This window comes from Heloderma suspectum, chromosome 9, assembly GCF_057233095.1.
Source record: "Heloderma suspectum isolate Gila_16-S chromosome 9, 16-S_ref, whole genome shotgun sequence".
Lineage (NCBI taxonomy): Eukaryota > Metazoa > Chordata > Lepidosauria > Squamata > Helodermatidae > Heloderma > Heloderma suspectum.
Window position 1 is genome coordinate 44,239,272 of NC_139466.1, and position 70,640 is coordinate 44,309,911.

Consider the following 70,640-nt stretch of genomic DNA (forward strand, 5'->3'; position numbering starts at 1 on the left):
TAAATACTGTAATTTAGTAATAAAGCATTTCAAAAGCCTGTGCTTTCTAGGGGTGCTTCCAGACAAGGCTTTTATCGCTGAATAACCCTGCTTCATTCATAGAATTTTATAGGGGTCCAGATGTTTTTGTCTTCCATTTGTAATCATTGTACATTTCTAATTCTTGTGTGCTTAATAACATTTCCCATTTTTCAAGAAACCTGCGTGTACATGCACCATTGGGTCACTTCTTCCATGATATGGTATTGCCAAAGTTAGAAGGTCCCTTAATGGGTGTTATCCCTGAATCTGTGTAGCCTTGCATACTTGTCCAGAGAGGACATTTGACACAGTCTCATCTGTGGATTCAGGCTTGGACAAATTCAGTTCAACTCAATTCAAGTGTTTGTCCTTTCTTCTCATGATTTTAAGTATTTTAAATATTTTTCAGCTTTAAAAATATTTTAAGTATCCTATCTCTTATGTGTGTAGCTGTGCAATTCTATACAATGGGACTCATTTCTCAGTAGGCATGTATAGGATGTGCTATCAGTTATTTAGGGCACAATCCTGTGCATGTTTAGACAGAAAAAAGTTTTACAGCTCCCAGCATGCCCCAGTCAATGTAATCAAAGAGGCTCTTCCAAATTATGCTCATATAACCATCTAATGGAAGTCTTCCATATGACATTAAAAGCAAGTTAAGGCAAGTGGCAAAAAAGGGAAAAAAAGGTCCACCATTATAAACCTCAAAATTCTATTGCTTATTGATTATACCTCTTGAGGTAATAACATGAAACGTGGCATCAATGAGTTCTATGATTTGCCAAATTTCAAACTGATCTGATGAAAATTGCAACAGGTACAGCAAAACTAAAAGCGCTGAAAATTAAGACATTTATCCTTTCACCCCCAATTTTTAAACAGGCATATAATCTATTTCTGTCAATTTTATTGAAAGCTACTAATACACTTTATCTGGGCTTTTAAAAAATCAACTTTTATTGTAAGTTTCAACAAAACAAAACAAACAAAAAACAAGGAGAATAAAAAAAATTAAAAAGAAAAATCACTAGTTAACGACATGCTTTAAATGTCTCAGTTTCAGTTTACAACATTCAGACAGAGCAATCCTATGGCCCCTAGACAGTGTTGGGGAAGGGGGGCATAGGTTTGCTTGATTTACTGGCTCTGAGGTTGGAGACAGGGTTCCAACCTCAGAGCCAGTAAACTGTGCTTCCCACCCGCTCCCGTCCCCATAGTAGCTGGCGCGGAGAGAACTGTGCAGGCTACTTCTCCACACTTCGAAACCTGAGCATGGAGACAGGGAAAAGGGGCCATACTCAGGGGAGGGGAGGAGACTGGGGAAATTGTGTTATGCAGTTTCCTATGCTCTCCCCAGCCTCCTTCCCTCCTGCTCTGAAGTGCCACAGTTGGATGGGCAAAATCTAGCAAAAATGCAGGGCGGCCGGATAATGGAGGCAAGGACCACCTCCATGCGCCAGTTGCCCTGCATTAGGATATTCGGCAGCCTCCGACTTTGGAGCTGCTAATTATCAACACAGTATTGCACCCTTAAAAAGAAAAAAACACACACCTGGATTATGCATTAACTTCAATGAAATCAGACCAAATATCCGTATATCCATATAAAGGTCCATTTGCAAGTGTTGCCTATAGACCACCCTTTCGAATGTTGCTAGTTTGTTAGGTATGCAATCCACTGTATTATGGGAGGTGAGCATTTATCCTTCCAGTATGTAGTATCAGTCTTTTGGCAGTCAAAAGGGTGTGAAAAATCCATTTATGCTGACCAGGTGTTAACTTCCAAGAAGCAAGTAAATAATTTAAAAGAACATGTTCATCAGTAAATATTAAAGAGTGTTCCAATATGACGTTTAGCCATACAATAAACATATGCTTGAAAGCAACATTAACTGTATTACACCTCCAACGATTAGCCCAATTAAACAAATGTTTATTAAAGAGATGTGGTGGTATCCAATATACCTGAAATAAGAGTTTTTGCTGAATCAGGTGTAACCTAAGATCCACAGATATGTCAGGTACAAACACCAAAGTGGCAATCCATTGATTAGGCAAAATACGACAATCCAATTCTATTTCTGCTTAAGACCCTGTGTATCATATTCGTTCACTGATAATAACCATGAATCGTGGGTCAATATACCCGATCAGCTTCAATAAGTGTTTCCAATAGCAAAGGGGACTCCAAGGCTGTAAAAGCAGTGGGACCGAATCTAGATTCTAACAAATGTTGCAATTGCAAGTATTGCCATCCAGCTATAACAGGCACATCAAATTAATCTCGCAAAGCCAAAAATGACAAAAGCTCATCAAGACCTAGTAACTGATCCAAGGTAAAAAAAATCATCTTATCCATCCCGGTCCGCCACAAAAACATTTTCTTTCCAGTTTTTAAATCTGGATTTTCCCATGCAGTCAATTTGGCATGGTAAAATGGATCAAACTGTAATTGGCATGACGTTATATGCCACAGATCTCTGACCACTGAAATTATGGAAGGAGCCCTGTCCAGCCTAATATGCTGAGAACCATCCATCTGGAGAGAGGCTCCAGACAGGAAGATTCCAAAACCGGCCAAAGTGGAAAATCAAACCTAAGTGGGAAAGACCAAAATTTAGTTCAGGTCAGCAGATGAGCCCAATGATATGCAGCAAGACCTGGAAAGCCAAACCCACCTTTGTTAATTGGGAGCTGCATCCATTTCAAAGATATTCTTGGTGGAAAGGAACCCATTTTTTTTTAAAAAAAAAATTGTGAAACAAAGCATTAAGCTTTTGGAAATATTTGCCAGGTAAAAATAAAGGAATCCCATGTATAACATAAACAATTCAAGATATAGTATTCATCATTAACCTTACCCCACAAACTCAACTTTAAAGATGCCCATCTATCTATAGCTCATCAAATATCATTCATCAACTTATTTAAAATTAGCTTGATTATTTGAGATATATCTCTGGAGATAAGTATTCCCAAATAGGTAATAAAATCTGGGCACTGTCGAAATTGCCACTTAGCTAATACACTAGAATGTACCCTAGCTCTAATCTGCATCATTTCTGACTTTGACCAATTAACTGAATAGCCAGACAAATCACCCAAAGTATTAATCCATTTCATCAAAGCTGCAACAGTCAACTGGAGTTTTGAAATAAACAGCAAAAGATCATCAGCATAAAGGATACTTTCAAATTCTAAACCAGCACGTACAAACCATGAATACTAGTGTTGGCACCAGGGGTTCCAAACATAAATTGAATATCAAAGGAGAAAGTGGACATCCTTGCTTAGCACTCTGCCCAAGTTAAAAAAAAAAAAGCCAAAGGAAAACCCATTGGTCATAACTCTAGCTCTCAAGGCTATTGAATTTTAACCCATTTCAAAAATTGTATTGGAAGGCCAAAATTAGTTAATGTAGTAAAAATGAATTTCCAATTAATTTTGTCAAAGGCTTTTTCTGCATCCAAAGAAATGATGGCTGCCTGGTCAATTCTTTCAGAATTTAGGGCAACCAGATCAACAATTAATCTAAGATTATCAGCCCCCTGTCTGTTTTTAATAAATACCACCTGGTCTGGTTGAACAAATGTTGCAATAACTTCTTGCAGTCTATTGGCCAAAATTGCTGTCAATTTTTTAATATCCACGTCAATTAATTATCTAGGGCAATAGTAGGTACGAGCCTTGCCAGGTTTAGGCATCACAGTAATATAGGCATCATTTAACCATGAAAGAAGGGAGCCCAATTCAAAAATAGAATTATAAAGGCGGTACAGCTTTGGAGCTAAAAGGTGGAGAATATTTTATACGACTCAACTGGAAATCCATCTGGACCAAGTGATTTCCCAGTATTCATATTTGTAATTGTTTTCAGGATTTTCTCCAAATGCAAAGGAGTCAAAGGAAGCTGTTGTTGTGAGGAATCTAAGCATGGAAGATTAATGTGAGGGGGGAAAGCTTCCATATCCTGTCCCAATATTTCACTACCAGTGCTATAGAGATCGGTATAAAGCTTTAAATTATATTCAGGCTTGTTCGTCAAGGCAATCTTTCATAGGCTTGATGAGCAGTGGTTCAAAAGTTATTAAGGTTTTCCTGCCCCTTTAAAGTCTATGTCAGCTGCTGGCAAAGTTGTGCAGTGCATGCTCAGTTTCATTCTGAAGCTAGAATACTGCCAGTACTCCAGTGTTTGCAAAGGAATTCTGTGCTGCAGAGGGAGCCTAGTGGCTTCCTTGAATGAGGCCGGGCAATGCTGCGGTAGCCTTGTCTGGAAGCACCCGCAGTGCAATGCCTCTTCCTTTAGTTGTGGAATGTGCCTTCTCAGGATCAAACTACATGTTACTACTTAGATTGGGAGCCTAGCCAGGACAGGGGAGAACTATTGTTCCAGTCTGGATTGGGACCTCTGCACCTGCAATTCACATTACCCAAAAGCGATCCAGCGGTCATATAAATTGATAAGGTCCATAGTGGAGGGCAAAGGGTTAAAGCCCCCCCCCACCCCATGCTAGGGTCCCAATTCATATTAGGTGCCCTACACTTACTTCTGAGTGCAAGGTAATTGACAAGACAGGACTGCATATAGGCAACTTTGACAGCCGTCGACATTGGGGGAAAGGGGGTCAAGATCACCCTCTGAGCAAATTGATCCCCAGGGTGTTAAGTGTTGAGCTGACATTTGGGGCTGGGGGCTGCTTCCATTCCACACTTGCCCGAGTCTCCTGCAAGTCCTCTTAAGAGAGATATAGGGTCCCCCCTTTTTGCGGCTTCCTTTTGCAGTAACTGTGGTAGGAACTGCTCCAAAGTTTCTCGCATCCTGCCGTCTCCTCCCCTCCCTGCCCACCAGAATGCCCCCTTCTCCGAGGTCGAGTTCCCAACCTCAGAGAGCAGCTGGGGCCAATCTACACCACCCATTGTAATGTGTGGGGGGAGCAGTTTGGGATCATTTGCAACTCATGATATTGTTGCCACTCTGCAGCAACCCCGCAGATTCCCTTTGGAAAAGGCACATTTTCGCAGAGTACTGTTAGTCCATTCCCTCCCCCACCCCCAATGCAGCTCCCATGCAGTTCAGCTGTTGTGTGCCTCATTTCTCTGGATTAAATCCAGCATGAAGAGCATGCCCAAGGGTATGTCTTTCATCTGGCTGTGATCTCGGTCAAGGGGTGGGGCCATCCCTGTTTTCCCCCATTGTTGTGCTTTCCCACCATTTTATGGTAGCCTGCACAGATATAGGTCAGGTTTCTGTGCTTTGCCTCTCACTGTGATTCATTCTTTCATTCTCCACTGTAAATGACCTGGGTTTACCTGCCTAATTTCCAAAAATTGCTAAATCTTGGAGTCTCTAGATCGCTAAACCTCCAAAATCATTGAATCACAAAATTGCCAATTTGCTAAATCGTTTTACCGCTAAGTTGCCATACAGCTAAATCACTATAGCACTAAATCACTGTACCGCTTTAGCAATATGGCGATATACTGTGGCTCTGTATGCGCAATATTGCTATATGGTTCCATCTCACAGTAGGGACACGGGAGTCTCATTTCTGTGGAGACTGGCAGATTGTGGAGATTGGCAAGCGCTCTTGTTGGTGGGATGTAGGGGAACTTCCAGAGAAAAGGCTCTGCTCTGCTATCTCTTACATTTCATTTCCCCGAGTAGGGGAAAGAGGGTGGCAGGGACCAAGCTTCTCATATGTGATGATGTGCATTTTGACTGGCAGGACCCCACCCCACCCCACAGTAAGGCAGATCAGAGCTTAAAAGCTGAAAGCAAGTCTCAATGTGTTTCTGTGAAGATGGCCCCTTAGTGTTGTACTTTCCACACCAGAGGGGAGGGGCCAGAGCTCCAATCTGCCCCTTCAAGGTCAGAGCACGGCCTCCAGCCTCAGACTGGGGAATGTGAAGTATCCTATGGCTCCCAAGATGCTGTCTAGGGGCCACAGGAATGCTCCCTCTGTTGATCATTTTCATCCTTGTCACCTGAAGGTTTTTCATCCTCATTGCCAGTACATAATTCTCATTGGAGAACTAATTAGGAGCACATTTTCACATGCTTCTTGTTTTATATTCCATCTTACTGCTGTCAATGGAATCATATAAGCTCATCTAAATAAGTTCATGTAACCACTCAATGCAAAGATGTCATATTAGCGGTGGATCTGCACCACTTCTGGTCAAAACGTTCAGCTCATGTAACCACTACGCAAACTCTCAAATTCCGGATTCTTTCTTAAAGAAAACGTTTCAGGTGTTCCAGCTAAATTCAGAGTCTGCAGTGCTGGTTTTGTCCCTGTTTGGGCATGGCTTGGTCCTACCAGGTAGCTCTGGACTCGGACAAACTCAGAGTCTGCAATCGATAAATGGGCTACTCAGCCCCCCCCCAAGGTGTCCCGGATGTGGAGTGCTCAGGCCTGCCGCACGGCTCGCTGGGGCAAGGCTGAGCGGGCCCCCTCATCCCCCAGACAAACGTCTCCGACGGCTCGAGCGATGTGCTTGCGCCTGTCGCATATTTGGAGTTGATCTGCTGTCTTGTGCCGGCGATTAAAAAAAGGCTTCAGGAAACGAGGGCGAAGACGACGCGGGGGCCGCGGGGGCCACGCCGCCTTCCCGGCGCAGTCGTGACGGGCCCCGGGCCGGCGGCGAGTCCTGCGGGCGGGGCGCCGCGGCGCGGCCCAGCCACCACGGCGCCCCCGGCCCCGGGGCAGGCGGGACGCCACCCGCGGCACGCCCGTCGGAGCAGCGCCCGCCCAGGGCCCGGGCCCGGGCCCCGCCCGCCTCGCTCCCCGCGCGCGCCCCCGGGCCCGCGCCCCCTCGGCGGCCCACGAGCCCGCCCGCCGGGGCGACCCGCAGAGCGGCTCGGCTCGCGCCAGTGGGCGAGCCGGCCTCGGCGCCGCGGCGGGGCGGCTCCCCGCCCGGGGTCTCCGCCGCGCCGGGGTCGCTCCGCCCGCGAGGCGGCGCGCGAGCTGCAGGGCCGCCGCCGCCCGGGCACCGGGCTTCCGCCCCTGCGCCCCCGAGGGGCTGCGCGCGGCGGCGGCGGGCTGGCTCGGGCGCGCCCTCGAGCGGGGCGGCGGGCGCGCCGCGGCAGCGGGGCGCCCCCGAGGAGCGCGCTGGGCCCGCAGCCCTCCCCGGGCGCGGCCGCTTCTCCTGGCGCGGGCTCGGCTGGGGCCGGCGACCCCCGGCCGGCCGGGACATGCCTGGGCCCCGCAGGCCCCCGCGCGCCTCGGCGCGGGCGCCGCCTTCCCCAGGCAGGCAAGGCGCCGAAGGGGGCGGCCGGCCGGAGCTGCCCCGCGGGCGCGCCGGAGGGGAAGGCGGTCGCCTGGGCGGCGGCGGGGGGCCGCCGGCGCGCTCCCGCCGCCTGCCGGGACGAGGCTCCGCGGACGGAGCGAGGCGCTCCCGGGCGGGCGGGCAAGTCCGGGCTTGCCGCGGGCAGGCGGGGCAGCGGCGCTTCGGACGCGCGGCGAGAGGCCGTCGCGAGCCCCGCGGCGCAGGCGAGAGGGCGCCGGGCGCGCTCCCCGCGCGGACTCGACTTACCTCGGGACCCCCGGCTTGCGCTGTTAGCCGAAACGGTGGTGTGCGTGGACTGGTCCGTGTGGGGTCGGAATTGAAACCAGCCTTTATGCAGATGCTCTTTCGCTGTCCGTCTCGAGACTCCAGTCGTGGCTTCCAGGCTTGATGAAACTGAGTGATACCTTTGGTGAATTGTCCGGCTATTCAGTTAATTGGTCAAAGTTGGAAATAATGCCAGTTGGACGTAGGGTATATTCTAGCGTAATGCCAATTGGCACTTTCCATGGTGCCCAGGGTTTATGGCTTATTTGGGAATAATGATTCCTAGGGAGATATCTCAGATGATTAGTTTAAACTTAAACAAGTTGATTAACTCTGTTTCAGGAGTTATAGATAGATGGGCATCTTTAAAGTTGAGTTTAGGGGGTAAGGTGAATACACTTAAGATGAATACCATACCCCGAATTATTTATGTTATGCGAGGGATCGCTATACTTATACCTGGCAAATATTTCCAAAAATTCAGTGTTTTGTTTTGTGTGTTCTTTTATGGTTGTTCTCCACCAAGAATATCTTTTAAAAGGATGCAACTTGCAATCAATTAAGGCGGTTTCGGTTTTCCAGATCTAGCTATGTACCATCAGGCCTATTTGCTGACTTCTATTAAATTTTGGTCTTTTCCACTCAAATTAGATTTTCCTCTGTGGTCAGTATTGGACTCTTCTTGTCTGGAGCATCTCTTTCAATGGATGGCATTAGGTTCTCCGCATATCAAGGTAGGCAGAGCTCCTCCCTCAATTTTGGCAGTTAGGGAAGTCTGGCGTATAATGTCACATCAATTACAGTTTGAGCCATTTTCCCATGCTAACTTAATGGGGAAATCCAGATTTAAAAACTGGCAAGAAAATATTTTTATGGCAGACCTGGACAGATAAGATGATCTTTACTTTAGATCAATTAGTGGGAGCTGATGATGAGTTTTTGGTATTTTGAATTTTGCGAAATCAATTTGATCTGCCAGCTTCAGCGGAATGGCAGTATTTGCAATTGAAACATTTGTTGGTATCTAGATTTGGTCCTGCTGCTTTTACTGCCTTGGAGTCTCCTTCGCTATTGGAAATACTATTGAAGCTGATCAGATGTATCAACCTACAAGTCATGTTTATAAATATTTATTATCAATGAATAAATATGACACAAGTGGTTTACAGCAGGAATGGAACAGGGAATCGGAACATCCTATTTTGCTTAATTGATGGATTGCCGTTTTGGCATCTGTATTGGACTTTTCAGTGGATCTTCAGTTACACCTTATTCAGCAAAAGCTCTTGTTTCGGGTCTATTGGATGCCACAACGTCTTTTTAGTAAAGGCTTGTCAAATTCAGCTAATTTTTGGAGGTGTAATGCAGTCAATGCTTCTTTTATTCATATGTTTTGGAAATGCCCAATGGCCGCCTCCTTTTGGGGGAAGTTACTGTATGGATAAATTTTGTATCAGAAAGCCCTTTAATATTTACTGATGTAAATGTTCTTTTAAATTACTTACCTGCTTCTTGGAACGTAACACATGGTCAGTGTAAATGGATTTTTCATGCCCTTTTGGTTGCTAAAAGACTGATACTACGATATTGGAAGGATAAAAGCCCACTGCCTATAATGCAGTGGACTGAAGACTTAACAACACTAGCAACATTTGAAGGAGTGGTGTATAGGCATAAGTTGCAAACAGACTTATATGCGGATATTTGGTCTGCTTTTACTAAAGTTTATGTGTAACCTTCCCCCCCCCTTTTTTTCCCCTCAAATATTTTAATGTTAGAAACTGAGGATTTTGAACATGTTGCTGTATTTGTATTTTGGGTTTTTTTTTTTAGGTTTTGTAATGTTTTCAGTTTGTTTTGTTTTGTAAAAATTCACTATAAAAGATTAATAATTAAAAAAAACACAGTTAAGAAATTATGTTATATTAGCCCTATGCTGGAAACTATACTGTATGTTTGTGTAGCTGAATGCCAGTTTTGGTAGAAATGTGGGATATAAATTAAGTAAATAAAATAATATTGCTGTGGTTTTACTTTTGTTGATCTTAAGACACTAGAAGTGAAACTGGCTTCCTTAAAATAAATCTTGGCAATTAATTATATCAGTTTTAGCTGATCAATCAATTAAATTTGCATAAGTAAAAATAATAGGCCTCAAAAAAAGGCGAATTTTGTTTTAAGGTGATGCATTCGCATGTTGTAATAGCTATCATCTTAGGGGTATTCCATCTTTCATCAGAGAAAAGGGGGAATGATCCCTTTCTCCATAGTTCCTATCACAAAAGTCTCCCCTCCTGTGTTTCTAAATGGGCACAAAGAGCCACAGGGTGGGGCCAACGAGTCACATGTCATCTGAGCTATGGACTCCTTGTCTGGGACTGATATACTCCGAGTGGTCTCCTGTGACTGGGTGAAGAGTTGGTCTGAATCCTCAGGTGGGAGGAAGTGGTTTTATGCTGTCCATTTTGTTAGGTTTTAATTTACACCACTACTGAAGTTGGTGAAGTATTATCCTGGTGTGAGTGGTGGGATTTCATATATGTCAGCTCTTCCGTTGTCAAGTCTCCATCCTGTTTTTGTCCCTTTGCTGGTAATGCAAATACACTGGTGTGGAATTCTTCTAGCCTCACCTATATCTCCCCCCTCCTTTTCATTCACACTTAATTTACAAAGCCATCAGAGGTCCAATTTAGAGTTTACCCCTATTGAGATGAATAGCAAAGTGAAACGACCAAGTCCCTAAGCTAACTGGTGTTTAACCTCAAACAACTTCTCAAAATAGGGTAGGAAAAACCTTTGCATTTTGCTGGTGTCCTAAATTCAATTTTTATGTGGTGATACCACTTCAACAGCACTGGAGTGATTTTTCTCTGTTTTTGTTAAAAAAAAAAAAAAAGAAAGAAAGAAAAAGAGGAGGGGATTAGGGAGCTAATTCTGCTCGAGGCTTATTTTATCTTGATACAGGAGCTAATACTCTCAGAGTACAAACTTGCAATAATAATTTCTTATGTTCTTTGGGAGAAAACAGCAATCCTATTAGGCTATTGGTATAGATTGGAGTTCTCCCATTATTTACATTAAGCTGTAGGCATTTTTTTTCCTATTCTGCCTTATCTTCTGTTAATGTTGTCAAGTCCAATATGCCCCGATACGTTTTGTGATAGATTCACATTTTTTGGAATATGATACTAACACACACATTTTTTCCCTGTTTGAAAAAAATGGGTGAAATCCAATATAAGTCGTAGTTCGAGTAGACCCATTGAAATGAATGGCATGTAAGTTAAGTCCCATTCATTTCAGTGTGTCTACTCCAAGCTGGATTTGAATTTTATTCCATATCTTTATTTCCAACTGGACTTTAAAGAGATCTGTTGGATCCCATTAGCAGATTTATACTTTCAAAAAAGGCAGAGGAGGGTTAACATATAATCTCTAAACTTGGCAAAAGAAAACAGTATTTTGCTGTCCTTCGCTTTACTAACTAAACATTCAGCAGGGATAATTAAAGAAAACCTGCCCTTGGTTGTGAGTTTTATTCTTTATCACTTGCTGACTGTTAGTTAGTCGATCCCATTCTCTTTATGGCTCCTGATGGCCAAATCTTGGTTTGTTTAAAGCAGGAGGCTTGTCATTCAGTATGACAAAGTCACTTTATATGTCTTCGTGTGATTTTTCCTGCAAAAAACCAAAATTGGGCTCTTGGAAATGTTACTCTAATGTTGTTGTTTTGTAATAATGTTGTTGTTTTTGTATAGTTTAGATTTCAAGGAACAAAATTCACAAGGCAGCTGGTAGCCACAGTTTTCCCGGGCCTTTTCTGAGTAAGAAACTGCCGAGGTAGGAATGAATTAACATGAAGACGAAAGCAGCGCTTATGATTACACTGTTGCTCATTACTGAGGTAGGATTGGAATTCACTCTACCGACATCTCCTTCCTTGCATAAAATATGGAATCTCAGTAGCTGAGGGGTGGAGGGTTGTGGAGGGAACATAGAAGCGGAAGAAGAGCCCTTTTGGATCAGACCAAAGGACCTTTTAGTCCCGCGTTCTGTTCCCACAGTGGCCAACCAGCTGCCTCAATGGGAGGCCCGCAAACATGAATGCAAAAACACCCCTCTGCGTGTGTTCCCCAGCAACTGGTATTCAAAGGCACACTACCTCTGCTGTTCTAAAACCTTTTAAAAACCATAAACGGGATGCTAACATGGCATGAACTCAAAGGTCAGAGGGATTTCAGTGTTTTAATCATTCTTAAAATTAGCACTATAATGTTGCAAGCACTGTTGTGGGTATATATGATTTTTTAGATTGTCATTCTGACAGCTGGAAAAGCATTTTGGTGCTAATTAAAATATTAATTAAAAATACATACACAGTGAAAAAGTTGCCCCAGCCAGAAATGTGTTTGTGGAGGTGTGCTGAAGCCGTGAGCAGCTCCTGTCAAAACCACAACCTTTAAACAAGAACGAGAAGTGGCACTAGGGCTGTACACCTGCGGAGATTGCACTGCTATTCAGTTCTTTTTTTGTTAAAAAACAAAACAAAACCAAGCCCTAGATCTTCTGAGGTTTGAAAAGAGAGGGAAGAAGCACTAGGAAAACAACACATTGACAACAATGTCATGATGTCCCATGTAAAAGTAAGTGCACGAGACGTGGCAGTCCCCGAGTAAACTAGTCCCCCGCCCGCCCCCAGCGGGGAAGCTCCTCGTGCTGCAGGCGGCGTTCTTTGTGCCTGAGCACAAGAGCTGCCCTGCTGGACCCATCTAGTCCAGACGAGCCCTCTGTTTCCTGGCCAGATGCTCTCGGGCCGCGCAGGCAGGGCGTGATGGTGACGGTCCTCCCCTCTTGTTTATCTCTGGTCACCAATAGTCAGAGGTATACTGAACATGGGGATTCCATTTTGCACCAGAGGTGTCTGTTAAAGTAATTTGGAATTTTCTGTGTGTACTGGACACAAGCAAGTAGAAACCTAAGCCCTGAGAGCGAGAACTGCCGTTCTGGGTCTGATGGTGGTGGTTTCGCCAGCTCAGCTGTCTTATACACCAGGGTGCTCAGGATGGGTCGCAACTGAGAGATGGTGGCAGCGTCCATCTCCTGCTGTTATAATGAGGACTGGGGCTGTTTCATGGAAGCTGTCAGCTGGCTGCTCTTTTCTCTTTTGCTTCACCAGGCACCGCAGTCATCTGCAAACACAATGGAATGCCGGGAGAGTGAGTACGTGGATGATCATGGGAAATGCAACTCTTGCAAGGAATGTGGCCCTGGATTGGAGCTTTCCAAGGTAATCTGAAGCTATGCAGGGCTGCTTACGAGATCTTCTGGGCCCGGCACATAAAAGGCATTCAGCCCCCATCCACGCTGCGGGGTGCAGTGGCAGCCACCACTCTGACTCCTCCACAGTAGATTCTCCTGTGCCTCCATGTTTGCACCCTTGAACAGGCCTAGAGATATGCCTAGAAAAACTTATTTGATGAGATGTTTAATACTTTAATAAACAAACAAACGAAGCCATTTTATTCCAAGTTAGACCCTTGGTCTATCTTCCTCAGTAGTGTCTCCTCTACCTGGCAGGGGTCTTTTAGGATCTGAGGCAGAGAGTGGCCTGTCTTGTCTTTAAGCTGGGATGTGGGGATTGGATGTGGGCCCATCTTTGCTCAAAGCATGAGGTCTCCGGCTGAACGACACTCTCTCCCTCAAGTCAAAGTGTAGGTGTATCAGTAAAGTGGTATTTCTGTAGAAGAGCTGACAAGGTGGTCCAAAGAAGGGTGTGTATCAGTGGGGTGGAGCACGCAAGAGATGCGGACATTCTGGGAAAACCTACAGCTCCCTCGCCAATAATAGTCAAGAGCATCTGCAGGGGCCCCATGAATATCTGAAGCTGCCTTGTCCTGAGCATTGATCCATCTGGTTCAGCACTGTTCTGGCTAGCAGCATCTTTAGGGCCTCAGGCAGAAGTCGTTCCCAGCCCTGTCGCTGCATGGGCCTTACCGCAGTACTGCAGTCCCTGCACAAGTCAAGCCAATGCAGAGCACAGTTCACAGTGCTGCTGGTTTAACTTGGAGCATCCCCATCAGCTAAGGCCATCCACAGCTCTGAGGCGATCTTCATCCCTCTGCACCAGTGGTGTTCTCTGGCCTCTATTTCTCTCTGAAGCAACAGAAGAGGTATGCATTTAGCTAACTGGGCCTGAGCCTGCTTCTGGGTTTGTCTGTCTTCCTCAGCCCCAGTCTGCTTGGGAGAAGGGAAGCAAAGAGGGAAAACAGGTGCGATATGGTTTCTGTTGGGGCTCTCTTGGTCTAAAGGCCAATTCACAGATACATGTGCACTACGAAGTTCTCATGCGTCTCCAGCTGAATATGTGGTGAACTCCCTTCATTGAAAAGGCTTCTGTTAAGGCGATGTGAACCTTCTCTCTGGGGTGATTCATATGCAATGCTTCTTCCAGACAAGCCAGTTATCATTTCATGCTGCAGTTATCCAGTGGTGGATCTGCATTGTGAACAGGGCTATAGTCTGGCTTGGGGCCAGGGTACCTGAAGGACTGCCTCCTCCATTATGAGCCTGCCCAAACTTTGCGCTTGTCTCCTGAGGCCCTGTTATGTGTCCCACCCACCTGTCAGAGAGGTGAGGTTGGTAGGCACTCATAACAGGGCCTTTTTTGTAGCAGCACCCCAGTTGTGGAATGCCCTTCTCAGGGAAGTTAGGCTAGCCTCCACCTTAATGTCCTTTTGATGGCTGATGAAGATGACGTTGTTCCACTGAGCTTTTAATAGCTAATGCCACTCTCTGCCATTAATCCCCAGGTTTAAAATATGTTTTAGTTTTTTGTATATTTATGTATTTTAATATTTGTGTTTTTATTGCACATTGCCTTCAGCGCTCACTGAGCAGAGGGGCAATTCCAAAAATATTCTCAATGAATAAGTAATACTCATGGGTATTTGGTGTCTCTCACAGGAGTGTGGTTATGGGGAAGGGGCCAATGCACAGTGCAGGCCTTGCCATCCCAGGAGGTTCAAGGACGCTTGGGGCCATCACGGCTGCAAGCCTTGCCTCTCTTGCAGGCTTATCAACCGTTTCCAGAAATCCAACTGCAGTGCCACCTCTGATGCAGCCTGTGGAGCGTGTCTACCTGGGTAAGCATGACGTGCGCAGCACGAGCCACGGGGAATCCCTTAGGGCCACCTGTGCAGAGGCAGAGCTTGTACGATGACGAGCTTGGACGTCGTGGTGAAGGGGGAGGGGGTCCCACTGCAAAACAGCCGCTCAAGCGCAGGCCCCAAATTAACAGTTTGGATGTTGAGGATCCCAAAAACCTTTTGGGGTGGGGCTGGGGGAGGCCCTACTCTGATCAGGGGCTGCTGTCCAGCACAAACCTTTTGCCGGAAATGATACTGTTTGGGGGGAAGGTGAAGGACAAAAGTCACGGATGGGATTCTAAGGCATTGGGTAGCCTAATTCAGTACATTTCAAGCTGCCTTCCAGGACCCAAACTTCCTGACTGTAAGAGCAATACGACAATGGAACCAATGACCTGGGGAGGTGGTGGGCTCTCCCACACTGGAGGCCTTCAAGACGAGGCTGGGCAGCCATCTGTCAGGGATGCTCTGACTTGGGTTCCTGCACTGAGCAGGGGGTTGGACTTGATGGCCTTGTGGGCCCCTTCCAACCCTACGATTCTATGATTCTATGACCCCTAGAATGCCTCAGGCTCCACCCATCCAGCTGGCCAGGGGCTCCCCGACTGGCTTCTGGCTGGTGACTCCTGGCTCCCAGCTCTCACTGTGCTGCTGCCTGTGTTCTCGCACTGACAGATGCGCAACCACAGGAGAGGGGCGAGCGTGTTCTAGGGAGCACTCTCAGTTCACTGTGAGCCCAGGTGGCAACCAACAGGGTTGGCTGTGGTTTTGCATGAACTTTGTGTGCCCTGGAATATGTCCCAGAATCCTCTGCAACATGTCGAGCTAAAGGACAAGTCAGTGTGGACAGGCCTTCCTGAAGCGAGAAGGCTTGAGCGTCACTCGGCTGGTCAATCCAAAGAAAGCATTTGCTGTGGCTGCGAGACACGTGCGTTGGCATACAACCTCCACGCTGTGAGGTGTGGACATGGGTCCTTTGACTTCTCATCAGTGTCTCGCCCCAGAGTCGGAGCTCCATTTTCTGAGCTCACTGGTATCCCTGAAGGCCAATTCACGTGACCCAATTGGTATGCTGAAAATGATGGACGAGAGAATCTGGATGATGTCCAGAATGATGTTGCTTCATTGAGTACCCAGCTGATAACTGAAACCACAGATAGAATCCAGCTCCTTCTCCTACTCAGGCTCCTTGCACCAAGAACAGGAGTAGTTCTGGGCCTGGGCCTGGGTCAGCAGAGGAGCAAAGAGAAGGAGCGTTTGGCCAGGCACAATTGCTGAGCAGCGAGAGAGAAGAGAGCAAATGTGAGGGAGGGGAAATGAGGCAGCCTCCCCCCTCCTCCCCCTTGCTCATCAGCTGACTGTCCTCTGTTCAAAGGACCGCCACACTTCGACCTGTGCTGGGTGCAGCACGTGGAGGAGCTGGGCTGTGGCATGTGTTTAATGCCCTGTTGGTTCAACCGACTTTGGGCTGCCATTTGGTGCAGTCAACATGGCTTGGGTTTGAACTGGGCACATGATCAAATGTGTGCTCACCCAGTCACTTGACCATGTGCTGGACACTGCCATTGTAACTTGTCAACCATGTGGGTGTATGAATTTGTCCTTAGTGTTGCTGCATTAAGGGGAGCAGGGAGTCCGAGTGGGAAAATATTTCAGCCACAGCAGTGGCGTCTTTAAGCTAGTGCGCCCTTGGTGGAGCATCGCATGCTGCCCAGGCTCACCTGGTAGGTGGCTGTCCTTAGTTCCTCTTCATTAAGCATCTGCTCCATTTTTCTTCCTCTTGACAGTTTCTACAGTAAAACCCAGATTAGAGGATTCCAGGATCTGGAATGTGTTCCATGCACAAAGCAGACCCCATCTTCTGAGCTACAGTGTACGTACTGACTGGCTCTTCTGCCAGCTGTTTGTCTTGATTCTGGTAGCTATTTTTCAGGCTGTGTAATTCCAGAATAGTCCTGCCATTGCAGCAAGAATGAGAAACAGTACTGTGCATATACAAGTTCCGCACCTGGAAAACCTGATTTCTGCCATCTGTGTCAAATTATGTATGTTACTCAAATTGCACATTCGATTCAAATCAGTCGTCACTCTTCTTTTCTTTGTGGTCTCTGTGCACACAGACATGGGTTCTTCACCTGTAACGAGACTGGTACCTACATGGAGACTGATGCCTTAGCCTCTTTCTTAGGCTCGGAAGGGACTGGATGCTTAGCCCTGTTCTTTTTAGATTTCCCTGTCCCAAAAGTCGTACCCAGAGTGGGCAGGTTAGGTTCTGGAGCATGTGCACTATGGACTGGACCTGTAGTTGGTGTCACTGTTGGTATCTAAGGAGCAATGGAAACTGGTGGCTCCAGTTTCAGTGGAGCTGTGAATCCATTTAGGTTTCAGCCAAAACTCTTAAAGGAGCTATCCAAGGTGCTGAGCCCTATCCCCCAAATAGGTTCAGCACCTAGGATAGCTCCTTTAGAATTCTGGCTGATTCTGACTGAAACTGGAGTCACCGGCCTCCATTGCTAAGCAGGTGTTGATACCAAAGGCACTGGAGATATCTGCAAAGCTGCTGTCAGAGGTGCAGGAACAGCAGATTCCATCTGAAGGTGCATTTGAGGCAATCCACTGGATTTGGGAGCCAACAGCAACCCATTGGGCAGTCTAGTGGTGCAGATCTTTGTGCCCAAGCCTGCAATCTTGCCATGGAGTCTGCAGCTTTCAGAGTTTACTCCCAGCAGAGTCTGGAGGAACAGTTCCACCATACCTGAACGCATGATAAAAGGGGCAGGAGTCCATCTGATGGCCTTCTCCCAAACAGAGTAGACAAAGGACACTCCAGCCTGAAGGGGACAAGGTGCTCCCTCAGTGAGAGCACGTTCTTGACGGGGCATCTAGGGCCAAAAGCCCTAACATGAAGAAGGAACATACCCAAGTAACATGAGCCATATAAATATGCAGCATAAAAGGTGGAAAGACAAAGGAATAAGAAAGAAGGAATAGAACTCAAATTTAGATTGTGACTCAGCTGAGTTTTAAAAAAGGAAGAGTGGAGAATGTTCCCTATGATGGTGGTACTGTAGTGGTTGGAGAAGAATTGCGTGGGAAGAGTGAGACCACCACTTTGAGCGTCTGCACTAGGGTGAGATGGGTGGGTTCCTTCTCACCCAAAGCCTCTCAGCTTTAGAATGTTCCTGAACAGAACTCTGTGCAGGCGCAGAACCCATATGTGTCAGTGCAGACCACTCTAATAACTACAGTTACAGGTAAGCAACCTGTCCTTCCGCATAACGGATCCTGCTCTTTCTAGACATGTGAAGTGGTAAGGAGGTCTGGGAGCCAATAAATCCTAATTGCTAATGGAAACCCAACTCAGACTACCCCACACTTCCCACCAAGCTTCTGAGACTTCCTCACCAGACACTTCAAGCTATTTTTGAAGTCATGAGGACTTAAAGCATGTTTGTATAGATGCTCATTTCTGCATCCAAGACAACATTTTCTGATAGCATGGCATCCTAATGGCCCTTCTTAGAATCTATATCTTTCTTTTAGTGACCAATACATTTCAAATTAAGAGTAGTGGGCACCAAATCTCATTTCCCTCCTTCCTTCTGTATGGGGAGTTCCATAGACAGCACTGAAGGCTTTCAACAGCTATTAACCAACAGGAGCAAAAGCTGTCGTCACTGCAATAGCTTTAGCTATTCTTCCTATCAGGCCTGTAGGTTGATAGTGTGTGCAGGAAAGGGGATCATCTCTGGTAATCAGGCACTGCCAATTACTTCAAAGCACGACTGCTCAGTTTATTTTATTATTATTTATTTATTTATTATTTAATTTATTAATCGCCCATCTGGCTGGTCATCCAGCCACTCTGGGCGATGTACAGCATACAATAAAACAGTTTAAAACAATCAAATTCTACAATAAAAACATTTTCTAAAATACCCTAACCCACCCCAAATGCCTGCCTGAACAACCATGTTTTTAATGCACGGCGGAAGCTCATTAAAGAGGGGGCATGGCGGAGTTCCCTAGGGAGGGAGTTCCACAGAGTGGGGGCCACCACAGAAAAGGCCCTCTCCCTCGTCCCCACAAGTCTAGCTGTCCTGGCTGATGGGACAGAGAGAAGGCCATCTGAGGCTGATCTTGTCAAGCGGCCTTTCTGGTGCTGCTGGAGGCGCTCCTTAAGATAGGCTGGGCCGGAACCGTATAGGGTTTTAAAGGTCAAAACCAACACCTTGAATTTGGCCCAGAAAACAACTGGTAACCAGTGCAACTCCTTCAGCACTGGAGTGATGTGATCTCGCTGGCGGCTGCCTTTAATCAGGCGAGCCGCCGCGTTCTGTACCAGCTGCAGCTTCCGAACGGTCTTCAAGGGTAACCCCACGTAGAGCACATTACAGTAGTCTAAACAAGAGGAGACCAGGGCATGTACTACCGATGGGAGCAGATGGTCGGGAAGGAAGGGGCGCAGCCACTGTATCAGATGGAGTTGATACAGCGCTGTCCGGCTCACAGCTGACACCTGAGCCTCCATGGACAGCTGGGAGTCCAAAATGACCCCCAGGCTGCGGACCTGGCCTTTCAAGGGTAGCCGTACCCCATTCAACACCAGGTCAACATCCCCCAGCCTCCTCTTGTCTCCCACCAAAAGTACCTCGGTCTTGTCAGGGTTCAGCTTATTCCTCCCCATCCAGCCACTCACTGTCTCCAGACATTTGGACAGGGATTCTACGGCCAACCTTGGTGAAGATTTGAACGAGAGGTAGAGCTGCGTGTCACCCGCATATTGATGACACCACACCCCAAACCTCCTGATGATAGCCCCCAGCGGTTTCACATAGATGTTAAACAGCACATAGATATTAATTTTTCCCCAAACCTTCAGGGGCTGAGGCCATCAACAGATTCCATTTTGGAATCTGGAAGATGGAAATGTCCCACTCTGTGTCCTGTTGCACCCTTCCCGCCCAATGTAAAGATTGGTTGGTTGATTTGTTCCTAGCTGGGCTCCATTGCCTATCCTCTCGAAAGTGAACGATTCACTTGTGTTCACTCCTTATTTTCGTTCTACTGATCCTTTGGTTACACTTACAGGCCGTTCTAGAGTTAGCCTGGTAACGGTGGAAAGTCCCGCAGCACCTGGTCAGGACCCTGCTCTTGTGGCGCTAAGCAGCAGCGCCCTGGTCGTCGTTGTGTTGGTGCTGCTGACTGTCTCCTTCCTGTACTGCCAACGGTTCTGGAAGAGCCAGTGCCAGCGGGGTGAGTTCATCTGATGCAGCAACTCATCCCCCTCCTTTCCCTGGGTTTGCCAAGAGGGAAGGGTCTCTCCCTCCTCGGGTGTCTTTGCCTTTACAGCAGGGGTGTACAACCCTTTTAGCCCCATGGGCCATATGGGATGCTGGCTTGGGGGTTGGGGGCCACATGGACGCATGCAAACACACGTGCGCGTGCACACACACAGAGATGCACACCCACATATACATGCACAAATGCATACACCAGTGTTCCTGATACAGATTGCTCTTTCATCACTGTTAGCAGCAGCAGGGAATGAGGGATTTGTGTGACGATCTCTAGGGGAGGGAGTAGAAAGTACAGGCAGGGGAGGGGAAACTCCAGTGATGGGAGTGAGGAGGTCCAGGGCATTCTTGACAGGTTGCAGTCAAGGCCTTGTGGGGGAGGCACAGTGTGCGCACCCTGGCTTTACAGAAGATGCTCCCTGCTCCTCTTCACTGCCTTTGACTCTCTACTTGCTCTTGACTGCTCTCCTTCTCCGCCACTCTCCCCCTCCCTGTTGCCTCCCTTGTCCCAGGATTCTCTGATGTCCCAGGTGTGATCAGAGCAGGCAGAACTGAATGTAAGCAGTGAACTGGGCTGGGACCGTGGAGATCTCAGACATGGAATGCGTTGATTGCTTTGGGCAGGTTACTCCTACTTGGCCTATATTTCTGCACTTGCAAAATAGGAACGATAGGGACATCCCTCAAAAGGCTATTGTAAAAAGAAAATATAAAGCACTTTCTACAGCTCTGGAGACATAATTCTTCAGAGATGTGTGAGAAATCCATTATGTTGGATTTTTATTTATTATTATTTTGCAGATTTCTCCAATTTGCATCACCCAGAAATGGATTCATTCATTCACTCCATTTATACCCCATCTTTTTTCCATCATGGAACTCAAGGGGGCTCCATGGGGTTCCCAGGGGGTCTCCCCTCCAAGCACTGACCAGACCCAGCCCTGCTTAGCTTCAGCAAGGTGGCTGCCTCCTGTGCCTTAAGACTATGCCCTGGGATGTGGACCAGATGCATTTTGCGTTTGGAAATCCATACAACTCTGAACTTCTCATGCATTCTGTGGAACAGGAAAAACATGTCTGATAAAATGCACATATTTGAAAAGTACACAAAGACAAATGGGTATGAACACACTTTAGGCAATGGGTGGATGCCTAAAAATGTGTACAATTTGAAAAATGTGCATTTAAAAAAAATCTGCACAGAACTGGCATGGAACAGAATTGCAGGTGGAAATGGAGAACGTCTGCAGTAAAAGACCTGGAAGATTTGTCCATCATGAGTTGTTACTACTGCTACTACTAAGCTGGAATAGGGTTGCTTCCTTTCCTTTCTTACAACTTGTTAGAGTGCTCAGATGATAATCCATTCCTGTGGTCGGGTGGATGAGTAAAACATTACATAGACTTATTCGCAAGGCTGATAAAATAGTATTTCCTTGCATATTGGATGCCTAGGTACATTTGCTGACAGTAGTTTTTCTCTGTATTTTCTCAAGTGTTCCTGAGGGGTCAGAATTTCTCTGGCCAGAGGGTGATATTTCAGGCTTCTGCTGTCCCAGCTGGTTCCCCTTGCCACGAACCTCTGTCGAACCCCTGTTGCTTAGGCATCAAGAGCTTAAGCCCTGGCCACAGGCCGCCGGAAGGTAACCCCCTGATGGTGTTCTTGGGTCGGTAGGGTGGGAGGGGTTGACTGGTGAAGGAAGTTAAGCAATATTGGTTCGTGTGTGTGTGTGTGTGTGTGTGTGTGTGTGTATGTGTATGTAGATAGATAGGTAGATAGTCTGGTTCATGCTTATGAACACAGGCCTGTAGCCAGTCTACTGTAGCCAGTAGTTCAGGGGGTCAGGCGCCAAAAAAGTAGGGGGACAGTTCATCTGGTTTGTAGGCCTTTTAAAGAAAAATTTAAAACATTTTAAATTGTTTGTAAAAAAAAAAAGAAAAAGGGGGGGTCAGAGAAAATTTAGGGGGGTCAGTCCCCCCTGCCCCCTAGCTGCAGACCCACATGAACATGACATGCTCGCTCTACACATACCAGAATGCTGCAGCATGCTCCGGACTCTCTCAGTCACTCACCATCTGTGTAGAATATTTTCTATTAACTGGGGTCTGTGCATGTACCTCTATACATAAGAGTGCTGCTCTCTCTCCACCTCTTTTTTTTTGGGGGGGGGTGCTGGGGGGCAGTTACGCTTGTGTACAGTACCTTGTGGAGCTGAGCTGAACTAATGCAAAGGGGATATGTGAATGAGCTAGGCTCTTACTTCGCATTCTTTATTCTGAAGATAGACTGGGGGTTTCCATGGCAGAGAATCTGGACAGAAAGTGTGGGGGAGAGAGCTGGATAGACACACCTGGGCTCACTTTTCCTTGATGCAGTTTTGATTGAAAGAGCGGCAGGACCCTGGAGAGGAGGGATGGAGTACAGTCCTGATTTTCTATGACAAAAGGGGCTGCTTAGCATAGGAAAAATGTGACTAATGTGGGGGGGGGGGACATGAGCAAGGTTTATAAAATTATGTGTGGTGTAGAAAAAGTAGATAGAAGTTTTTCTCCTTCTTGCTTAAAACTAGGCCAACCATACTCGCTTAAAGGCCAACCATCAAGGGAACCGGACATGCCTCCTTCTCATCTCACAAGAACTGTCACGCTGTATCAGACCAAAAGCCTGGCTAGTTCAGGACAGACAAATGACTTGTTTCACTGAATATCTTCATTTACATAAAGTACTTCATGCAACAAATAACGTATCGACTGTGTGGTGAAAGGGGGTTGGATAAGTTCATAGAGGAGAAGTTTTTTAGTGCAACAAGTGAGGCCTGCAACAAAATGTTGCAGTGGAGTGCTCCTGTTTAGGGTGCCAGCCAGTAGGCCCTTTCCAAAATAGTCCATTCCTCCCCCACCCCCTCACAACAATCAGTCACCTTTCTGTGGACACTGAGCATGTTTAGTCCTCCTTGGACTGTACTGGAATTCTCCCCCCTCCCGGGGTTTTCCTAACTTGGGGGAGGGGGGGTACTTCTGCAAACCTGCTGATACCTCTCACTTGTGCATGGGTGGTGCCATTTTGACTACATAAGGATCCACCCTTGGAGAATTATATAGAGGGTAGCTATATACAGCCTTTAGCTTCAGGAGCAGTATGCCATTGAGTGCCAGCAGCTGGGGACCGCAACAGCAAAGGACCATCCATCCCCTTCAGGTCTTGCTTGTGCACTTCTCAGAGGCACCTGGTTGGCCCCTGTGGCAAACAAGCTGCTGAACTGGGCTTTTGGTCTGATGCAGCATGGCAGTTCTTGTGAGATGAGAAGGGGGGTTGTCCAGTTCCTATGGCAGTTGGCCTTTCCTCTGAGACAAGGGACAGGTGGCTGCAGGAAAATGTGTGTTGTCACATCAAGAGGTCTGGAGATTCTTCAGTGGTCTTGTTTCTGGTTTAGGTCCTGTTGAAGCCATCCAGTTTGCCTCAGAAACCGAAGTTCCTGAGTTTCGCCTCCCCTGCCCGCAGCCCAGTCTGGACTTGTCCAAGTTGATTGCGATCAGCCCCAAAGCTCCCCTGGCCAGGAGCCGGTTGGAGACCCAGCCCTTGATCAGGAGCTCTGGGTGCAGCGACTGCTCAGCTGGAGTCTCTTTCTCCACGGAGCTCAGGCAGGACTCTGGTGGAGACCCCGACTGCCCAGCTCAGCTTTCCTCGTGCGCCACAGAGATGCAACATCGCTGGCCTCATGCCCCTGTGGAATGCACTGAGCTGGACCTGCAGAAATTCTCCGCCCAGGCTCAGTTCATGGCCACCAACAGCAGAGAGGGTGCTGGGAACGGGGCTGAGCAGATGGGGTTCAAAGGCAGGCCACAGCCGGCATCCGAGGCTCTGCCTTGTTCTGTCCACCCAGCAGCACAAGCCATGCTCATGGTGGAATCTGGCCAAGCTTCGTTTTCATCCTTCCGAAAGCCTACTGTTGAAAGTGGGGAGCAGTTGGTAAGTTTCTCCTCAGCTCCCTTTCTCTGAACCAGAGCAGCAACCACAAAGGGAGACAGAAGAGACTGCACTTTGATCCGATTTAATTGCAGTTTGTAGGCTGCTGATCCAACAACTCAGTTGAGCGCAAAGTGGCTCATAACAATCACAAGGCATCAAAACCCTAAGGCTGTGTAAATGACTAAAATGCTGATATTCAATTAACAAAAAACCTTGTCGTTTAACATGTTCATGCAAAACTCCAGAATTCCAGGAAATTACAGCTGATAATGTGCCCTTAACAGATGCATCATTTAGGCACCATGCATACGGTACAGTATCATCAGCTGTGGTGAGTTCTAGCTTTACCACTACCATGGAGCTGGATGGCAGTCAGTGGCAGAGTGGTGGATTTCCCTGTTCGCTGGAATAGGCACATGGAATCTATGCAACTGATGCTGCCATCCCATGTTAGAAGTACCCAACTGGCAACCAGGACCATCCACATAGAATTATAGAACTAGACAGGATCTTGGAGGTCATTTAGCACCCCACCCCACCCTGCTCAGTGCAGGATAAGCCACAGGTAAAGCATTCCTGCCTACTTCTCCTCTACATCTGTCACAGGCTTTTGGTTAGTTTTGTAATCCTGAAATAAAAATCCAGTACAGTAGGTACAGAATAAGCAAAAGAACTGAGAGAGAGACTTATTTTTAAGTATTTTTTGAGTTTATGGCACAGGAAGGATTCAGATTTTGAATTTCATAGTTTACTGAACTGCATCATATAACTATATGCAACTTTAGTTAAATGTTAGCCATATGTAAGGACTGAGATTAGGACAGAGTAGCTCCCCATAATACAGCGGTGTTAGTTTGTGTCCTTGGCCACTTAGTGAAGAGTTTTACCTTTTTTTTTTTTAACTTAGGTAAGGCAGTGTCCATAAAGGACTCTGAACAACTGCACATACTTTTATGTAAGCAAGTATTTCTCTTCTTTGACTGTCATTCTAATCTTCTTCTCCATCATAATGTCCCCTTAGGGGTGGGGGCGCTGAGGATGGGGCCACAGAACGTGGAGAGGAACAAATTCCAGGACAAGTGTGGACCAGCTGTGCATCAAACTTGTTTTTCTATTCTTGGATATGTGTCTGCTCTTCAAAAGAAACATGTTTGGGGGCTCAGAAGCTTGTAAGGAAGGTGCAGTCTCTGGTCTGAAAACCAAGTAGAAAGCTTCTCATCTGGGCACCCACTTGCTCTCAGCTGCCCTGGCAGGCAAAATGATAAAACTTTGCAGCACACCCTTTCAAAAGGTTCCCTCTTAATGGATGCTTAAAAAGAGAAGACCTAGCCCAAGAGAGAGAGAGCAGGACAGGACCATCCAAAGTGATGTGCAAACGGGGGCATAAAGACCAGCTAGATCGAGCCTGGCTGGAAAGTGGGGGAGAGGGAACTGAAGCATTATATGCAGAGGTGGAAGGATGCCCCAGACACTGAGGCAGATGGGCGGTTCCTCTTGACTGACGCTCTTCATTCTCCCAGGGAGCTCAGCACCACTTGTGCCCATGTTGGGTGGGCTCTTCGGCATCTTCCTGCCACTACTGCATGCCCCAGGCATCCTGGCTGGCCTCTGGCCACGTCGTCACGGCTGGAGGTTCCAAGGCACTGGTGGCAGATGCGGACAGGGTTGCCCTGCAGCTGTTGCCCACTTGCTGACAGCTACGTTTTTCTTGTCAGGGCGATGATGTTCAGAGCCTCATGACTGAGATTGGTGACATCACGCAAGGTGAGTGCAAGAGTGGCCGCTGTCTGCTAGCTGGGGCAGGTGCCAGAGCCTAGTTGGGGTTCAGTCTGACTCTCCACTAAGGGGAACAAGTGGGACCTGCAACTAAAAGTTGCAGTATGGAATGCTCCTGTTCAGGGTCCTGGCTGCTAAGCACGCTCAGCCCTAATTGGGCTGTTTTGTGGGGAGGGGTCCCCTCTAAGGGTTTTTTCCAAAGATGCATTGTTCTTCTGCAAACCCCGGCCCCCAAACCCTGCTGATACCTCCTCTTGTGTGGGGATGGTGCCATTTTGGCTGCCTAGGGAGCAGCACCCAGAGGACTGTGTTTACCATTAGCAGCCTAAGGGCTGTGGACAGCTAGGGTCTCTCCTCACTTGCCCCTTCTCATCGCTAGATCTCCCAATAGCTGGCCTCCCGGGTTCCTTGGTGCTGTCTCTCGCCTTCCAGTTGGACCCACCCTTGCCTGGGCTCAAGAATTTCAGCCACCTGGGGATGGAACTGGGAGTCTTGTCCCACCAGCTGAGCCAGATGTCCGGGTTCAGGGAGCTTGTTGCATACCTTGCCGATTCTGGAAGCCGTCTCCCTGTTCTCATCTTGGCCCGAGCTCTGCAGAAGCTCCAGCGCTTTGATGCTTTGCTTTTGCTTTATGAGCACTTTGCTGGGAGCCAGACCCAGAACGTCCAGCCCTAGACAGTGCCTGCCTCATCCATACAAAGCTCTGTGTCAGCTGAGAGAGAGTCCCAGGCCATCCTGCTGTCAGAGGTTTCAAGATGGTTAAGCTGCACACCGAAAAGAGGTTTGGTTTATGGAGCGATAACCTTTGAATCCTGGCATAAAACCTTAGGCTGAGCAAGAACCGTTTGTAGTGGGGCGAGAGGAAACCCAGGAATATTTCAAACACCATCCCTCTGCTTGAGATCTGCTTCGTGCAGTTCACTTCCTGGATCATCTTGATTTTACCTTGGAAAAGGTGTGAAGATCGTGTGTGCGCTGCCTCTCCGTTGTCTCAAAACGCGGCGACTCGTGGCCTGGCAACCATGATGGAGTCGGGGCTCCGCTTCCAAGCTGGTGGCACCAGTGGACTCAAGATGAGCTCTGTTGGTTCCTAATTGTTTCTTTCTTGAGCAACCAGCCAGCCGGCTGCTTCAAATGAATTGGTCTTCATGGGATGTCCTTGTGTAACTGAACAGATTTCTGTTCAGTCATGCAAAGTCCTGGAGGACAAATGGATTTTTTCATGGATTTTTTAGGTTGCTGTGATTCGTTTCCAGTGTGTAAGAGGATATGAAGCTATCCCTGTGATCCCTTAAAAGGACTTTAATTGCTGCCATGTATTGAGGGTTGTTCTTTTTTACCCCTGTCATTTATAACTGTTTTGTACAGGTCTGACATAACTTTTTTATGCCTTTATTGTTCTGAGCTTCAACATCTTCAGCAGGAAGGAGGCACTGCATTATGCAACACCTTCTGACCTGCAGTTAGGGTGGGCTGTGACTCTGGTTTGATTCTCCTTTGGGCTGCATTCTAGGAGAGAAGCTATATGGGCCACACTCCTGCAGATGATCGAATAGTTGGGGAGGGGTAAATGGCAAAACAATAGCAGAGGAAAGGTTCAGGTGGAGCATTCCTTTGTGGGTGGGGTGCTTTCTTTAAGTGGATATACCTTTTCCTTTGCTTCACAACCCAGATTTTCTCAGTCTTCATTTTGCTCACTTCACAAGTGATGACTTGCAGGTTTCTCAGTTCTCCTGGAAGCTAGGTGGTACAATTTATTAACTTTCTGACTTCCTTACAAGCTTCTAAGAATGTATGACCTCAGCAGAGCCCTTGGGTCAATTACACAGAAGGGCCTCATGTCAGTGAAGTTTCATTCCCCAAAATATCTCTGAGAACAAGGTCACCACAGCTGCTAAGGAGAAGAAGGCATACGTACCACCTTTCATAGATGTCTGGAAGAGGGAATTTGGGCCAGGTATATCTTGGGGTATAGAAGGGGGGATTTCACCAGTTGCATCTTTCCTCACCTCTGCATGAAAAAATATTCCTCCCCTTACACCTGTTACACATATGGGATATCTTTGTTCTGGTCACCTTAGGCATATATGCCTGTTGGTCTGTATTCTGTTTACAAATTTGGTGTCCTATAATGATTTCAGCTCTAGTAGTGTACAGGAAAGTGATAGAGGAGGTAGGAAGCCAGGGGATTGTCAGTTGAGTTTAATGAGGCTCTGGTTTGGTGTGGAAATGTTATTTCTGTATTCTGTTTTCATGTATTTAATGATGGCAGCCTATAGGCACACCACTTTTCCAATGTGCTGGCTTGCTGAATGAGCAGTGCCACTAGGTACAGGATGCAGCTTGTCTGACGCTCTCCCATCACTCAAGTCCAAGCAATGACTTCATTTTCTGGTTTCCAAGGATGGAAACCCTTGGAAAGGAATCCTTTTTTCTGGGATGATCTGTTCAAGCCTGCTGCCGGAAGCACCAGGATTTAGCCGTGGTCGTTTCCAAGTCTCCTTGGCCTGATGCCAGGTTCTGTGCGTCATGGCAGGAAGGATTAGGCCTGGCTTTGCATTGCTTATTTGGACAATTGAATTCTGGGAGTGAATATGTTGAAATAAGAATGGGATCCCATAGTGAATGACAAGAACAAAGTTAATGCAAGCCAATAAGCTTGGCTTCTTTAGCAGGAGCAGAAAATACCATGCAACAGCTTATGCCTGCTTTAATGATGTGGAGGAGAGGCTGAGATAGGATTCACACACAAGCATCCCAGCTGTGTTAGTTTGGCTCATGCTTGCAGTGTGCTCACCCGTCAGTCCGAGAGTTGGACGTAGGCATTGGGAAGAATAACAGGGCCTGCTGGACTTTCATCTACACATGGCAAATACAGAGCGTCTGCTGAAAACAACAGCCTTTTACTGAATTCCCCCAGCCCCTGGTCTCCTCTGTAATGTCTAGTACAGGCATGGGGAATACACAGGCTGCAGGCCACGTGCGGCCCCCGATGCACCCTCCATTTTTTAAATTAACAAATGGTATCCATAGTGACTACAGAGTGCCCAAAGGGCCAGACAGATTTAGCTTCTTTGCTGCTTGGGAGTGCCGAACAGGTTGAACTTAGCTTCAGAACAAGCTAATTGTAACCCTTGTAGTGCTCTGTAGCCCTGCAGAGGGATTTTCTTTCTTTAAAAAAAAACCTTGGGGGTGCTCCGCAGACTGTGCTTTGCCCCATGGAGTGCAGCCTGCTTGGGGGAGGGGGGGTCTAGGGGGCAAAACTAACCCCCAGAACCCCCACAGTTGCCCACCCCTGGTCTAGAATAATTTACTTCATGTCCTTGACAGCACGTTGAGTGTTTCATCAGTACTGCTTCGTGTCACCGGCTGCTACTAGTGGGAGTAGGGAAACACACTGTGTGAAGCCACCAGGACATTAGGTAAGTTGTACTACTGCAAGTTATGGAGGATACTGCATGTTGTGGAGTCCACACGGGACTGCCATTTCTGGGAGCAGCACTGCAATTCTTACAAGGTGTCGTTTCACTCTCAGTCTGAAAAATCAACGGTGCCACAAGAACTGAAGCATCCCTCAAAGCAGACCAAAACCGAGATGACCTGTTAGCATCTTGCCCTGCCATTTCTGACTCTCCTTGTAGATGTCAGGTGAGATGTGGTGGGATGCCTAAGCTCCTCTACCTTCACTTGGAAGGCTTTTCCCTGCCCCCCTCCTGCCCACCTAGTTCATAGGCCAAAGGCTTTTACCTAGAACCAGGTACTCTTTCTTTTGGGCATTTCTGGTTCATGCTGTCTCCTGGGAGGGGGGGTTAGGATGAGGTGGGAAAGAACTCCTCATCCTTCATAGACCTTTTAAAAGCATCAGAGCTGTGCTCTCATTTGTTTCTTGGCACACTAACTGCAGTGTGTGGTTTACAGAGCACAGCATTTCTCTTATTCTGTAGCTGTGATCCAGCAAATGCGCAAGTGGGTAGAGCAGTGGGGCTGTGCGCTGACTGCCTGCGGAACAGCTGAATTCCTCCCAATCTGCTGTTTGATGGGTGGGGGGAGCAGGGGCTCAGCTTCTCCCTCCCAGCTTCCTGATCAGCAGATTAAGGGCTCTGTGTATGCAGCCCTGGATGGTGGGTCAGGCTGAAGAAATGCACAGCACCCATTTTCTGCACTTGATTCCCCATACAGCTGGGTCAGGGGCATCTGTCTTCCAAATCATCCTTCCCCTTTTGTTTCTATCTTCCTGTTTTTCTTGTTGGATTTGAGTTGATTCCTTGGTTTGTTCATTTATTATATTTCCTTACCACCCCATAGCCGAAGCTCTCTGGGCAGTTTAACATTTCAAACAAAGTGCATGGCTAGGAGAAGCACAGGGCCATCAACCCATCCTGCATTTTTCCGATGTCACCTTTTTACAGCACCAAGTGCTAAGCCAAAAATTGGCTCTCTTTTTAGCCCACTATTGGCAGCTGTGGCATACCATGGAATGCATCTCTCGCTTGCGTTTGTTTTATTGGAAAGAATGTAATGATTTAATGAATGTTTCAAAGACTTTTTAAGGATGACTGCAGAGAATCTGGTATGGACTGTATCAATACTGGTGCAGTTACTTGACTTCAGTATTAACAGACTGAAATGTGTTTTGATTTTCATTCAGTATTATAGCTGGTAATCTGACTACATTCATTCCCATTTGCTAGAAAACTACTGGTTTGAAGAGTTTGGTTGAAGATGCTCCTTGTTACAACACCTCCAGAGATGTAAAGCCTGAAAATGCAGGCAGGGTAGACATTTAAATTTGGCTAATAAGTTAGGGTTCAGGTAGTTACTGAAAAAGATGGTGTTTCTCCTCAACCTTTGAGAGACTGTATCACCTTGTAGAAACTAAACTACACATTTTAGCTAAACTAGATTTTGATTGGGAATGCATTTTGGTGTTTGCTACTTACCTTCTGAATAAAGTTAATTCATTTTAGAAAAAAGGTTACCTGGCCACAGTTTCTGAGATTATGTGGCAAGGTCTTTCCAGTTGCTCTTTTCTTTCGCCAACCCCATTGCATATGTTCATTTATGTGGCTCTGGGGTTTTGTTTTGCTTTTTTTAAACAGGGATTTGCAAAATACCTTAGGGTAATGTTTAGAGTCTGCTTATCATTTAGTTCACTCTTCCTACAAGATATACACACTAATTGTCTTGTGGAACTACTTTTATGATGACTCTGGGTACAATGTCACCCTTCCCCCCTCCCCCCCAAAAAACATAAAGGGAAAAGAGAAATCTTCTGCCTGTTAATTAGGTTCCCTAATTATTGTATTCATTGATATAGGTGAAAACTGTATCACATGTTGGAATTAGAAATGGCAGCCATATCATCAATTTAGTAAACTGAGGTTAATATATCATTCATTTTTAGGGGTCATTAGAGCTTTTATCAGGTAAATAGCATTATATAGCCACAGTTTGTAAGTTGGTTTGCACAAGATCTTCAACCAGCGGTCCTCAGAGTGTGAAGTGGTCTCTCTTCAAAAGGGCTTGGATTGTGGCCATTGCCCCAGTGTGTCTCTTTATCTGTGTAGCTGCTTACCCCTTGTTCGTTAGCGCCTGCAAATCATCCAGACCCAGGGATGGCACAAGACAGACCCAGTTGCTGTTCCTCCTGCCATCACCAATTCCCATGCAGGACCTTATGGTAGTCTGCTTGCTCTGACCCTTGCCTCCCCTTCATTGTGAAATCTGGACCACCAGCATATTGTCTTTTAAGCCATGCCTGCAAACAGTCATATCTGGATGCTGAGATTTCATCCTGTGAAAAATATGGGCTATTTCAAATGTCCTGCTTTTCTTTCAGTTTGTTCATGTTTCAGTGCCTGTGTAAATAGAATATAGCTTGATTGTGAATACAGGCCCAAAAAGAAATGCCCTTTTTATTTAAGCGTGACAAGTTGAAACCAGGTCTTTTTGTGAGTGTCTTGTGAAACAAGGATCTCTGTGCACTGGAACTGCCTTCATCTCATGGGCTGTCATGTGAGCAGCCCAATTCTATGCATTTTTACTTGGAAATACTGTACATCCCGCCGATTTCAACAGGGCTTACCACAAGGTAAGCGTACATACAGTTGAAGCCAGTGGCTCTGATCCGCAAAGCAGCAATATCAGTTTTCAATCAGATGATGACTGAGGCCTGGCAGAATCTTGCTGATCTTCCATTTCAGCATTTTTTGGAATGTTCCTATAACTTAGTCCTATGATCTCTCCACCAAAGAGATTTTACAAACACTCCAGATAAGAAATAAGTGGTTATGTGAATGTTTCTCCAACATTACACTGTGTTCCTGAAGACTTTATTTGAGATTAAATCTCATTCATCTTTTATAGGGCTTGGTTGTAAACCTACAGTTATAATTTTTAGTTGAATGCACTGTGAACAAAGCCTTGTGTTTTGTTCACAGCAACACTGATGCTAAGCAGCAGCAAGACTGTAAAAAGACTGTAAACACCCAGTAGTCAGCTGGAAGTAGCCAATTTTAAGAAACATGGAAATACTCTGAAGTACAATAGCATTGCTTGGAAAGTTCTGTTGATGCCCCAATTCAGGGAGATGGGATTGAATTCAAAACTATACATGACTTCCTTTGCTATGCAAATTCTCCTGTCACTGGATGATTCTTGTATAATGAGATCACATGGAAGGTTGTGTGTGTCTGAATGTTAAGCATGCTTACATGTAAGCATGGAAGCATGCTTACATTAAGATGAATGGCAGTTAAGTGCGTTGGGGCATGCTGGCTGAGGCATGCTGGAAGTTGTAGGACTTTCCTCTGTCTAAACCTGCATAGGATTGTGACCTTAGTCCCATTAACTTTAATGGAACTAAAGTAAGATTAACTCTTGTGAGCTGCACACACTATTTGTTTTGTAATGTTACTTTTAACAGCTACCTCAATCTCAAAAGCTGGCAATCCATGCAGTCATTGGGAATCTGATGGCGTGTCTGATGTCTGTCTGTTTTCCCAACACAGCATTCTATGATTCTGCCATCAGAAAATTGCAGGATCAGTCCGTGGCAAGGGAGTGATAGGTTGAGGATACTGATTTCAGTGAACCTGAAGTGCATGTTCTGATAATTAAATGCATGCTTGAGTATAATCTTTAATACAGATGTTTAATGAAATCCCCTGAAATTGGAGTTTTTCATAATGAATGAATTCTTCATTGTTCATTGAATGTTCAAGGCTCTACTGATTTCAAACCTATCGATCACTGCACAGCAGGCAAACATGTATATGATGCAGGACCACCCTCACAAGGAACATTTAGAGGTGTTGGATAGAAGGATGCTGAGAGCGGCCACGTTTTTATAGAGTGTTTTAAATTAGTTAAATTAGTTAGGGGGTTGGACTCGATGGCCTTGTAGGCCCCTTCCAACCCTACTACTACTACTACTATTCTATGAGTTTAGCCTGCAATCATGTGGCCCCTGAGTGAGCGTTCCAGGGGCCATAGGATTGTTGGGATCTCCTTCTCTATGGGCCAAGAGAAAGCTCTGTCCTCAGAGGGGGAGATCCCATCTTGCAACTCCCCTCCCAACTCCCACAGAAACTTCTGCATCACCTCCCTCCCTGATGTTGGAATTCCAGTGTTGGGAGAGGTAAAAAGGGGGCAGATTGGAGGTGTGATAGGGGAAGATCAAGGGAGGTTTTGGATCCACAGCATGCAAAGTTCTCCCAGTCCCCATACATGCCCTCAGCACGAGGGGAGGGAACTTGCGCCAACCACGAAGCTGGCATAAATAATGACTTTGCTGAGAAATAGGTTAAAAAAAAACCTGGAAGTGGAGGGAAGGAAGGACAGCATGAGGCTGGCAGGGCTTTGGAGGCTCCATATTGGGCAGCAGGATTGCTCTGCCCATCTTAATGCAATAGACGACGTACAGTCTTATCAGCAATATTCTCCACAGACCTGAAATACAAAAGTTTCAAAATATTTGGATTCACTTCTTGGTTATAGTTTGTTGCAGTTCTAAATAAACATCAGCCAGTGCTGGAGAGTTTTGATTGTTAAAAGGGATCTGTTGAATTCCACAACAGAAACACTTCTGTTTTTTCTCAATTTTTTTTTTTTTTATTTTACGTGTTTTGATCTATTGAAGCCAGGGATTTCTTTTGGAAAATCATACAGAGTTTGTATTTCTTCTTTGTAAGTTATTTTTGAGAAAATAGTAATAATAATGGTGTATGTCATTTATATTTTTTGTAAGCTCTCCATTGCTTACAAAGTAATTTGAAATGTAATCGCTTTAATAGTTGGGTTTCTGGGATCCTTGTTTTATTTTGCTGGAGGAAATTCAGGGCTTAATTTGTGAATCCCCTAAATTTTTCATGTTTCATGTTTTGTATTTGCAGTTAAGAAATAAAAGAATAGTATTTGTTTTCTATAAGATTTTATTTTCCTGTATAATAATGTCTGAACATTCTATAGTGTCATAAAGGTACATAAAAACAAAGGGCTTGCAGTGGGAGGGCGGCAGTTTGCAACTGTTAAGGAAACATGACAGAAGAAGAGCACAGACTGTTTTCCACAGCCACTGAGGCTAGAACAAGTATTTGTGGTTAAAAATACCGTTAGGTTAAACATTCAGAGAAGTCTTCTCATTGTAAGATGACATCAGCCATGAATGAGTTGTTTAGAGCAGGGGTGAGCAGAGGGTAGATCTGGATCCACTAGTAGATCTTGGAGCGATTTTTAGTAGATTGCCAAAGGTTCCTGATTCCCAGTTCTTTCTGCTGTTGTATATTATATTGATGAAATGAAAACATGGGGAAACCTCAGAACTCTACAAGCATGCCTTTGCACCAGGCTCCAGTTGGTGGGTCTTGGGATTTTAGTAAAAAAAAAACCAAAGTAGGTTCTGGAAGCCTGAAGTCTGTCCACTCTTGGTTTAGAGAGGTTATGAAATTACCTTCCTTGGAGATAAATCTAGATGGCCCATTTGGCAGGGAGGGTTGACTTTCCTTAGGAAAATATCCTGGAAAGGGTGACTTGTAGCCCAGTCCTATGCATGTTTACTCAAAAGTAATCCCCACTATGTTCAGTGGGGCTCTATCCTGGGTAAGTATGCTGAGTATTGCGTCCTTAGTTACTTATCTGTTTTTACATTGCAATTCACTGTAGGCCAGGAGATGAGGGGCACCATCACACGAGACTTTTATCATGCACTTGTGGTGGGTCACTCACAGAGGTTTGTGGGTCCTTTTCACAATGTCGTCAACCTCCAGGGCACATCCAGAGGTATTTCCTGGTTATTCCATGTTAAAAAGAGAGAAAAAGAGATCTGGAGATAATGAGGTATTTAAATATCCTGGGTTTGCCCTACTGTATATATTCAATATTGCGCTATCAAAACAGCCACTAGATGGTGCTGTCTCATTGAGATCTATGAAACCTTGAAAATTATAAACTTCCCCTCTCAGCAATCATGTGGTCACTGTCTGGGAGCCTGCGGTAAAGGCGGAAAGGCTCCGTAACAGGAGGGCTGCAGGCTTTTTCTTTAAAGTAGAGATGCCCCAGGATTCTCCTAACAAAGAACTCTCAGCATTCAAACTCAACTACTTTTTCCAGGTGCTTTCCTGGGGCATCACAACAATTAAACCAGTCTCAAACTAGTTTAAATGTATAGTATAATAAAGCCTGAGTTTTCTCTAATGTAAATGTCCTGCATGGGCTGAAAAAGCTGATAACAGAAGATACTTTTTATGCACTTGCATTCTCAAGCCCAATTCAGTGTGTTTGGGTGGCGGGGGGCTGGGGCCTGACTCAAATTAAGCCTTGCCGATAGAGGAACAGCCACAGGAGCTTTCTTGATGAAAAAGGCTGAGAAGAAGGGTCAACGGAGAGCTGTCTGTGCTGGCCCACTAATCAAAGGACAGGTTCTTGGGAAGAGTAATTGAGCTGATCAAGATACAGACCGGCCATTGCATCGCTCTGCATTGCTCCTGCTTTTAAGGAACTCGTTGAGGGGAACCGGCTCCCAGGCCAAATGCATCTCCTATCACCCCAATTCTCCTTCCTTGGGAGGCTTTATGGGTAAACCATGAGATTCTGAACTCCACTCCCTGCCTATCTACTGTATCTGTTCTTCAAGAAAAGACTTCCTTCTTTGAACTGGATGCTGACAAACTGTTGAAAGTAAGAGACAAAAAGTATGTCCAGAAAGCGGGTACCGAAAAGGAATAGGAGTCAAGGGCAGAGCAAGGCCAGTTACCTTCAGTGGCTCTATCTGGCTCACCTGGAGGATACAGTCATGCCCATGACTGAGGTTGCAAAATGTAGGGCTCTGCACGGACCAGCTGCTTCTCTTCAGATGCCACTTCAGACCTTGTGAAGCAGCTCCACTTTGCTTCAAACCTATTCAGGCCCCATTCACTTCAGATTCGGATCTGAAGTGCGATTCAGGTATCCGAATCATTGACATTTCCCCATTGACTTGCATTGGAAAATAGAAACGACATCACTCTTTCAGTTTTCAAGATATGTATGTGAAATGTGGGGAAGTGTCAGCAGCTGTGGAGGGGATTCCACCCACCAAATTTCAGACAGTTTGGCCCATGGAGTTTTTTTGCTAGGTGGAGTTAAAATTTGATTCTTTCAACAAAAACTCTCAAAGCAAAGAGCTATAACTTTTCACTGTTTCCACAGAAGTGCATGAAATTTGGGGACCTCTCAGCCCCCATGGAGGGAATTCCACCTGCCAAATTTCAGACAGTTTGGCTCAGTAGGGTTTGCGCTAGGCACAGATAAAATATGCTGTTCTCAGAAACTGAAACCAAAGGCCATAAAGGGATAATTGGAGATGTTAGGTGTTTTAAGTGGTGATTAGGAGGAGGTCACTATCCCTAATCTCTGCTGTAGGTTTCTTTGAAGTGCAAATAGCCTGTCTCCCTACTACTACTAAATTTGGTAATCTGGGTCCAGATAAAGTTGGTGTCCAGGCTGTGGACTGCCAATTTGTCATCTAGGATTTAAGAGACAGTTTGCCTCATAATCTTATGTTGCTTCAACCCCTGGCAACACATTAAGCTCAACGTGGACATCCTCTTGAATGCTGCTCCGAGGCTGCAGCTGCTGTAGTCTTTGATATGTTCCCCCCCAAATCAATGTGGTCTCAGTCTATTGTAGAGCCCTTACCGCATATTTCGTGCAGCTGCATTGGAATGCTGTGAACAGTTCTAGTCTCCCCATCTCAAAAAGGATATTGTTGAGCTGGAAAAGGTGCAGAAAGGGCCAAACAAATGACATGGGGTTAGAAGCGCCTTCCCTGTGAAGAAAGGGCACACCGTTTGAGGCTTTTTATTTTAGAAAAAGGACACCTAAAGGTTGGCTCCTGGTGCGAGCAGGATGCTGGACTCGATGGATCTTTAATCCAGGGATGTTCTTCTTACATAGGTCAGTCAAATGTTCTTCTTACATAGGTCAGTCAAAACACATACATGAATGCTTCAGAGGTTGTACTTGAATCCTGGTAAACTGCAAGTTTTTACTATGAAGTCCTAAACATCGAATACTGCAATAGGGTGCAGACTTCTGTGTAAACAAAGGGGATCCGGCTGTTTGAGTTCTCCCTTAAGGCTGCAGTCCTATGCAGTGTTGTCTTAGTTTCTAAGATGGCCAAAATTGCCACCCCACATGCTTTCATATTTGTGTAAGAACATACGAATTTAAGTGTAAGTATTAACGTATGGTTAACTGCATGTTTATAGTATTACCTGGGTTAGGTTAAAAATCAACACGAAAATATTTCACTGTGGTTTGCTGCTTGTCTGGACATAGTAAAACAGAGCAACAAACAATGGAGAAAAGTGGGAGCTGATTAGAATAATGGTGATTCTAATAGACCATGTGTATGTACCAGGATAAAACTCTATTATCATTTTTCCTGACTGATTTTAACGGTCTCTGCTTAATGAAGTGTGCACTGTAATTACTCTCTCACTTTGCTTAATGCCAAAGAGAAAAGATTAATTATCCATAATACAACTAATTAACACTTTGAAGAAACAACCTCTCTCCTCTGGAGTGCCTCAGGGGTAAGACACATAATACTGAATATGACACAGAATGTGTCTAAAGGGAGAAAAGAACATAAGATCCCTGGCAATGTGTGTATAGTGCAGTCTGATTGGTTTTTTTGCTTTATTTAATAGAGCTCCATCATTATATACATAAATTTTGATCTAGTGATATATAACTACAATTTAAATTAAAATATGTAATAAACTCCTCCTGTTGTGCTGAAAACTTGGTGTATTCCATTTCTTCTATGAATATGTTAACTTGTCTGGATACGGATGAAATTGAATTTTGATCATTATTGTTGAACCAATGCAACCTGAAGATGTTCCCAATGCCTAGCCCAAACATTTTTGGCCAAACTGAATAAATTAGTTACCAGTAATTCTTGATTACTAGTAATATTAGCCTGGAATTTGTTTAAAAGCACTAATAAGGGATTTGGAACTAAAATACTTCTGCCAATTTGAAAGGTTACATTTCTGATACGCCCACAGTAATTCTGAGCTGATTAACAACTCCACTACATATGGAGCAAGTCTGCCCTTTGAACCTCACATTTCCAGTATTTAAAACTTACGTCTGCAAACATCATGTTAGGGCACAATCCTATGCATGTTTAGACAGGAAAAAAAAGTCCTACAACTCTCAGCATTCCTGATGCTGGCTGGGGTACGCTGGGAGTTGTGGGACTTTTTTCTATTTAAACATGCATAGGATTGCACCTTTAGTCAAATACCACTGAAAGAACCATTTATATTGTGTTTCCTGGAGTGAAAGACTTAACTGTCTGGGAAACACTTGATACTTCTTGATGTCCAGGAACATTTTACTTCTTGATACAAGTAAGTATTTTTATCCAACTTCGTTATGATAAAACTATGCCTAAATCCCTTTCCCAGCAGTGTTTAAAGTTGGCCTCCTTATACCATAATTAAGTAACCTATTATTTTCCGAAAAGTCCATGGTCTGAAATGAGGCTGAATCTGATTGCGAGGATCTCACTGGAACATGTGCAATACTGAAGACTTGCAACACGGCAGGGAAGCCGGCATCGCCAGCATCTGTTCCACCCAAGGGAGTCTCTGAGGTATTTATGGTGCGAGAGGGCAACCCGCCCTACTGCCGCTCAACACGGGGCAGCAGGAGCCTCCCTAGACCTGCCAAGGCCAAAGAGGTAGGACAGGGTCCCTGTATATCAAAGCAGCTTCTCTCAGAAGAGGGAGCTAGGAACAATATCCTAGCTCCAGATCTATTAAAGTTCATAGTTGGCTCCAGACAATTGCTCCTCCAAGTTATCTTGTATCCAGCCTCTGACACTTGTTACCTGGGGAGGCGTTTGGTGTCCTGATCTCCTGGAACTAGCCTGCCACCTTGCTGTCTCTTGCCATTCCCCTGTGGGGGTCCCAGCCTGGAATAGACTATTGCAGCCACCTCAAATAATACTGAGCGTTGGGGCATCCACCGGTGGCTCCTCTGTGTCTCTAGCAGGGAGAGGCCATGGCTCAGCGGTCCCAGGTTCAATCCCTGCTGTCTCCGGGTAGGGCTGCAAAACTTCATACCTGAAACCCAGGAGAGCCTTCCTGCCGGTTAGCGTTGACAGTGCTGGGCCGGGTGGACTGATGGGCTGACTTGGTAGAAGGCAGCTTCTGATGACCCTGTGAGGGGGCTTCCCACTGACAGACCCCCTGAAGCGGAGACACCAGCAAGAATTGACCCTTGCACCATCAGCACGCAATGCGTGTGCTCTGCTCTCTAGTGTTTGTTCATCCCATCCTCACGTATGCCTCGGTTCCATTTCTTGGTGAGACGCTAATGGGAGACGCAGACTCAAGAGTTCTGCTGCACCTCATTCTTCCCACTCTGCCCTTGGACAGTAAAAGACAGCAGACCTCAGTGGAAGGAAGGAAAGAGTGTACAGCCAGGCAACGAACCACTCGATTTCCAGCAGTTGGGGGAATGCAATCATTTGTTTTGAACATTTCTATGCCACCCTTCAGTAGAAACTCCCTGAGTGGGGTGCCCCCCCACATTATTGCGCATAGCTGAAGGCTCTTCTTCACCTGTTTGATATATTCCTTTCCACTGCAATGGTCTTGCTGAGTTTAGAACAGGGGTGGTCATAAAGTAGATCAGGATCTACTAGTAGATCTCTGGCTGACCTGCTGTGGATTGGGCAAAGGATAACTCTCAGTTGTTTAGCAATAGCAACAAAAATTACTCTCTCCCCTCCCACCCCTGCCAAATTATACTACTGAAATCAAGAAAACTTGGGGTAATGAGTGGATTTTTGCATGGAAGGACTGTAAGCTTTGTTCAGCTGTGTGGTAATCAGAACAAATTCCTGGATTCGGAATACTTTAATTCAAAGACTTTACTTGACTTAGCTAGCATTACTTTTTTACTCTAGTGTAAGTACAGAGCACCCCAATCTGGATCTCGACCTAGTGTGGGGTATGGGGGCTTTAAGCCTTTTCCCCCTATCATGGGCCCACTCCTGCACCTGCAATTTCTATTGCAAAATACAGATCCATTAAACCAAGCAGGTAACTATTTGGCACTATAAATTGCACCTGTAGGGCTCTCAGTCCACATCTGGACCATAACATGGGGGATGGGTTAAAGCCCCCCTACCCCCCATGCTATGGTTCAGATTCAAATTGGGGCTCCAGCACTTACATTAGAGCAAAACCATTTGTGTATGTGTTTTGCGCCAGGCTCCAGTTGGTAGATCTCAGTGCTCCAGTAACCCCCCCCCCCCCAACGCACATAAATGCTGCACACCTGAAGTCTACCCATGTACAAGTGGAGAACTGAAGAAGGCTCAGCTGGTCCTATTTGCTAAGCACAGTCCCTGTTCTCTGGTCCACTTTGTCACTTGGAAATCACCATCCTTATTTCATCCCCCCACCTTTTTTTTTTAACCTCTTGGAGATGCCTTATTCAACATTTCTCAGTGCTAATTGTTAACTTTGCATTGTCATCCTTTAGGGTTCAGCCCCTTCCCTGGGCTCTCTAGAAGATCAGTCTGTAGTGGTGGGCTGGTGAGTGGATGTGTGAATGCATCTTGTATAGTGTGGATGAGGTGGATAGGGATAGGGAGACGTTTTTCTCCCTGCTTCCTAATATTAGAACCTAATAAGGTCAAGCAATGAAGCTGAATGGTGGAAGTTTCAGGGAGGGCTCCTTCACACAGCACATAGTTAAAACTATGGAAGTCACTCCCTCAAGATGCAGTGATGGCTGCCAGTTTGGATGGCTTTAAAAGGGGTCACAGTTCACAGAGGACAAGGCTATTAAAGGCTACTCCACGAGCGGGAGGGTGCTGTTGCACTCATGTCCTGCTTGTGGGTTTCTTTGGGGGCACCTGGCTGACCGCTGCGAGGGCAGAATGCTGGCCTGGCCTTTAGTGTGATCTTGCGACATCCTTCTGATGCTCCTCTTTGGTGCACATTTTACGTGTGAAGACAAAGGCCCAGAGAGACAAATGGCCCAGAGAGCTTCAGCTATTGGGCGATATAGAAATGAAATAAAATAAATAAAGGCACCACGCAGGGGCGCAGGAGGCTGCCTTTTCGCACTGCAGATACTGAGGCGCATTTCGAGCTCAGACAGTGTTTTAAGCAGAGGATTGTGGGTCCCCCATTGACCCTTCATCAAAAGAATCGCCCAATCCTCGGCTTTTACATCAGCAGAGAACATCCCAGCGTGAATGAGTACGGCATTTGCTCCACACGTGCAGCACGGCTTGCTGAGTCGGCCTGACAAGGGAGGGCCCCAGGAACATGGATGTGACCAGTGGGGGCTGCGGGGCCCCCAGCCCGTGTGCCAAGTGCAGGGGAGGGCGAGATTCTGGACCATCCGGCTGCAGGAGGCACTGCGAGGTCTGCGCCGTTGAGCGGGGAAGTCAGGCTGGGGACGTGTGACCATGGCATGAGTCAGCTGTGCAGTGTTGGTACTCAGGATGCCACCCTCCATGCTGCGGGGGGCTGGCCTGTTGAACACGCTGGGATTTCTGTTTTATTGACTATTCTAAAGCCTCTGACTGTGTGGATCATAACAAATTGTGGCAAGTTCTTGGTGGTATGGGGATACCAAGTCATCTTGTCTGCCTCCTGAGGAATCTGTATAATGATCAAGTAGCAATGGTAAGAACAGACCACGGAACAACGGACTGGTTTAAGATTGGGAAAGGAGTACGGCAGGGTTGTATACTCTCACCCTACCTATTCAACCTGTACGCAGAACACATCATGCGACGTGCTGGGCTTGATGAAGCCAAGGATGGAGTTAAAATCACTGGAAGAAACGTTAACAATCTCTGATATGCAGATGATACCGCTTCGATGGCTGAAAGCGAGGAGGAGCTGAGGAACCTCATGACGAAGGTGAAAGAAGAAAGTGCAAAAGCTGGGTTGCAGTTAAACCTCACAAAAACCAAGATTATGGCAACCAGCTTGATTGAGAACTGGCAAATAGAGGGAGAAAACATGGAGGCAGTGATGGACTTTGTCTTTCTAGGCGCAAAGATTACTGCAGACGCTGACTACAGCCAGGAAATCAGAAGACCTTTACTTCTTGGGAGGACAGCAATGACAAATCTTGATAAAATAGTGAAGAGCAGAGACATCACACTGACAACAAAGGTCCGCAGAGTTCAAGCAATGGTATTCCCCGTAGTAACCTATGGCTGCGAGAGCTGGACCATAAGGAAGGCTGAGCGAAGGAAGATAGATGCTTTTGAACTGTGGTGCTGGAGGAAAATTCTGAGAGTGCCTCGGACTGCAAGAAGATCAAACCAGTCCACACTCCAGGAAATAAAGCCAGACTGCTCACTGGAGGGAAGGATCTTAAAGGCAAAACTGAAGTACTTCGGCCACATGATGAGAAGACAGGACACCCTGGAGAAGATGCTGACGCTGGGGGAAGTGGAAGGCCAAAGGGAGAGGGGCCGGCCGAGGGCACGGTGGATGGATGATATTCTGAGGCGCCGGGCTCGAGCTGGGGGGAGCCGGGGTGGCGGCGGCCGACAGGACGCTCTGGCGCGGGCCGGGCCATGCCGCCACGAAGAGCCGGAGGCGACTGAGCGAATAAACAACAACAGCGACCCCCACAAACGTGCTCAGAAGCGCGGCGCGGATGTACCCCCGCCCCGCCCCCTCGCGCAGGCGATGCCCCGCCAAGGCGCACCTGTCGTCGCTGCGCTGCTTCCGGGCCGGAACGGCGGCGGCCCGCGGGGGGTCTCGCGCTCTGCCCCCACGGCGAGAGGCCGCCCGTCCCCAGCGGCCTCGCGGCTCCGCGCCGGCGCCGGCCGGGCCGGGCCGGGCCGGGCCGGGCCAGGCCTTTTCCGTCGCCGTGGCGACGGCGGCCCCGCTGGGCGACGTCATCGCCGGCAGCCGCCCGTCCCTCTCCGGCGCGCGCTGGTGACGCGAGGGCTGTGTGCCGTCAATCCACGTCGCGGCTCCGGAGCGGCGGCGGCGGGGCCGAGATGGCGGCGGCCGAGGAGGCTGTGGCGGGGGCCGGCGGGGCCACGAAGCCGCTGGTGGGTCGGGGTCGGGGTCGGGGTCGGGGGGGCCACACCTGCCCCGCTGGCAGGCGCCGGGGGCCGGGCCGGGCCGGGCCGCGGAGGGCGGGCTGGGCCTTCCCTCCGGCCGGCGGGCGGGCGCGCGCGGCAGCCTCGGCCCGGCTGCTCCCGCCTCGGCGCAGACGCGGAGCTACCCGACGGGACTCCCGCCGCAAGAGGCCCGCGGCGCCTCCTGCCCGCTCGGGGGCCTTGGCGCTGCGAGACGGCTGGGGCGCTGGGCGGCGCGTCCGGCGCATTCGGGCAAGGCCCGGAGCCGAGGGCGGAAGCGGCTCGCCGCGGCTGGAGGGGCCCCGCCCGTGTCCGGGCGCGCCAGCGGCTTGCGCGCGTCCTCCGTGGGCGCCTTGGGCGGCCCGTGCGGGACGCAGCCGCGCGCCTGCGGCGGGGGCCTGGCCCGGCCCAGCTCTTGTTTTCTGCCGCGGGCGGTCCGCAGCGCGGCTTCACCTTTCCGCTGGTGTGCCAGCGTGGTGCGAGTGACGGCCTGGGAGCCGGGAGACGCGGGGTCGCGTCCCCACTCGGCCGTGGGAGCTCGCGGGGTGACTGGGCCAGCCACTGACTCGGCCCAGCCTACCTCACAGGGTTGTTGTTGTGAGGATAAAACGGAGAGGAGGATAATGTAAGCCGCCTTGGGTTCCTTGCCAGAGGGAAAAAGGCGGGGTATAAATGCAATAAATAAATACATAAAAAGCACTCAAGGCGTGTATTAATTATGAGGGCACTTGTGTGTTATTGCGTATTTATTTAAGGTAACTTTATATTGCCTTTGGAATAGATGACGGCCCTGTTCCTCTGTGTACAGAGGGAGTATGCCTGTGAAGAGCAGGTGCTCAGGATAAAGCATAGAAAAGGACGTCACGGACTTGTGGGATTCCTGCAGCTGGCTGGTGTTAGAAGCAAAATACTGAACTAGATGGACCCGCCTTGGTTGGGTCCTTGGAACCCTCTCCTTGGCCACAGTTTACTGCCTTTCCTCTGCTTTCCTCCCATCTGGGCTCACTTCTAATATTGGCGCTCTGCACACAGGGAAGCAGTGTTGGAGGGTGGGCTGCAGGGAATTACACCATAGGTGGGAGAGGCACCCCCTGCCTGTGTACCCCTCCCCCCCAGTTTTGTACTTGATCAGGGCAAACTGAGGTTTAAATGCAAATGTGCTGCAGCTTGAACTTCAAATGTCTCTTTGAACATTAAAGCCACCACAGATCTCCAGAAATAATTGCAACCCCCAACTGCATGAATTATATTTAATAGGAATAATTTTATAGTGCTCTTGATGCTCGCAGTACTTTAAAATATTGTTCAGTCCCAGTGAAGCAGCCTGCTGTAAACACATTATTTTGCAAATGGGGAGTTGAGGCTCTATTGGGTTTCCTGTCCTACAGACTGCTGTTTTTTCCTTGGAATCATTCTATTGCACTTCTTAAAATCCCTTTTTGATGCTCTCAGTACTGAGGGAATAACTTATTTCCAACTCTGGAAATAAAATACACTTCGTAACTTTACAAGCAATGTTAGTTTTAATGCGGTTGTTGTAACTGCACTGTGGTCTAGCTTTTATATGTTTATCCTCCTAATGCTAAAGTGTAACACATAGCCCACCCCTGCAAGTACTGCTAACTTCAGGATTCTGTGATCTACTTTGTTTTTTACAAGAACCGTCAAGTTCATCAGTGGGAGCCGTGAGCAAAATAGTTGCAAGGTGTGGGGAGATGGATGGACGTAGTGCCTCTGAGCACATACGCAGCCCAAGAATTTGTTACCAGTATCAGAACTGAGCTCACAGTCCTTTCCTACAAAAATCCACTCCTGATTTCCCCCAACTCTCATTTTAGCAGCTTAACTGGTGGTGCATGGTGGTGGGGTCCTTTTTGTTGCTATTGTTAAAACAATTTGGGAGTTGGAAATCCCTGAAGATCTAATGCAGCTCATCCGATAATCATCTGAAATCTCCTGATAATTCCCAACAACGAGTTTTGTGTCACCTTAAAGTCTTAAAGAATACTGGCATATAACTTTTCTGGAATACTATCCACTTCATCAGATGCATGCAGTTAAGTCCAACACATCTGGAGGTTGGGAATAGCGGGAGTAGATTGTGGTGCGCTGCGAGTTGCCTTTCTTCACGGATTGAAAAATCTTCTGAAATACAAATATCTGAAGAAAATCATCTAGTCCTACTCCAACCATATTTATTATTAATTCACTTTCAGACGTAGCTGACTAGATGCTTAGCTTTTGGGCATGTTTTTAAATGCTTGTTGAAAACATTTAGTTTGCAGGACTTGCAGATGTGTCCATATCAGAAGACATTCCTGTGGAAGGTGAAATTACAGTTCCTGTGGGGGCTCATTCCCCTGATGAAGACTACTCCACACTGGACGAGCCAGTTAAGGATACAATTGTAAGTATCTTGTCAAAGGTGGGGAAGAGGATAGAAATTGTTTATTTAAGATTGATATCTTAAAACAGTTTTCTAAGTTTCCAGGCATCGGCCTCTGTGCTAAATTACATGGCCCCTTCAGGTGAAGATATATTTCCATATTAATTTCTGTGAAGTGTCAGGATGTCTGGCGTGCTGCCCATTTTCAGTGAGTGTGCAGCAGACTGTGTCTTCATGAGCAAGATTGGAAAGATGGTGGTACTTAAGAACCTTGTTGCTGCTTTCCAACCTTGCATGTGAGTGGCATCTAGAAATTTGAAATAATGCTTGACCCTGCTGTAGGAATCAATGAAAAGAAAAGTGCATCACAAATCTTACTTTGCCTTTAGTGTGTCTGCAGCTTATTAATGTAAATGTGGTTTGCACCTTACCAATCTGTCCTTTTGACTAAAAACCTCTACTGTAGAGTAATTAGATAATTGCTTGGACTTTTCAGATGCGAGATCTAAAAGCTGTTGGGAAGAAATTTATCCACGTCATGTATCCCAAAAAGAGCAGCGCCCTCCTGAGAGACTGTATGTACTAAAGTAGTTTCAGAACTCTGAAAGCTGTATAAGTAAATCTGAAATCCTTTGCTCTCATTAAATTGCCTGAAAGCATTGTTTCAAGGTGGTGAATAGGACAAAGCATGCTGCAGGGTGAACTTCTGAGTGGAATGTTTGGTGGGCTAAGTTCAGGATTGGAGTGGCATGTCGTAATAAAATAACTGTCTGTGACATTTGGTGTAAAGCATTAAAAAAAAAGCAACCCATAAAATAAATGCGGAGATGTTGTGTGGCTTGGGGAAAGACGACACATTCTGCTTTAGCTTTGGTCACAGGACAGTCATCCATAGGTATTGTTTTCTTTCCTTACAGGGGATTTATGGGGACCATTAATCTTGTGTGTGTTACTTGCACTGTAAGTATCTGCTTTCCTCCCCCATCCAAACTTTTTGCTGCTTTTTTGTTTCTTGGGGGAAATGGCTAGAATTGGTGTAATACCAGCTGGAATACATATAAACTCTTAACTCTCTGGGGAGCAACTGTTTAACATATATGCTTGTCATCATTCAGCTTCCTACTACAGAAAGGATATTGCACTTTAATCTCCCTTGAACTGCTTGAGATAGTGACCTGGTTCATGTGATCAAAACGAGGCTCAAACAAGCCACGGACTGGGTTCAGACGTCATAATAACCCAAGGTGGCTTAATTAACCCATGGTGGGTTATTGCGCCATCTGGTGGGAGTTTTTTAACCTGCGATGGCTTATTTGGCCGAAGTAACCCACTCTGATAACCCATGGTCTGCAGAATGGGCTATATAACCCATCATGGGTTATTGTGTTGTTTGGCAGTCACCTGGGTTATTTTGGCTGGCTACAGAGCTGTGTGGGGAGAGCTGTCAAAATGGTGGCTGCTCTGCTCTTTGCTGGCCTAGTGCTTAGGAACACTAAGCGACCAAGCCAGCAGTGTAAATGGGGCAGGCGTTTACATTAAATTTAATTAATTAAATTTAATTAATTAATTAATTATTAATTATTAATTAATTATTAATAATAATTAATATTATTATATTAATATAATAATATATTATTATATTAATATAATAATATATTATTATAACATAATAACCCTGTTATAGGGTTATTTGAGGGTTGTTTAACTCTTCAATAAGCCATACTGCCCACGTTTGGATGTCACAATAAGTGCAGCTGGGCGGTGATTATGCAAATTGTGCCCAGCACACACCGTGGCTCATTTTTTAAGCCCTGGTGGCTTGTTGTGATAGTCCGAACTGGCCTAGTGTTTTATTTCAGGACTTTTGTTCTCTGCCAGCAGAGTCTCATTCAGGCCAGTGTAGAACATGAATAAAACAATGACACACTAATAAAACAGAAATTACATACTTAAAAGGTTATAATGCTATTGGCTTGCATAGAACACTAAAGCACTATTTTTTCATCCAGCTCTCAGGATTCTTGTAGGGCTAATTCAGTATAGTCCAGTTGTAGACAGTTGCTCTAACAACATTCTGCTGGCTCAAAGGTTCCAGGGTGCACATGGAGCTCCTTGGATTGCGAGGGCTTCTTCATTCATTTCAGTGAAGTGAGAAGCTCTGGAAAATGAGAGAGAAGTAACATAAAATATAAAAGATGTACCTTCTGTTTTGTGTTGATCAGTTTCTCTTTCCCATAGAATGCTTCAAGGAGGCGCAGCAGATAAAACAGAAGACCGAGGGCCTCAGTTTGCAGAAGTATTTGTTATCATTTGGTTTGGAGCAGTTGTCATAACACTAAATTCCAAGCTGCTTGGAGGAACCATGTGAGTGTGTAGTGGAGTTTTGATATAAACCTGTTCTCCTGGGGCAGGTGGTAGAGCTGGGGTTCCAGGGTTGTTCTGCAGATGCTCCTTTTAAAAGTGTTTATCTATAAATGTAGACTGATACAGTACAGTCTTTTTGTGCAATGAAGCAAAAGGACTTATGGGGATGTGGGGTGCTCTGTCTGAAAAGGACCTGCAGTAAAAATCTCCCTTCCTGTTGTAATTTGTAAATCAGGGAGACAACTAATAGATCTAGGTCCGCCAAATCCTTCAGAACAAGAATGGCCAATGGATTGGCTGCAGGATGCATCATGTGTGCAAAGCATGTTTATCTGGCCTCTGGATCTCCACAACATTTTAACCATCAACAAAAGGCTTTTGTGGAGCTTCATTCATGCAGAAAAAGAAACATATTTTCAGCTGTAAGAAATAGAGGCATACTACACTTCAGTGTGACATATCTTTTTGGATTTTGTGTGCAATATATAAATACACATATTGTATATCATTTTATTTTAATGTTTATATTCTTCCTTTTAGTAGTGTGTGCTTCCTGAACTCCATAACTGAAGTCCTTAATGCCAGGTGGTGTTAGCTTCATTATGAAGCCTGACCATTCATGAGGGGGGCAACTTGGGCAGCAAAATATTCTTCTGAAAAGAGAGGTGGCCTCTAGGAATTTGGCTGTCTCTGCTCCAGACAGAGTATAATACAGTCTCTTCCCCTCTCCCTCACCCCTTTAGAATTTAATGCATCTTCTCTCTCTTCCCTCCTCCCCCCCCCCCCAGATCTTTCTTTCAGAGCCTTTGTGTCCTGGGCTATTGCATCCTGCCTTTGACAGTGGCTCTGTTGGTCTGCAGACTTGTGCTGATGGCATCCCAGAAGACTGGTACCTTCATTGTGCGTCTCTTAGTAGTGATAGCTATGTTTGTCTGGTCGACATTAGGTAAGTTTGAGATGGAATGCAGCCTAGAACTGCCTCAGTTCTGCTTATAACTGTACACAGTTGAGGCCCCATTGAGTTCAGCAGGACTTCATTATCAAAACTGTTCTTTATTGTGGATGCTGCTTTCAATAAGTGGTAGTCTAGCTGGTGGCCTGGGAGTTACGTTGCAAGATCTTAAGATCTTGACAGTTTGTTTTAAAAACAGTAATTGCAGAAAATGGGGAACATAAGAACAACTCATTCCCCTGATGTTCTCCCAAGGATAGTTTTTTATTTGCTTCATTGTCCTGCCAGGAATACCATGCACAATTTTTGCTCAAAGGGAAGAAAAATACTGGTGTGATCAAATCACTTACATGGAGTTTGTCTGATAGAATCACATTTGACCAGCATTCTGTGGACAATTGGCTTTTGATAGGTTTCCTGGTGTAGATAAGAATATTGATGTTAATTCAATAAAATCCCAAGTAAGATGGGATTTACATTTTGTTCTTTACTTGAAATGATGTTCCATGTATTTCAGTAGAACTTAGTTCTTTGTAAAAGCACCGAGGACCACAGCTTAAGCTATCTGAAGTAAGGCATAGGGTTTGACTGGCGCATTTCCATCCAATTTAAGAGATTGTTTCTTTTCACAAGCTGAATTGCTTACTGTGATGCTTGTGGGAACTGCTTTTCAGTAAAAATTAGATGAATGCTGTTGAAATAATGCAGTCTGTAAAGGGGCATTTGTTGGCTTTTTTTCTTTAGTTTTAGCTTGGATCAGTTCATTAAAGGTATTCCAGGAGCAGATCTGCGGTGTACACAGGGGGCTTCAGGGGGAAGGAGAGGATGGGGAAGTCTCGTTGTGCAAGCTAGTTTCTCATTGTGCTAACAAACGCTAGCTTCCCTTTGCACAAGCATTGGTTTCCACTAGCGCGTCAACATTAGCAGTAGCAGCACGTCACAGTTGGATACCACCCAATGTATGTGATCTCTTTCTGTTTGGCAAAGGAAAGTGTTCCCAGTGAGTAAAGCTAATCAGCTTGGGGCTTCCTTTAGATTCAGAGTTACCATCTAAATGTTTAGCTGCTGCTCTTCAGTTTATATTCACAGCGAGTGATTTCAAGTGTGCATTCTGTTGTTTCTTTCCAGCATCGACAGCCTTCCTAGCAGACAGCCAACCTCCAAATCGCAAAGCCCTTGTTGTCTATCCCATCTTCCTTTTCTACTTTGTTATCAGCTGGATGATCCTCACCTTTACACCATAGTGAATATAGAATAAGCAAAGACTGAAAAACTGAATGAAGGTGGCTCTTGGTATTTTTGTGGAAGGCTCTTTCAGTAGTTGGCTTGTCCTCATGTTGTCCTCTAATTTATCTGTCTATATTTATAGTGTCTTTTGTGAAAAGACAGGCACCCCCAAGGCCAAAGCCAAGAAATGTGCTGTCACATGTGTTCCTTACTCTTCTGAGAGCACTACTGATGTCTATTTTATTTTGTCCTGCTGCTGTTGTAAATGTCCACTAAGGGGCATGCCTACCCTGTTAGGAGGATGCTGGTGATGGTGGATAGCTAAATAAACTCCTACCTTGGACCGTCAAGACTATTGATAAATGGACAGATACCCAAAGGTAACTACTTTACTGGAATTCCAGTCCCCAGTTGTCACTTTGTGTTGAATGGAATGTTGCCTTACGTATTTTAAAATATGTGTTGACCTTGGATAGGAGAGGCTTCCAAAATTCCTTCAGCATTCACAGGGCAGAAAGCGGTCTGAAGTTCGTTCAAGGGCGTTGTCTTTTTTTCTTTCATCTACTTCCCACTGCATGCCAAAAGAAGAGCTAAATGCAGTTACTCACACCTAGCCAAGTACATTAGAAGTTTGCTCCGCAAGGCGTGAACACCACCTGTGTCTGACGCATTCGACGTGTTTCATGCGTTGCAACAGTACGGGGAGAAATGCATTTGCCATCTGCCTGTTGGAGAAGATGTTGTGTGGATTGGACAGTTCCATTTTCCTTGCTGATCTGAATGCAGTGTATCAAATTAGGAGAAAAGCTTAAGTGACCTAGGATGTGCTAAATGAGCTCTGGCACAGGAGATACGTCCTGCAGAATGCATGTCTCACAGGCTCAAATACTTAACCTTGGAGAGAACAGGGGAATGTTGAGCAAAAGGAGTCTCAACCTATTAAATGGTTTTCGTGGCTTGGAAGTATTGTGAGGATCTGAAACCCAATAGTTCTTCACTGAGGTGGCATTTCTAACAGAAATACATTTATTTTCTTGCCTGGATCTTTAGGTCTCTCTTCATGCAAATGACAGACTTTCTGTGTAACTTCTGCAAGAAAATATGCATGTTTGGTTACAAAATGAGGAAAATCTTTGTACAGCAAGATACTATGTGTACACACTGGTATATGCCTGTGCTATATCTTCCTAGTGCCACATATTGAAATCTGTCGTGAAGCCTTCGGAAGAACAGATTGCTCTCCCAAAGGGATTATTCCTATAACCTGCTGTTGTCAAGCAGCAGGGCATCACAGTCAAGGCATGGATGGGGAGGGCAGTAGCTGACTTTTCAGCAATGTGCAGCTTAATACAATGTGATAATTTCTGATATTTTCTCATTACAGGGAAAATGGACTTGAGATAATGTAACATACCCCTTGGAGACTTAAACAGCAACAACTCAGAAATGGCTGTGTATAACATGCAGGATGCTTTCCTGAGTTCACTGCAATTGCATGCAATTTTTTAAAACTGGCATTTGGTTTTCCTCCCCACCGCCCCCAAGACCAGCCATTGGGCATTTCTCTCCTTCCATAGCAGCTAATGTTCTCAATAGCGACAGTTCAGATCGGAGAGACTGCTTTGCTCCCCTTCACGGCTTGCTATGGAACGTGGAAAGAACAGGCTGGACCGGGACACGTATTTATATGCAAAATGTTAATGCCCCGTGTTAATTTTGATACCTATTTTCAAACTTTTGGGATTATTTCTGTTTGACAAGAGTCCATCTGCTCTTGTAAGTTAAATAAAGCCAGTAGTGATGAATTATAGCAGTGTAGTGGGGAACTGGCCTTATGGAGTAGACAGCAGCAGACTCTTTGGCTCAGACAAATAAGGACTTTTGGCCATAGAAGTGTCCTCATGAACAGGAGTTTGGAGCAGCCTACCCCTACCTGATGCCCTCCAGATACATTGGACTACAACTCCCAACATTCTTAACTACTGGCCATGCTGGCTGGGGTCAATGGGCATTGAAGTCCAAAACATCTAGAGAGCACCAGGTTTGGGAGGGCTAGTTTAGAGAGTCACAACTCATCTGCACAAAAACTCCAAGAGGTCTCATCCTCTGGAGCAAGCCTATTGGCGTGAATGGGCCTGCCCTGAAAGCCACCTTTTGAGAACCAGAATGTCTAAATGGGTTTTCCCTTCATAAGGAAAGTTTCTTTTAAAATGCATGTTATGTCTCCTACATGCAGTATAGAGTGTGACCCACAGGGAGCCTTTAAAATTAGACTGCCAGTTTTGTTTTGTGCGTAATCTTAAAAGGTGGCAATCTCAGCTTTGCACTTTTAAGATGGCTCATCCTGTATATTAATACTGCTCCTAAGATATGGCCTGGAGATTAAACATAGAAAAAACTTTACATAGTAATTTTTAAAAGCAGTTTTAAAGAACAGCAACTGATTAGTTAAGATCTGAAATAATAACTTTACTATACTATGATAGTAAGTACTTGCTATGCATGTATAGGTACTGCCATCTTTCCATCACAATAAAGGCTCCGAGCAGAGTTACCTGCTTTAAATATTTCTCACTAGATCTCTCAGTGTATTGGCTGTCTAGTCTTACAATAAAATCAGCCTTTGTTTCCTGCCTGTAATCTGCCACACACTTAATGCCCAAACTTCAAGGAACCAAGCTGTATTTTTAAGTGTGGTAAGAAGAACCTTGTTCTACAAGGTAAGGGAGGAACTGTTGAGAATGACCTCTTACTTTATTGACAAAAGGAGTTCTCCCTGAAAAAATGCATCCAGTCCTGGCCAAGAAAGTTGTGATGTATAGTCAGTCCTGTTGCACTGTCTTTTCATATGGCACCTGCTTCTCAGGTCCTGCAAGGAGGTGCAATTATGTACATGCTTACCATGTGGTTGGTAAAGTTTTGGGCTTGTTTTTAACTTACGTTTCACTGAGCAGGACACTTGAGATGTGATACAAGCTAGTCGTTCTCTAGTAAAGTGATCTGCACAGTTTGAAATGTGGATAGGGCTTCTGAGCTTTAAGTACTCTGTTTAGAGCTTACATTGACCAGGTTCAGGCGACATGACAAACCATCTGTGCAAATTATGCATTATGCAAATCAGTCTCAGACGCTAGAAATCTTAGGGTTGAGCCATGTCCCTACTCAGGAATATGTAGCAAATACCTAAAATCCATGTGAATGTCCATCACAAGACAACTGCAAAAAGTCACCTCTTGGTAGAGGAGAGAACCAAGTATGAGAATTGGTCTTTAATGGAGCTAAGTATATACCTGCCCTGCTGCAATGATATGAGATGTATTGTAGACCCTGGGGGGATCAGTCTGGGAAAGGATGGACGAAAAGAACACTTTGAAGGAGAATGAGGCACAATCCTTCCTGGCTGTAAGTACCTCCATTGTGTAAATCATTGTACATGACAGAGTTGTATGCAACTTAAGTCCTCTGAGCACAATATATGATTTACACTACATATAGTCACAGTTGATGTTCTGTCGCAAACAGCAAGGTTGATCAAGGAGCTGGTGAAAATAAGGACAGATTTTTGCCCTAATAACCTGAGAGATGTTCTTGTTTTAAATCAACACTCAACTTAGTTAATGTTTTCTTCAAATTGCTGTTCTGTCACTGGCTGCGGATGTGAAAACATTCGCCTCAAATCTTGTTTTTAAACTTGGTTTTGTACATTTCACTGCTAGTCTGTGTTTGGAGTGTGGAATAAAACATGTACATTATTTAATTGTAAACTTTTATAAATTAAAATGCTGAAAGAGGTGTGTGGAGTAATTTAGTATCATGCAACACGTCTAGTCAAGGTGTTTCCTAGCTGTCACTTCCAAATTCAGGCATTTAAAGCTCCCAACCGACCTTCCTATCAGTACCCCAAATTCAGCGTAAAGAGGTACCTCATGGGATCCACTTTTTGGAGTAGGCAAGTTCTTGAGTTGTTCAAACTTCTCGGATAGAATGAAGAGTTCTTGGTCACAAATAAAGATGCAAAAAATCTGGAAATTTTGAAACCATGGGGGGGGAAACACTTTTTCCAGGGCATTTCAGGGAAAAACTGACATTTTGGAGGAAATTGAAATGTATGCAGCACTTGCTTTTTCGTCAAACCTAACCTTAACATAAAATGCATCACTTTATATTGGGCAGCTTGTAGTCCACCATTGGCTATGGGCCTCTCCATGTTACTCAGAAGCAAACAGGAGTGAATCACTCAGCAGCTTTGTGAGCCCCCTCTGACCAGTGTGGGGGGAGGTGCAGCCTGGCAGGCTGTTTGAGGTGGGCCATCGGTTCCCCGTGCCTGTTTTAAGGTTAAAAAACATCTCCCAGGACAGTTTACATAAAAGAACCCTATGCAGGTTTGCTGAAAAAGTAATACCTACTCTGGTGGAGCTTACTCCCAGGTAAGCACAGACATGTTTGCAGCTTGAAGAGTATAAGTGCCTTAGTTTTGTACAAACAAAATATGCCTAATACTTGAGACAGAGCACGTTGCAAACTGCTGCATCCAGTGCTACCTAAGCCAATGGATCTTGGGTTTTACCATCTAAACACTAAGTAAACGTAAAACTTGAAAATAGAAACCACGAATTTAGTAAAAACGTGAAAAGGTGTATCATTTGGAAGAGGCAGCCAATATTGGAGACAAGTAATATTTGGATATCAAGTTAAACTTTATAACATTGAAAATATTGGAACTCCATCATATCCGGGAATTATCAGTCTCTAATCATGTAGAGAGATGTACAAAATTGTGCGTGGCATGGAGAAAGTGAACAGGGAGACACTTCTGTTATAATACTAGAACAAAGGGTCATCCCATACAGTTGATTGATGGGAGATTCAGGACAGAGGAAAGGAAGGACTTGTTCACACAATGCAGTTATATTGTGGAATTCACTTCCACAAGATGTAGTGATGGGCACCAATTTGGATGGCTTCAAGCAGGGATTTGACAAATTCATGGAGGATGAGGCTATCGGTGGCTGCTGGTGCTGATGGCTATATGCTACCCAGTATCACAGGCAGTTTGCCTCTTGGATGGGATAGTGCTGTGGCACTCGTGTCCTGCTTGTGGGTTTCCTGTGGGCAGCTGTTTGGCCACTGTGTGAACAGAATGCTGGACTAGATGGACCCTTGCTCTGATCCAAGATGGCTCTCGTGCTTAACTCGCAGCACTCTGGGAATTCTAGGACTTTTTTTTCTATCTAAACACGCATATAATTGTATCCTTAAACTACTTCCAGAAGGGTAACAATGTTAGTCTGTTGCAGCAAAAGCAACAAAGAGACGAAGTTTGCAGGATTGACGGCTTGGAGCATGGCTTAAATAACCCACGGTAGCTTGCAGTGTGTGCTGGCTACTACTGTGAATGCTCAAGCTGCAGCAGGTGGTCATGACTTATGTCATGCAAACCCGGGCAGGGGGCTTGCGACCATGGTTAAGAAGCCACCCAGAACCCGTCATCGCTGTCTCTGCTTCCTTGCATTTCGGTTCCCTTTGACAACAGGTTGCTTCTCTTTGCACCCTTCCCCCAGCATGTGTATCTGCCAATTTGTGGCCAGCGCTCAATGCGTCTGAAGCGGGCAGTGTCCGCGGGAGCTTCTGACAGAATAAATGTGTTTGTCTTTAAGGTGCCACAAGGCTCTCTGATTGTAATTATTTAGTTACTTTTCCAAGGCATGCTAGTAGCTCTCTTTCGATGTACAGTTTAGGAATCCCTGAGCTAGCATCCCGCTGTCAGTGAAGGGTGGTGCTTGTTTGTTTTGGACAGTCTCGGAGCTAGGGCGGGGTGCTGGAGAGGGCTGCAAACCTGGCGCGCCCTCTGCTGTGGCCTCCTGGGGGCAGTGTGTTCTCACTAGGCAGCACGCACCAGCTTTGCAACTTGCTCACTGCCAAGGACATGGGAGGCAGATGTTGCTGCTAGGGATGGCGCAGGCACCCAATTGGGTCCAGGAGACCACCGGACTCCCCCCTGCCCACGCCCCCGAGCTGTGCCCACCAAGCCCCTGCATCCACCCCGGTGCTTGCCGAGCTGCCGCCACTTGGGACCCATCCTGTGCCACAATCACCATTTTGCAGCATAAAATGGGAATTGCAAACATGCACACATCTAGTGCACAAAGTGGCACCATGAATCACCCATATGCACAAGATTACAGGCGTAAATGGGCCATTTATGCCTGTAATCTTGCGCATATGGGCGATTCACGGCGCCATTTTGCGTACAACGAAATGTGTGCATGTTCGCAATCACCATTTTTTTTTCACAAAATGGTGATCGCAGTGCTGTAGGATGGGTTCTGGGAGACTGCGGAGCTCACATCTGGGGATGCGTGGGCTGGGGCTGGGCAGGTGCCTGGAGAACCCACCCACCCCCTCCGGCGGGGGCATTTATCCATCCCTCGTTGCTGCTGATATATATAAAAAGGTTTCTTGAGCAGGTCAGCCAGGTCTTTCCCCTGAACAAGTGGACAGAGAGGCATTCTGTTGGGAGAGGGACAGCCTGCCCTCTCCCTCAGGGCAAAGCTTCCGCCGCCAGAACGAGTCGGAAGGGCACAGACATGGTGGAGGGGCAGGGAGTGCCGCGGCAGTGCCGGAGCCCCTTCCTTGGCCATGGGTGCTGCGGGGCAAAAGGAGCCGAGGCCGAGGGAGCCTGACATGCTTCCCTACTGCTGCCCCCCTGTTGCATCAGAGGAGTTTCCACACACCCCCATGCAATGCTTTGCACTGTGCTGTTTTTAGGACTTTGTTTTTATTTGCCAGTGTGATCGTTTCATTTTAAAATAATGGTACAATGCCTAGATAACCTGTTTTATTATGTACAAATAAAGCAAGGTGGCAGGGGGGCTTGACTGCACACATTCCCTCCTTAAGAGGGTCAGGGTGCATTGGCCAGCTCCTGTGTGGAAAAGAGGTGGAATCCAGGCATAGGCTTGTTGCTCTCCAGTTCCCCCTGCATGAGCCAACGCGTTCCACCCATGAGCTGTCCACAAGATGTGTGTTTCCAAAGGCCTTTTGCAATGCGGAGGAGAGAAGGGCATGGCCTCCTGCAGGGAAGGAGGGAGGCGCTGAGCAGGATTAGCTGCCCTTCAAGAGCTGATCTTTTAAAGCGTTTGCCTTTGGAGCTGGGTCTTCTAGCAGCAAAGACACATCAGGCCTGCCCTCCGGCTGGGTTTGCCTCGGAGCCGCAAGTCATGTCGGCTTCTCTCTGGCCATTGGCCAAACAAATGGCATTCCTAAGAATAGCAAGATAGCAATCGTGGGATGCTTTCATTGTGTGGGCAGCGCTTAACTGGGTCCGGCTGGCGAAGGGAAGAGAATAAATTAGAAACATGGACATAGCTAGGATAATAAATTGGCCACAACTTTATTGACTCACTCGAATAGGCTTGGCGGCAGCATAGGGCATGGGTCTTGTCATCGGCCAGCCTGCCTGCTGACCGATGACCGTTCCTGGCCTACATGCCAGGAGCGCCGGTGGTGGATGACAGGCCAGGGGCACACCATGGCATGGGCAGCTAATGTGAACCCCTTTCCCCCACCCTGGATGTGGCCCGCTTGCAGCTCCCATGCTAGTCTGGTCTGGTCTTGGTGCCATGTCCCTGAGATCCCCTATGGGAAGCTTTACCATGGGGGAGCAGGGAGCCCAATCCTTTCCCCCCTCACCAACGAACTCAGCCCAATGACTCGCCACAAGAGGCAGTGTGTGTGTGTGTGTGTGTTCCTTACCAACCCCACCTTGCCACCACACCTATTCAGGTTGCAGCCAATTCATGACACCGTTGGTTGTCTTGCAACCAGGTATGATGCCTTTGTAAGCCAGGTGGACACTGTCAGGACGGTACAGTTCCTGATGGCTAAATTGCCTGTTCTGGGCTTGCACAAGGCACCGTATGGCCTTTTTCATCTTCCACCTGGCCACCTTGACTGGCCAGGTCTTTGGCCACCTCCAAACGTGTCTCTCAGGAGCTCAGTCCGAGACTTGAAGTCAGCAACTGCAATCCTGCAGCTGCACAGGAGCCCTGCTTTCGGGGGCCTTGGGTTGAATGGGAGCGAGAACAAAGGAGAGATCCCGCTCCCAGTGGGCCCGCCTCTTTGGCCCCAACCCCATCAAAATGCTGATTGGCTCAGCAGTCCCCTCCTGGGAAGGCAATGACACCCTGCGGTTGTGCAACCACTCCTCACCAGCCTTTTCTCCCTTTGCTGCTGGCCTGTGCCCCCCCCCCCTGCCCAAGTCATGGCTCCCCATTAAGAGGGGAACTTGGCTAAGCATGGAATTTCATATAAGGGATAGAACTTTTTACTGCTGTAAGCCACCTTGGGAGGGCTTCTTCCCTGAAAGGCGGTCAAGGAATGTTTTAAATAAATAAATAAACTTGGGATCTACTTTCTACTCCTTACAAATGGGAAAAACCTGCAGATGTTTCCTTGTTAAAATAAAGTGTGGGGAAATATATGTCCAGTGCCTGGTGGAACCACACAATTCAGAGGTGGCAACTTATTTGTATACAGCCTCCCTAGCATTTGACACATGGAAATAGGGACACCCCCCGTACTTCTCCAATGCTCACATCAAGATCACCATCTGAGCCCCTTCCCCTGTTGTTGTTCAGTCGGTCAGTCGTGTCCGACTCTTTGTGACCCCATGGACCATAGCATGCCAGGCCTTCCTGTCCTGCGCTCTCTCCCAGAGTGTGCTTAAGTTCATATTCATTGCATTGGTGATGCTATCTAGCCATCTCATCCTCTGCCGTCCCCTTCTCCTTTTGCCTTCAATCTTTCCCAGCATCAGGGTCTTTTCCAGGGAGTTTTCGATTTAGGTGGCCAAAATATTTGAGCTTCAGCTTCAGTATCTGTCCTTCCAGTGAGCAATCAGGGTTGATTTCCTTTAGGATTGACTGATTTGACCTCCTTGCAGTCCAGGGGACTCGTAAGAGTCTTCTCCAGCACCACAGTTCGAAAGCATCCATTCTTCGGCGCTCAGCCTTCCTTATAGTCCAGCTCTCACTGCCATACATTACTACTGGGAAAACCATAGCTTTGATTATACGAATCTTTGTTGGCAAGGTGATGTCTCTGCTTCTTACTATGCTGTCTAGGTGTGCCATAGCTTTCCTCCCAAGGAGCAAGCGTCATTTAATTTAATGGCTACAGTCACCGTCTGCGGTGATCTTGGAGCCCAAGAAAGTAAAATCTGGCACTGCTTCCATTTCTTCCCCTTCTATATGCCAGGAAGTGATGGGGCCAAATGCCATGATCTTAGTTTTTTTAATGATGAGTTTCAAACCAGCTTTTGCACTCTCCACTTTCACCCTCAACAAGAGGCTCTTTAGATCCTCTTCACTTTCTGCCATTAGGGTGGTATCGTCTGCATATCGGAGGTTGTTGATAATTCTCCCGGCAATCTTAATTCTGACCTACGATTCATCCAACCCGGTGTTTCTCATGATGTACTCTGCATATAAATTAAATAAGCAGGGCGACAATATACAGCCTTTCCCAATTTTGAACCAATTGGCTGTTCCATGTCCGGTTCTTACTGCTGCTTCTTGACCCTCGTACAGGTTTCTCAGGAGGCAGACAGGTAAGGTGGTCTGGTACCCCCATTTCTTTCAGAATTGGCCACAGTTTGTTGTGATCCACACAATCAAAGGCTTTAGCATAGTCAATGAAGCAGAAATAGACGTTTTTCTGGAATTCTCTTGCTTTCTCCATGATGCAGCGAATGTTGTCGATTTGATCTCTAGTTCCTCTGCCTCTTCGAAACCCAGCTTGTACTTCCGGTAGTTCTCGGTTCGCATACTGCTGAAGCCTAGCTTGTAGGATTTTGAGCATCACCTTGCTGGCATGTGAAATGAGCGCAATTGTGCGGTAGTTTGAACACTCTTTGGCGTTGCCCTTCTTTGGAATTGGAATGTAAACTGACCTTTTCCAGTCTTGTGGCCACTGTTGAGTGTTCCAAATTTGTTGACATATTGAGTGCAGCACTTTAGCAGCAGCATCTTTTAGGATTTTAAATAGCTCAGCTGGAATACTGTCATGTCCACTAGCTTTGTTGTTAGGAATGCTTCCTAAGGCCCACTTGACTTCACTCTCTAGGATGTCCGGCTCAAGTTCAGTGACCACACTATCATGGCTATCAGGGACATTCAGATCTTTCCTGTATAGTTCTTCTGTGTATTCTTTCCACCTCTTCTTAATCTCATCTGCTTCTGTTAGGTCCCTGCCTTCTTTGTCCTTTATCATGCCCGTCTTAGCACAAAACGTTTCCTTGACATCTCCGATTTTCTTGAAGAGATCTCTAGTCTTTCCCATTCTGTTGTTTTCCTCGATTTCTTTGCATTGTTCATTTAAGAAGGCCTTCTTGTCTCTCCTTGCTATTCTCTGGAACTCTGCAGTCAGTTGGATATATCTTCCCCTTTCTCCCTTGCTTTTCGCTTCCCTTCTTTCCTCAGCTACTTGTAAAGCCTCCTCAGACAGCCACTTGGCTTTCTTGCATTTCTTTTTCTTTGGGATGGATTGAGTTGCTGCCCCCTGAACAATGTTACGGACCTCCGTCCATAGTTCCTCAGGCACTCTGTCTATCAGGTCTAATCCCTGAAATCTATTCCTCACCTCCACTGTATATTCATATGGGATACCAAAGGTTCCACTCTGCTTGTTGTATTCTATTCATTTATTCAGTGAGAGCCCTTCCTCTGCTGATTCAAAAGCCAAGAGGGAAATTCCTTTGCTTAGAGACCTATTAGAGAAAAAACTTAATTGTCTTATCATATGAGGGGTCTGGAGACAAAGACCTATGAGCAACAGCTGAGGAAGCTGGGTATGTTTCCCCTGGAGAAGAGATTATTAAGATGTGATAAACCAGTGGTCTCCAAACCTTTTTGATTGCACACCCCATCAGTAAAAAAAAAAAAAAAATTGAGCACGTACCCCAATATATGTATATTTATCTATAAATGATATACATGTACTACTGTACTAATATAGTGTGTACATTACAAAACATACACAAAAAATAGAAATTTAAAAAGGATGAGAGAGATGAAATAAACAATATTTTAAAAATTATTTATTAACAGTATAAAAACTTTTTTGCTCTCACTAAAAAGGTATTAATATTTTTTAGCGAGAGCAATGTGATTGCATATGCTTCATTATATTTATTTATTTATTTGTGTATTTATATATTTATTTCATTTCATTTCTATACCGCCCAATAGCTGAAGCTCTCTGGGAATTTTGAGAATCTTGGTTTAGCACTTTGTGATACAGCAATTCAAAAGTCTGGTTCTAAGTTCATTATTTCAATAATTCGTCTTAATGGCTGTCATAGCTGAAAAAGACATCTCACAAAAATATGTTGATCCAAATGGAAGAAGTGCATCGTTGGCTGCACTTACTGAATCAAAATACTCATTTTTCAGTCCCATCCACCAATTACACAAAGATTTTTTTGAAATTCACCTAGTAAACGTCCATCTTCCCTGATGTCAATCAGTTGTTCTTGCAAACTAGTCGGAAGGTGTTGCATTTTTATATTTTTAACAAATGGGTTCAAAACCCACTGAAACTCTTTGGAAGCTTTTTAAACAGGTTAGAAAATTCTGTTTCTAAGTTTTTAAACTGTGCAGATATGAGACTTTTTATAGGTGACACACTTGCATCATTTTCAGCAACAAAATCACATACTGATGGAAACATTTCCAAACATCCATTTTCAAAATGCTCTTTCCATAGCATGAATTTATTTCGAAAAGCAGTTACTTTCTTGTGCATTGTTAAAACGTCACCTTTACCTTGAAGGGACAGATTGTGTTTATTTTTTCGAAAATATCTGCTAGGGAGCCTGCTACTGACAGCTGCTTGTCATCACAGAAAAGGTCAGCACATCTGGAGCACATTTGCTCTCCTTCAGCAGGATGGCGGCGGCTGTGGTGCTGCGGCCGAGCACGCAGCTGTGCCTCCCTCTGCCGTGCCTGGCAGAGACTGGCGCAGTGGCTGTCGGTGGCCGCAGCAGAGGCAGGATAGGACTGGAGCTGAGAGAAATGCCGTGGAGCTTCCCTCTCGGCTCCTGTCCCATCCTGCTGCCTCTGCTGCTGCCATCATTGACAATGGCAACTCATTGGCAGCTTCTGCGCTGCAGTGGATCATCTTGCGCACCCCTGGGGTGTGTGCACCCCACTTTGGACACCACTGTGAAAGCCAGTCATCTTCAAATACCCGAGGGGCTGTCATAAGAACAAAAGAAGAGCCCTGCTGGATCAGTCCATCCAGTCCAGCATTCTGTTCACACAGTGGCCAACCAGCTGTTGACCAGGACCCACAAGAAGGGCATGAATGCAACAGCACCCTCCTGCCCATGTTCCCCAGCAACTGGTGTACATAGGTTGACTGCCTCTGGTTCTGGAGGTAGCACATAGACATAGGACTAGTAGCCATGGATAACCTTTTCCTCCAGGAATTTGTCCAACCCCCTTTTAAAGCCATCCAAACCAGTGGCCATCACTACATCCTGTGGCAGCGAATTCCATAGTTTGACCATGTGTTGTGTGAAGAAGTACTTCCTTTTATTCATCCTGAATTTCCCACCAGTCAGCTTCATAGGATGATCCCGGGTTCTAGTATTTTGAGAAAGGGAGAAAAATGTCTCCCTATCTACATTCTCCACACCATGCATCATTTTGTAGACCTCTGTCATATCTCCCCTTACCCTCCTTTTTTCCAAGCGAAACCATCCCAGCTGTTGAAGCCTTCTGTCATAGGGGAGATGCTCCAGCCCCTTGATCATTTTAGTTGCCCTTTTCCAGCTCTACAATATCTTTTCTTAGATGTGGTGACCAGAACTGGACACAGTATTCCAAGTGCGGCCACACCATAGATTTGTATATGGGCAGTATGGTATTGGCAGTTTTATTCTCAATTCCTTTTCTAATTATGCCTAACACGGAGTTTGCCTTTTTAACAGCGGCTGCACGCTGGATTGACATCTTCATTGAGCTGTCCACCACAATCCCAATACCTCTTTCCTGGTCTGTCACCACTAGCTCAGACCCCATCAGGCTATATTTGAAGCTGATATTTTTTGCCCCAACATGCATCAATTTACACTTGCTTACATTGAACCACATTTGCCATCTAGATGCCCATTCTCCCAGTTTGGGGAGATCCTTTTGGAGCTCGTCACTATCCCTTTTTGTTTTAACCACCCTAAATAATTTGGTGTCATCTGCAAGCTTGGCCACTTCATTGCTCATTCCTAACTCCAGACCATTTATGAACAGGTTGAAAAGCATTGGTCCTAATACAGATCCCTGTGGGACACCACTATTTACTTTCCTCCATTGGTAGAATTTACCATTTATTCCTACTCTCTGCTTTCTGTTCTTTAACCAGTTACTGATCCATAAGAGGACCTGTTATCTTAGTCCATGACTGCGAAGTTTGCTCAGGAGTCTTTGGTGAAGGACTTGTCAAAAGCCTTTTGGAAGTCCAAGTAAACAATGTCTACCAGATCACCCCTGTCTTTACTGACACTCTCAAAGAACTCTAAAAGGTTAGAGAGACAGGACTTACCTTTGCAGAAGCCATGTTGATTCTTTTTCAGCAGGGCTTGTCCTTCTATATGCTTACTAATTTTATCTTTAATATTGCCTTCAACCAATTTACCTGGAGCAGACATTAAGCTAACAGGCTTGTAATTTCCCGGATCCCCCCCAGGTCTCTTTTTGAAAATTGGTGTTACATTGGCCATCTTCCAGTCCTATGGTACAGAGGCTGATCTTAGGGACATGTTGCATATTTGGGTTAGAAGATCAGCAATTTCATATTTGAGTTCTTTGAGAACTCTAGGATGGATACCATCTGGGCCTGGTGATTTATTTGCTTTCAATTTATTGTTAAGGTTGAGAACTTCATCTTTTGTCACCACTATTTGCCTCAGTTCCACAGAGTCCCTTCTTGAAGACATCAGTTCAGGCACAGGTATCTGTCCTATATCTTCTGCAGTGAAGGCGGATGAGAAGAATTCATTCAGCAATCTCCTTGTTGTCCTTCAGTACTCCTTTAACACCATTGTCAACTGCCTCCCTAGTTGGTTTTCTGGTTCTGATATATTTATTGTTGGCCTTGAAGAGCTACATGCTCTTCAAAATGCTTTTTTGCATCTCTTATTGTCTGCTTGCATCACCTTTGTGCAAGCTTGTGCTCCCTTTTGTTTTCCTCACTTGGGCAAGACTTCCATTTTCTGGAAGAAGCTCTCTTTTCTCTAATAGCTCCCTTCACGCTGCTCATTAACTATGCTGGAGACCTCTTGGACTGTCACAGAGATGATGGAGCTGACGGCACACAGGGGAAACCCCACTTCTAGCTCCCACCCTGGGCAGAAGCAGCAGCTCTGGCACATGAAGCTCCGCTCCCCTGGTTCTCACCCATGGTAGACAAATTGTTCATTGTTGTTTTTTATTCGGTCAGTCACTTCTGACTCTTCGTGACTTCATGGACCAGCCCATTCCAGAGCTTCCTGTCGGCCGTCGCCACCCCCAGCTCCCCCAAGGTCGAGTCCGTCACCTCCAGAATATCATCCATCCACCTTGCCCTTGGTCGGCCCCTCTTCCTTTTGCCTTCCACTTTCCCTAGCATCAGCATCTTCTCCAGGGTGTCCTGTCTACTCATTACGTGGCCAAAGTACTTCAGTTTTGCCTTTAATATCATTCCCTCAGGTGAGCAGTCTGGCTTTCTTTCCTGGAGTGTGGACTGGTTTGATCTTCTCGCAGTCCAAGGCACTCTCAGAATTTTCCTCCAGCACCACAGTTCAAAAGCATCTATCTTCCTTTGCGCAGCCTTCCTTATGGTCCAGCTCTCACAGCCATAGGTTACTATGGGGAATACCATTGCTTTCACTATGCAGTGTGATGTCTCTGCTCTTGACTATTTTAAATATAAATATTTAAATATATAATATTTATTTTATAATATAATATTTTAAATAGTGAGACATAGAATCATAGAATAGTAGGGTTGGAAGGGGCCTACAAGGCCATCGAGTCCAACCCCCTGCTCAGTGCAGGAATCCAAGTCAGAATAAATACAGCTATCATCAGGGGACCCCTGTTCTCACTCAGGGTCACCCCACTCACACACAACAGGTATTCAATAAACAAACAGAAAGCAACAAAACAAGGAAGAGATAGAATCATAGAATAGTAGGGTTGGAAGGGGCCTACAAGGCCATTGAGTCCAGCACTCTGCTCAATGCAGGAGCATTACCGGGGTGCCCGCCACCTCATAGCCGGGCGGCTTAAACCTCTACGATGCCTGAAGGTCTCAAAAGGGCTCAGAGGCAGTGCTCTGGTCTGACAGGCTGGAAATCTCCGGCAGGTAGAGACTCAGCCTCAAGGCTGACAGAAGGCAAAGTTACCAGGAGGTGTGTGCGGGGTGAGGGGTGGGCAGTTGCAAGCAACTATAGAAGCAATGGAACAGCTCTCTTCTCCTCCCAGTTCACTTCTCCTCACCAGTCCAACAGTGCAGAGTGCCCTGTCCCGTCTCTTTCCCAGCCTCATAGCAGGGTGGCTTAAATCTCTACGATTAATGGATAAAGGAACATGTGTGGTTCCTTTACAACAACAACCTGAAGTATGAGGGAAGGAGCAAGGCTGACAGCTGAGCCAGCATTTGATTTGCTAGTATTATTATTATTATTAATTACATTTCTATAGTGCCCCATAGCCAAAGCTCCCTGAGCAGTTTACAAAGTTTTAAAACATTAAAAATACAATATGCAAAATTCAAAAACATTAAAACATAACACAGTATACACCGAGACAACATATATCTTAAAACAACTTTGAGCAATCAGCCAAACCATAAAATGAATCCATGGTCAAATCAAACTCCCTGGCGCCGGAAAGAGAGCAGTGTTGGTGCCAGGTGGGCCTCGTCGGGGGGCCAATTCCGTAATTGGGGGGCCACTGCCAATATGTTTGTTGTTCAGATTATGGAGGCAAGAGGGAGGTGGGGCTCAGGGAGTCTGCGGTGGGGATGGTGTCCCTATGCTGGCTGGGCACTGATACCCATGGGATGGCGACATCCCAGCGTAGAGCCTGACTCTCCTCCAAGGCTTTCTTCACACGGAGCTTTTATCCTGCAATTGAGATTTCTCCTTCATGGAAGTTTGTGGGCTCTTTACATGACGCTGTGACCCTCCAAGGCACTAAATGCCCTTTGTTCCATTTTTAAATAGATTGCAGATAATGAGCTATCAAATTACCCCATTGTGTTCCGCTTGAGTTCCCTCTGTGAAAAGAGGAAACACGGCCAGAAGAGGAGCCAGAAGAGAATGGAAGACTCAGATACGGAGAGAAGGAGGGGGCAAGGTGAGGGGGGAAAGGAAGCGGGTGAAAAAGGGAGTCGTCGTGATCCTGCATTTAAAATGGAAGCAGGGAAGAAAGCCCCATTTTAAGTGCAGGATTTTAGGCTGGTGTAGCGATGCCCCAGAGGAGCACAGCCCGAAGATGGAGGCATCCAGCACAATTATCCCTGCGTCATGTTCATAGATCCAAGTCTTGGTACAACAGTTGCCTCAGACGCAGGATTTCTGCTTTCTGTTTGTTTTAAGGTTGCACACAGGCAGACCGCTTCCCAGCAGGCTTCCGCCAAGAATTTGGTGGGGTGTCTGTGCAGCATCTGCCTGGACCTCTCCTCCTGCCATGTTCCATCCTCCTCGTGACTGGCAGAGAAGAATGGAGGTTGTAAATAAACCCAGGACCTTCCATTGACCCCCGGGGGCGCCTGCTGGCCAGCAGCACAGCCCTCGGCATGTTCTGTATGTGGCTTATTTTCTATTGCGCTTTTATAATTCCAGTCAGTTATTTCTGTCCCACACATCACATTCTCATTCATTCTCCCTCCCTCGCACAGAGAGAGAGGGAGAGAGAGAGAGAGAGAGAGAGAGGAAACAGCAACTGGGATACACACTTCTCATGCAGAAGGCCTAAGGTGAGTCACGCACACACACAGGAAAAGATTCCAGACCCATTTTGCTGCACATGTTTTCTAAATGGATGCAGGCGTCTTCCCCAGGGTGGGCAAGCGAGAAGGTATGTGGTAAAAAGAAACCCAGGCTTGGGCAGGGGGCATCTTTTCCCAACCAGGAGATGCAGTGGCAGGGAAAGCTTGCTTACTTAATGTTCTTGCGTTTTATGCAGTTGGTAATGGAACTGGAGCCTTCCCTCTGTGTGTGTGTGGGGGGGGCTTGCACCTCCAGTTCTCTTCCTTATGCCCTAGGGTGCTTGCAGGCCGAGGGCTCCTTGCGCCACCACTCAGAAGGCGCTGTGCAGCTATCCCATTTCACCTTCCTTAATGGATTTTCTGCAGTAAAGAAAAAGATGGAAGAAGAGGCTGGAAGACACCGGAAGAACTGCCCGAACGCTGGGAGCCCACCAAATGATCAGCGCTTGGGGGAAAGGCTGGGCCAGGGAAAGGGGGCATGGCCAAGGCCAACGGGGGCCAGGAGAGCTGGACTGGGCCCTGGGCTTCTGCAGCCCTGCGGTAGCAGATGCTAGCAGGCGATGCACCGCTTGGGTCGCTTGGGTCGCAGCTGCTCCATTGGCACTCCACAAGTGTAATTGCCCTCCCAAGTGGCCACTTGTGTAGCTCCGCCTTCCCCATTATGTCCAGTCAACCCGTAGATGCTCCACTGACTCTCGTGCCTTGTGAACCATCCTTGCTTCTGTGATCTGTACTAGAGTTCAGTGGGAAATCAGTTTTATGCAGCCGTCATCCTGGGAACGGAATCCCAGGGTTAAATGCAATTCCAAATATCCAGATCACCAAGGAGCCTGGAGCTGACATGTGGTGGTGAAGTAATTTTCTGCTTATTTTTAACTTCCCTGGCAAGTGGCGGGTGGGAGGCGCTTCTGCTTTGGAGCATTTGGTTTCCACTTGCACAAGTTGTGATGCCTTGGAGCAGGCAGCTGGTTCCAGCAGGCACCCCTCCTCTTCCTCCCAGGATGCAGGTCAACCACTGAGTCCCATGAACAACCTCTGACTTGGAACAGCAGAAGTAGCTGGCTGCAGGCTGTGGATGGTGATTGCATAATACTCTCTAAATTATATCCTGCAAAGCAGACAGTACATAAAAGAACAATGCAAAAAACCTGCCTAGCAAACATGAGTGCTGGGGATAATGTTATTTTATGAATAATTTCAATAGCATGATCTATCGTGCAGAGTGCTTTACAGTCATCACTCCTGGTGTGTGGGGGGGGTGTTGCTAACATCCCCTTTTGACAGATGGAGGATGAAGACAGAGGATGAAGACTTGCCCAGGGCCACCCAGAGAATTCACCACTGAGCAAACATTTGAACCCAAGTCTTCAAGCTATTCTGCAAACTGTGCCACCTCTCTCTCTCTCTCTTTCAAAATTGAACAATCAAGAAACATATACTTTTTTTAAAAAAAGCAAAGAGCATAAGAGGGAAATAGCAGATAGCAGCCTTAAAACACTGTGACCGTGTCTCCACAACAACAGAAGGAAGCGAATGCAGGAGCACTGGATTTTTTAAAAGGAATCTGCTTTGCTGCACTTTGGTCCATGCAGGGCTCCATGAGGGAGTGCTCCGCACCAGTAAAAATCCCTTCACAGAACATACTTCCTGGTGGGGGTGGGAGTGACTGTCACCTGACTGGCAGGGGCTGCTCAACCAATAAGAGAGGCTTCCCCCCTCCCCCCTCTCTGCTTTCCCCTGAAAGTCCAGATGCACTTGCATTTCAGGAGCAGGCCTCATTGAGCACAGTGGGAGTTACTTCTCAGTAAACACACATAAGCTTGTGCTGGGAAAGGGGGACACACAGGGATGGGCAACCAGCCCCCTCTCTAACAGCGCAGTCTCTATAACGAAGGTGTGAAGTAGTTACTTCCTAAGGCAATAAACCAAACAATGGAGAATCGGAGCCTCAAGATCCCACTTTACAGCACTTGGTGGATTTAGGCTTTAAACTGTGCCATTTCACGTGAGGGGGATCTCTGTAGGTACTGGTGTGGGTATTCAGGGGAGAAGCCTCACTGAGCACAATGGGAGTTACTTCTGAGGAGACACTAACTGGTTTGTTCTGGGGACCACAGGGGACAGGAAACACCCCTTGTCAGGGTGAAAGGCACCCTCCTGGGTACGGCCGGCATACCCGAGGTCAGTGCAGGTGTTGGAGCCCACAGCAACTATAGCGGGGCGAACCCGACTTGAGGAAAAGAACCAGACTGTAAGCAGTCTCTGGAAATCCAGTTTGTCCCTGATAAGCTCTGGGGCAGCTGCTGGATGAGCACAACGTCATCTGTCCCTAGCAACCTCAACACGCAGCTGGCTCAGAGTAAATCGCTCATGGAGATACGGGTCAGCGTTCAGTAAAACGCGTCAACCCTGCAGGTCAGGCGCTCCCCTGCCCCCATTAAGTTGCGGTGGCAGGAGGCCAAGCGAGGGGCCAGATGGATCTCCCACAGTTGGGGTGCTCTGGCTGAGACACCCCCCTCCCCGCCCCAACCAGCCCATGAAGGTCTTCCCAAGCTGCCCTGCGCTGGCCCGCGTCAGCGCTGGCTCTCCTTTAGGCCCAAACCATCCAGGGCTTTAACAGTCATCCTAACCAGCACGTTAAGTTGTGCCTGGAAATCAACTGGAAGCCATTGTGGTTGTGGCACTGAGGGTGTCACACGCTCCCAGGAGTGAGCAGCTGCAAGCAGCCTTGTTGCCACACTCTGGACGAGCTAAAATGTCCAGGAAAGCTGCTGGGAAACATGGCAAGGCTCCACGTGGAAGACAGCGTGGCCTGGTCCCCTATAAAATTCTGTGGGTCACTGCACAGTAGAAGCCTCTTCCCAGAGCCCCAGAGGTGGTGGTGGGGCTGCGGATTGTGGACACCTCCGGCCAGAAAGCGCCTGCTGTGGTGCAAGCGGAGGGGACTCGGGCAGTGCCAGGGCTGGGAAGCCTTCAGGAGCCATTGCCAGTGGAAATGGCCAGTCCTGGGCCAGGCCGAGCAGCGATCTGGCTCAGCCGAAGGCAGCTTCAGGGCTTCAGCCATGGAGCTGCAGCTCTCACCATGTCCCCAGTGAAACCCATTGGCCCGAGGCTTCATCTGTACCACGGGTCTGGCACAGGGGAGGAATCTGGAGGAATGTCCAAGGGTGCCAAGAGCACATTCTGTGGTTCTGCTTCTCCTCCCCCGCCCCCGTCTTGCTGGGCTTTCAAAGGAGCTGAGGTTGAAGTTGGTGGCCATGCATCTTTCTGGCTGCTGGAAAT

General features: G+C 46.5%; 2 protein-coding genes across 8 annotated transcripts; both read left to right on the plus strand.

The window, feature by feature from the left end:
* The first annotated feature begins 7,633 nt into the window (after positions 1-7,633).
* On the plus strand, positions 7,634-27,077 carry EDA2R (ectodysplasin A2 receptor). 6 transcript variants are annotated; one of them, XM_084814271.1, is made up of 12 exons: positions 7,634-7,723; positions 8,230-8,312; positions 11,337-11,482; positions 12,755-12,865; positions 14,542-14,720; positions 16,511-16,596; positions 19,815-19,979; positions 20,533-20,577; positions 21,517-21,663; positions 23,455-23,990; positions 25,706-25,754; positions 26,146-27,077. In XM_084814271.1, the coding sequence occupies exons 3-12, from the start codon at positions 11,435-11,437 to the stop codon at positions 26,439-26,441; spliced, it is 1,662 nt and encodes a 553-aa protein (XP_084670397.1). In that variant the 5' UTR covers positions 7,634-7,723; positions 8,230-8,312; positions 11,337-11,434; the 3' UTR covers positions 26,442-27,077. The 6 variants fall into 6 exon arrangements, 5 of the variants coding, with proteins under 5 accessions (XP_084670397.1, XP_084670398.1, XP_084670399.1 ...); XM_084814272.1 differs by lacking the exon at positions 20,533-20,577; XM_084814273.1 differs by lacking the exon at positions 20,533-20,577 and having other exon boundaries at positions 11,342-11,482.
* Positions 27,078-43,235: 16,158 nt separating this feature from the next.
* On the plus strand, positions 43,236-54,125 carry YIPF6 (Yip1 domain family member 6). 2 transcript variants are annotated; one of them, XR_014784888.1, is made up of 8 exons: positions 43,236-43,365; positions 45,674-45,802; positions 46,278-46,356; positions 46,699-46,741; positions 48,020-48,145; positions 48,934-49,091; positions 50,226-50,704; positions 51,709-54,117. XR_014784888.1 is itself a non-coding variant. In XM_084814274.1 (7 exons), exons 1-7 carry the CDS (start codon positions 43,312-43,314, stop codon positions 50,339-50,341), a joined length of 705 nt encoding a protein of 234 aa, XP_084670400.1. In that variant the 5' UTR covers positions 43,236-43,311; the 3' UTR covers positions 50,342-54,125. The 2 variants fall into 2 exon arrangements, 1 of the variants encoding a protein (XP_084670400.1); XM_084814274.1 differs by having other exon boundaries at positions 50,226-54,125.
* Positions 54,126-70,640: the final 16,515 nt, after the last annotated feature.

Excerpts from the sequence above, each read along its gene's own strand:
- EDA2R (XM_084814268.1), top strand. The coding sequence starts at position 12,659 with ATGGTGGCAGCGTCCATCTCCTGCTGTTATAATGAGGACTGGGGCTGT. Across the intron at positions 14,721-16,510 it reads TGTGGAGCGTGTCTACCTGG|TTTCTACAGTAAAACCCAGA; the intron begins GTAAGCATGACG and ends TCCTCTTGACAG. Across the intron at positions 16,597-19,814 it reads CCCATCTTCTGAGCTACAGT|GCCGTTCTAGAGTTAGCCTG; the intron begins GTACGTACTGAC and ends TTACACTTACAG.
- YIPF6 (XM_084814274.1), top strand. The coding sequence starts at position 43,312 with ATGGCGGCGGCCGAGGAGGCTGTGGCGGGGGCCGGCGGGGCCACGAAG. Across the intron at positions 43,366-45,673 it reads GCGGGGCCACGAAGCCGCTG|TTTGCAGGACTTGCAGATGT; the intron begins GTGGGTCGGGGT and ends GAAAACATTTAG. Across the intron at positions 45,803-46,277 it reads AGCCAGTTAAGGATACAATT|ATGCGAGATCTAAAAGCTGT; the intron begins GTAAGTATCTTG and ends TGGACTTTTCAG.